Source organism: Humulus lupulus, chromosome 8 (genome assembly GCF_963169125.1).
Source record: "Humulus lupulus chromosome 8, drHumLupu1.1, whole genome shotgun sequence".
NCBI lineage: Eukaryota > Viridiplantae > Streptophyta > Magnoliopsida > Rosales > Cannabaceae > Humulus > Humulus lupulus.
The window spans coordinates 90,085,597-90,157,685 of record NC_084800.1 but is presented as its reverse complement, the minus strand read 5'-3'; the positions used below and the strand labels follow the sequence as shown (position 1 = coordinate 90,157,685).

The window sequence follows — 72,089 nt, the reverse complement described above, 5'->3', positions numbered from 1 at the left end:
TTCCAAGCTGGATATCTTCTTAGTGAGTTCAAAGGATCACGTAGGTCAAGCTCTGGATCATATCAAGGACTTTGTGCTGAACTTAAGTGATTTCTCAGGTCGCTCTTGGACCTGCCTTCATGTCGGCTCTCCGACTAGTAACTTCCATTTGCAAAACTTACAGCTCGCGGTTGAGATCGAGGACTTGGGTTCTCAGTACTCATCCGTGGGGCATAAGTATTTACAGAAGGTGGAAGATTTCTCCTACTCTTCCCACGAGCTGGAGCATCTTGTTGTGGGCGAGGTGGTGTTGGATGTCTTACCGGAAATGGAGAATGCCTTATTGGCGAGGCTATCCTCGTTCCATACGGGACGAACTAAATTAGCCTGCCTCGGCTCCATTCCAACGTCCCTAGTTCTCTGTGCCTGGGGCTCTGACCGTGGCACAGGAGGATTCTCTGGAGCACTTTGCCTTCGTGAGCTTATCCCAACCCCTCCCTGGGGGTTGTTGTGGGCATTTCTAGGAATCTGAGAAAAAGGCACAAAGCTGGGGTCGCAGTCATGACCGACCTACTGATATGCTAATGATGACCTCTGTGATGACCAGTGGGCTGAGCACTCTGGTGGTTTCGCTCTGAAGGCACAGAACTCGGAGTGGCAGTTTTGACATAACGACTCAGTTTAGACTGGTTATTTATGTGGGACTTATGAGACCCACTTTGCCTCTTTTCGACATTAACGTCAGTTGCAAGAGGGGGTAACCGAGCCAAGACCTCTTCGATCTGCCTATTTTCCCTAGCGAGATGGCTCCTTAACTGGGCTTTTTCCATCTTGATGACAGTCAATTATCCTGGATTAGGATTTGGTGGGAGTGACGCTAAACTACTAGCGTCATCTTGACCCACCGGTTGTTTCCCAGGACGTTGTTGAACATATGAGCCCCTTTCATTTGGAACAGCAGTATGATGGGCCTCTTTCCCACCAGGATGTTCCATCTCATTATCATGCATCGATCGAGTGAGCACCATGATGAATGTCAACTGAAACTTATGAAGCACTAATTTCCTCTCAATGAAAGCACCAAACTGTTGAAGCGGTTTTTCGCCAACAATATATTAAGAAATTAAACAGGTCAATTAATGCTAAATTATAAACTGTAATGAAATAATAAACACTTTCTCAAACTGTAACGACCCAAAAATTGCTAATATGGTTTAGTGCATTGATTAGCATGCCGGGAGGGCATAATTGGTTTATATGTGTGTTTAATTGGTTAAATATGTGACTATGTGGCATGCATGATTAATATGATTATGTGAATATATTATATGCATGTTTATGAGTATTAGATATGCATGTGGGCCATTTACTACTTATAAGGGCATATTTGTAATTTTGGCCCATTAAGGGCATAAATGGGATTATATGTGATAAATGGTTGAGACCACATTATTATGTTGATATATTTACAGTATATGGCTCGAGATGATCCTAGTAAGCAGATAAGCAAAATAGTCACATCGGGGTTTAATACCTGGCTCGGGGGAGCCTAGGGATATTTTGGGATTTATTGAGTAATGAATAAATATTTGGTAATAAATTGAAACGACGAGATTAATTGGTTAATGGTAAGAACACTTGAGGAATTAGCAGGAACTGGGAGAAATGACTGTTTTACCCTTAAGGGCAAGGAGGAGCTGATTTAGTCTAAGGGGCAAAATGGTCTTTTATGGGTTAAGGGTATACTTAGGAATTTTAGGAAGAGATCATAAACATCAGGAATACTCTCACACTCTCTCTTTCCCTCTCACTCACGTTCACTCTCTCTCTCCCTCTTGTCTTGGAGCTTGAATTTTGCTGAAGGAAACTTAGAGACTTAAGTTGGGAACCTTGGAGGGAATTAAGCTGGGATTAGTCAGAAAATCTCTGAGGATTAAAGCTTCAACTGAGGTAAGGATCTTGTCTTGTTTTTCTGCTGGGAGTATAGATTAATAGGTTGAATTTGACCAGGTTGTGAGGATGAGCTTGTCTAGGTTCTTAGTGATGGCTGATTGTTGGTTTAGAATGGTAAATCAGTTGGATTTTGAGTGTTTGTGAGCCTAAACTTATAATTGAGAGTCCTAGACTCGTTTCTAGAATTGGTATGGATTTGAGAGTATGGTTAGAAGGATTTTTGAGGTTATGGCTGGGTAGAATGCTGAGGGAACCCAGAGAATTCTAGGTTCGCGGGGGCGCGCCACGACCCAACTCATGGGCGTCGCAGCCCGCATGCCCAGAATGCCCTAGGAGAGCTTGCTGACTTGAGGACGCACTGTAACCCTAGGGGGGAAAGTCGCGACCTACCTCCCCCCAAGAAGCATGAGGCTGTGCCTCTGACTTGAAGCATGCCACGACCCTCAGGGCCAAGTCGTGGCCCGCCTAGACAATTTTGGCCTAGGATAGTTTTTAGGCTCGGGGATTTGAACCTAGGCGCTCGGGACGAATTCTACTACCCGGTTTAGTAGAATTCGAGGTCCCGAAGGCTTGTTCCCTAAACATTTATTTGGATTAGGACTTGATGGTTACCCATTGGCATTGTGACTAGGATTATCGCTAAGGCTCAGGACTGAGGATCGTGCTCGGGACCGCTCTTAATTCTCCGCTCGGGATTCGAGGTAAGAAAACTGCACCCATGTGGTTGTCTTTAGGACTGAGATTCCCTGTAATTGAATATATACATTATGTGAGATATATATATATATATGTTATGTGGAATAAGGAAGTACGACCTAAGGGTGCCGGAGCTGATGATAAGCGTATTGAACGCGGCTTGGCCAATGTGAGCCGGTGTCAGCTAAATAATCAGAGGACTCGGCCTAAGCGAGCTGGGGTCAGCTGAATAAACAGAGGGCTCAGCCTAAGGGCGCCGACCCTGAACATTTGTATTACCGATTAAAATGTATGCTTGAGAATACATGTTTGTCGTTGTTTAGCCTAATGCTTGTACTCTGCTGAATAACTGAATTAGTTGGGTTAATGTTGATTAAATACAATTGTTGCTATATGTGTTTGTTGTATATGGTTTTCTTGTTGGGCCTTGGCTCACGGGTGCTACACGGTGCAGGTAAAGGCAAAGGGATACTGGACCAACCATGAGTTGAAGAGCTTTGGGGGCGGAGTGTACATAGTCAACTGCTCGACCGCCACGGCCGAGGGATAGTTACAGGGACAGAGCTCTAAAATTTGTATTTTGCCATTAGAATGGCTTTTATTGTATTAACTTTTGGAGATTGTATTTACCACTTATACCCTGTTTTTGGGATCCCATGTATCAAACATATGTTTTAGTGAAAATCAACTGTTTATGATCAAAATCTTTTAACCTTAACCTGACAGTGGACCTTCGGATCACATTTTTATTCAAATGACTTGAGTAACAGGTCTTGCACTACTTTAAAATACACAGTGTAATGGTCTTGGTTATCCAGGGCGTTGCACGAACACACACAATTTTTACATGGTTTAGTGGTTAAAATCGACCTAGTCCACGAGTCAATATTATTACTTTTCTCTCTCAATTTCTGCAGAGTTTTAGAAATACAAAAATGGTCGTCCCATTTCCTATCCATTATTCCTAGTACTTATAGGGGAATTTCATGGATAGGTTTTGGTAACTGTGTGAATAAATAAGGTCTCTATTTAATACAGATTATTCTCATTTACATTGGGATATGATTTGATAATAGAATAGAATATACTCCTGCTATCTCGGATAATAAATGATAGATATGTGATAAAACCTGGGCATTAACGAGCGTATAAGAAGTCTTCGAATCTCTTGGGATCCGTCAGTATGCATTCTGTCTAAGTTTCCATGAGCTGAATATCTCACCCAAGCTCGTGTTCAACGACTATCTGAACCCTAGCTCGTAGAAAGCTTAGAGCGCCAAAAGTTGGATCTGGTTATTATAAGTGTTGAACTCAATTGTTATCCTGAGAGACGGTATGATAATAACTTGTGTATGGTGCTGTCCAGCCCCCAAACTCGAGCTGTTCATATCACTGTTAGCCAAATATTCTACTTGGCTATTTTTCCACATATTCATCTGCCAGCTGCACCTGACCTGAGTAATTGAACTCATGCTAATTTCAGGGTACAACATGTCATTTATGACATTTAAAAAAAATAGCAATTTTAAAGGGATGATGAATAGGACCTATAACCTTCTTGTTCCCACAAAGTACAAAAGAGTTCATATTCTCACAACGTACAAAGTACATTCTGTTCTCAAAAAGCACAATGCAGTTCCTGCTCACACAAAGCGCAAAGTACTTTCTGTTCTCACGAAGCAAAAGGTAAAACGATAATAGGAGGGGTCTGGTAACTTAAGCCATATTTCTTTATTCATGTTTGATCATGAAGGACAAGGTTTGCTAACAGAGACAAGAAGGGTCACTAACAAAGACACTTGGTCATGCATCATGGTTATTTTATGCATGTTCATTCAACACACAACATCTACGCTAACAGAATTAGCGTAGGAATACAGAGTCGTCATTTATCAAAATGTAACTGTATTTGTGTTGTAATGTATTATTTGCGGACCAAGCCCAATAACTTAGGACCATGACCAAATTGTAACCTTAAACTCCTCACTATAAATAAGAAGAGATGAGATAGAAATAGGGGGCAATTCATAATGCTGAAACTCGATTATTGTATAAACAGGTCCATAGGTAATTTAAAAGTGAATGGGTACTATGGAACAACTGGCGATGCAAGTTCACCAGAAACTATGGTTTTTTAAGCTTAAATATTAATAAAAGTGTCTAAGTGGATTTAGGTCACCTATATGGGGCCGAACCACTATAAAATATGGTGTTATTTATTTTATTATATCTCTATTCATGAATCAATGCTCTTATGTTCTCAAGTTGACAAAAAACGGTGTCAACAGTTTGATGCTTTCATTGAGAGAGCAGATTCAAGAAAAAGAGGTTCAATCTAACGAAGTCTATGAATAAAGACTTTGATGAAACCATCTCCAGAAGACTCCCAACTTCGTCAAGGGCCAAATCAGTCCACCTGTTTGTTTTTATCTAAGCCATCTGCGGACTAATTGTGTAACGCCCTACTACCCAGGGACTGTTATGTTGTGCATTTTAAACAGTGCTAAACTCACTAATCGAGTCATTTGGTCATAATCGTGTAGCTAAATGTGATTAAAGGTTTAGGGTTAAAAATTTTGGTCAAAGATACAACATTTCACTAAAACGTTTACTGCATACATTAAGATCCCAAAATATCTTTTAAAGGTTACTTACAATAAAATATTTACAACCAGTTGACTTAAGCGGAAAAATAGGGTTTAACTCTGGTACCTCTTTAAACCCTCGGCCGTGGTGGTCGAGTAGCTGCATATGTATACATCATCACCTAAGCTCTGCGACTAAAGTATGGTCAAGCTTTCTTTTACCTTTACCTGCACCACATAGCACCCATGAGCTGAGGCTCGGCAAGAAAACTCAACATCCTCATAAACAGATAATAACATGTCACTAAATCATAATAAGCATGCCTAGCAGTAATAGCCCTATTCATGCATGCAGACAAATCCAAATAAATTATTATGGGGCCCTGGGCCCTGTATAGATGGCTGTCAGGTCAATCTGGTGACCTGCTCCCTGAATAGATGACTAATGAGTCTATCTCTAGGGATCTGCTCCCTGAATAGATCACTAATGAGTCCATCTCTAGGGATCTGCTTCCTAAATAGATGACTAATGAGTCCATCTCTAGGGTTCTGCTCCCTAACAAGATGACTAATGAGTCCATCTCTGGGGATCTGCTCCCTGAATAGATGACTAAGGAGTCCATCTCTGGGGATCTGCTCCCTACACCATGCGACGTTTCAGTCACCTGAGCCTTTTGGGCCTTGCTCTAAGTAACTAGCCTTTAGACCAGACAAGTGCTTTTAATTTTCTTCAACCTTAAGGTCGGTCAAGCATTTAATGCTCATGTTGATTAGATCTAATCATTTCGGCTCAGCGTTCAATACGTTAATGTCGCTCTTGACTCGTAGGTCAATTCCATATGACCAACACTCAGTACTATTGTTGTAACGCCCTGGATAGCCAAGACCGTTACACTGTGTGTTTATAAAGTGCCAGACTTGCTAACCAAGTCATTAAAGTAAAAACGTGTTACTGAAACAGTAAAGGATCTAGGGTTAAAAGTGTTTTGGTCTCAAAAGTTACATTTTCATTACTAAACATTGTTTCGTTACATGGGATCCCAAAAATGACAGTTTCAAAGGTCATTTACAAAATTTACAAGGTTTAAATACATTAGCGGCCGTACTAAGGCAAAATGAGCAGTTAGGTAGTCTCTGTCCTGACACACTCCTCGACCATGGTGATCGAACGGCTGGCTATGTACATTACACCTCGGAGCTCTCCACCTCAGGCCTGGTCCAGCTTGCCCTTGCCCTTACCTGCACCACGAAGCACCCGTGAGCCAAGGCCCAGCAAGAAAACACAGCAATAACAGAGCATGAACAACTAGCAATCAAATCATTTACTCATATAGCATCTCATAAACTTCAAGTATATCATCATTCAAGCATACCACATACTAAGGATCTCATCTCATAAAACATAATGCACAGACGATAACCAGGGCTAGCGCCCACAGGCTGCTCCCTCTGTTATCCTAATGTTTCTGGCTCCCAGTGGCCAATTCGCGCCCCGTGCGCTAAAATCATGAACGGTACTCTTAGACCGCTTATACGTGTCCCTTGGCATAATACCAACGATGACACAATACAACTCTCGGGAGCACTTAGTCCCATTCACAACCATATATTCGGGTGCAGTTTTCTTACCTTTCAATTCACTGATTTTCGATGCCACGTAGCCGCAAGCACGGTCCTCTACCCCGAGCCTCTCCAAAGTCCTAATCACAACACAAACAATATTCTTTGTCATTAACCAATCCAAGACTACCTTCCCGGAACCTAACCCACACTCTCGGAACCCCCAAAACCTTAGAACGACACCCCGAAGACATCCCCCGAACCCCCGGAGCAAAGGCCCAAAAATTGCCAAATGTGATACCCTGAAATTAACCTTGTGCCGCGGCACCCACCAGTCAGAGCCTCCAAGCCGCGGCACACAAAACCCGTGCCGCGGCACGCCTTCGCAGCCCAGAATTCTGGGTTTTTCCTTCGCATTTTCCCGAGCTCCAACCTCTCCAAATCACCCCAAACCACATCCTAAGTCCCAAAACCAACTCTAAACCCCTAACAAACCTCACAACAACCCAAAGACATCATACCCAAGCTCACTCACACCTTCAATCCTAAAAGTCACTCTTGAATTTCACACTTAACAACTCAAACAAGAAAAATTATGAACAGCTTGAACTCAAACACAACCCACACTTCAAACTCCCTATACCTTAACAAAAACAAGCCTAATAAACATACAGAGACCTTACCTTAAGTGATGGATTCAACCTCCAGCTCTTGACCTCCTTCCCCCTTGATTCCCAATTCTGAAATTACATAAAACCAGCCACCAACTTGCCTCAATTCACCTTCCTTAACTAAAATTCAGACTTAAAACTTGGATATAGCATAATCAAAATCTTACCTCTGAGTATTCTTGGTCTAAGCCTGCTTGACAACTTCAATCACTCTTGATTCTCCTTCCAAAAGTTAAATTCAGTCTCTCCCTTCTTCCTCTTAAGTTTGCTCTTCCTCTAGGTTTCTAATTTCAGCATAAACCCATCTCCCAAATATTATACGTATATGATTTTCCCCCTTCAGCTGATAATCATCCATCCTACCAAATGTCTACTCTACCCTTCCACTAATACCCCTTCCTAACTTAACCTCAAGGCCATACTTGTCTTTTCACCAACTTTGCAATTCTACCACTTTCCCATAAATCCTGTTACTCTCTATGGTTACTAACAGCTACGCAGGTTACCAAATCACCAGTTACCACTATCTAGTTCCTAGGACCGTCTCGGCACGTGCATCACGTTGGTATCACAGAACCCACGCGGTACAATTCACACATCATAATTATCACATAATATAATTCACATAATCGTATAACATGCCTAAATCATTATCATGCATCTTAATCATAAAAATCACACATAATTCCCATCATGCCCTCCCGGCATTCTAATCAAGGCCCTTAAGCCTTATTAGTGAATTTGGGTCGTTACAATTGTCGATCATGACTAATAAGTCAAGACTTCACGACCAGTACTAACACCAATGTCGTTTCTGACTAATAAGTCAGTGCCACTCACAAGTAAGCAATGCAATAAGGCATATATCATATGTCAAATATCCAAATATAGTGCATTCAACATGCTTACTCAACAATCACTAGCATAATTATGATCATGCACATTTATAAAGACTCGAGCTCTGATCAATTTCATATTCAATATCCATGCCATGCCATAATCACATGTATCGCATGCATCACATACTGGGTGCAGTTTTCTTACCTTTGGTCCAAGCATAGGTTACCAATAAACGACCCTCAAGCACAATCCTATTTCCAAGCCCCTGGCAATAACCTAGTCACAACCATAATATAAAACCTCATAAAAAATGAGTAAATAAATAATTCCAGACCCAATCCTATCCTCTGGGACGTTGAATCCTACTCAACTGGATAGTAGGATCGATCCCAGGCCCTTAGAGTTAAGTTCCCACGGCTAAAAACCAAATCTGGGCAAAAATGCACAGTCTGATCGCGACTTGGCCTTAAGGGTCGCGACTTGGCCCTGAGGGTCGCGACTTGCCCCCAAGTTAGAGAGCATTTTCCTGGGCTTCAGGGTGCAGGCTGCGACTTGGCCCCCCTTGAGTCGCAGCGCGCCCCCTAAGCAGCCTCCTCCTGGTTCTGGCTATATCCAAGTCGCGACTTGCTAGAACAAGGGCCCGACTTGACCACGAAATCAGCCATTTCCTACGTTTTTTCCCATTTAAAACCTTCCAAAAACCTATCCAAACATATCCAAATTCCAAAATCAAAGTTCCTAAACATCCCAATTATTCAAAACCGTTAAAACCCAAGTCTCAATCCATCCAAAAACTCATCAAAACGTAAAATCCAATCAAAGCTTAAAATCTTGAAAACTTAAAACTTGGATTACCTCCAATTAAGTCATTTCCCAACTAAATCCTCTAGCTAATAAGCTTCTAATATTCCCTAGAATCGTTATGCCTCGATCCTTGCTTGAATCTGAGTCCTAAAACTCTAGTTTCCTTCGAAAATGCGAATGGGTGTTGAGAATGGAATGAGAGAAAGATAGAACGTTCTGATCGTTCTTTTATAATTCTAACAAGTTACTTCGAGCTTAAGTAACCTCAAGCAAATCCTAATGCTCGGGGTCCCAAAAACGCCCCCAAGGTAAAATAGTCAAAATTCCCAGAATTCCCTCCTGATCTCACTAACTCCCAATTTATCATCAAATATTTATTCCCATTACCCAATATCCCGGTAATGTGCTAAATACCCAAAATACCCCTCGACTCACTCTGAGTCAAGTCTGGGTCCCGTTGTGACTTTCCCACTAGCTTGCTCCCTAGGATCGTCTTGTGCCGAATAACTCAAACATAATTGTAACGCCCTAAACTCCAGGGACCGTTACGGTGTGCCTTATAAACAGTGCTAAACTCGCTAATCGAGTCATTTGGCCAAAATCGTGTAACTAAGTATGATTAGCGGTTTAGGGATTAAAAATTTCGGTTAAGATATAACGTTTCATTAGAATGTTTACTGTATACATTAGGATCCCAAAAAAAATATAATTTAAAGGTCTATTACAAGAAAATATTTACAACCAGCCGATCTAAGCGGCAAAACAGGGTTTAACCCTAGTTCCTCTTTCAACCCTCGGGCGTGGCGGTCAAGCAGCTGCATATGCACACATCGTCACCTAAGCTCTCCAACTCAAGGATGGTCTAGCTTTCTTTTTCCTTTACCTGCACCACATAGCACCCGTGAGCCGAAGCCCAGCAAGAAAACTCAATATGCTCATAAACAGTAATAACATGTCATCAAATCGTAAGGTTCATGCCTAGCAAATATAGCCCTATTCAAGTATGCAGATATATTTAGATAATGTTAGGGAATCGAGGATAAGAAATCCTGCCCTCTTGATTGGATGACTATCAAGTCAATCCCAATCAGATGAGTGGTTTAACACTGGAGGTTCTGGTAAACCATTCTGAGTGACTGACAAGCAAGTCACTACGGGCTCAACACCCAAAGCCATGCAAATGATGATCAGAATGATCATACAGAGCTTATACCCCTGAACAGATGAGTGAATATCACTTTGAGGTTCTGTTAAACCATAATGAGTGACCAATAAGCAAGTCACTACAGGGCTCAGTGCCCATAGCCGTGTGACGGAACCGTCACCTGGGCTTTCCTACAATGGCTTTAATCAGATGAGTGACTGATGGGTAAGTCACTAGCTTAAATAGATGAGTGACTGATGGGTAAGTCACATGGGGCTCGGCACCCATAGGCATGTGACTAAACAGCCACTGGGCTCGCTGTCTCTGGCTCTAAATGACTAGCCTTTTGCTAGACAAGCGCTTTTAGTTTTCATCGAACTTGAGGTCGGTTTGGCATTAATGCTCATGTTGAGTCATCCAATGCAGATGTCAATTAGATCTAATCTTTTATCGGCTTTGCGTTCATGACGCGTTTGCCGTTTCTGGCTCTTAGGTCAATAACACGTGACCAATGCCAAACTTGAATGATCAGGGCCACGCACAAGTAAGCAATGCTACCAAACAAATATCATGTGTCAAATATCCAACACAGGGCATCCAGCATGCTTACCTAACAATTACTAGCATAACTAGGATCATGCACAATCACAGAGACTCAAGCTCTGAACAATCTCATATTCAATATTCATGGCATGCCTTAATCACATGTTTCTCATGCATCACATTTAAACATCCAACATGCATCAAGAATAACCATGCATGTCACATATGGGGTGCAGTTTTCTTACCTCTGGTTCGAGCGAGAATTAGAACAAGAACGACCTCTGAGAACGATCGACCCTTTTGATTCCTTAGCGGTTACCTAATCATAACCAATTATAACCTCCATTAATCAAAATCAACAATAATAGGGTCTTGACCTAAACGCCACTCTCGGGACCACGAAATGTACCCACACGATGAGTAGATTCAATCCTGATCCCTAAGGATTGAAACCTCGAGCCAAAAACCCTTAAAACACTCAAAATAGGATTCTGATGGAACAGGGTAGTGCCCTAGCACTACCCACTAGCGCCCAGTGCCCTTCACAGAACCAAAACCGCCCCCAAGCATCCCTGGGTAGCGTGTAGCGCCCCCTTATGGGCGCTATAGCACTACACCCAGCCTGAAGATGCGCAGAAACTCTCCCTTCAACTCCTCCATTCCCAACTTGATTCCAATGCTTCCAAACATCAAATTAAGTCCCAAATGAACCCAAAAATCATCCCCACATGTCCTAGGCATCACAACCCCAAGAACCCTAGCCAAAAACATCCATTGAAACTCAACTTTCCAACTCATAAACCAGCTGAAACTCAAATGGAAAAACAGAGCAAGAACAAGATTTTTCATGGCTAAAAACTCACCTCAATCTCAGCTTAGCACCCTCTTCAATGGTAGAACACAACCCTAGCTTGGCAAAGCTTGGTTCCCTAGCTTGATTCCTCAAAAAGGCTTGGAAATCCAAAGAGAAATGGGAGAGAAATGACCATCGCGAGAGAAGAGAAATGATGCTCTATTTTTTATAAGCTTCTACAGCCTTAATGGCTGATATAAATCCTTACGGGTGAAAAGAGCTAAATGCCCTCAAGTCTAAAATAAAACCTTAACAGCCACCAAGGGCAAAATTGTCATTTCCCGCCTATTTCGTTAATCATAATTTTACCCTCCAATACCCATTATTCTCGATATTCTCAAACACCAATAATTATTCTCGCCTATTTCGTTAATCATAATTAACACCCTCCAATACCCATTATTCTCAAACACCAAAATTGTCATTTCCCGCCTATTTCGTTAATCATAATTAACACCCTCCAATACCCATTATTCTCGATATTCTCAAACACCAATAATCCATATCTTGTTACCCTTTAATTCCCAGCAACGTTCTAATCATTAAAATCACCCCAAGACTCACCCCGAGCCCCGAACTTAATCCCGTTATGACTAAACCGCTACTTTGCACTCAAGATCGTCTCATGCCAAATGGCTCGAACAAATCCACATTGTAATGTGGCTTTATCAATTAATCACAAACATGCACCAAAATACACAATTATGCCTTCAACGACCAAATTACCAAAATGCCCTTATAATAAAATGTGGACTCATATGCATGCATTTATCATCATATAATAATATAATTCACATAAACATGCATATAATCATTTAATAACATAATAAATCAATTATGGCCCTTCCGACCTCCTAATCAAAGTCCTAAACCTTATTAGGAAATTTGGGGCATTACAATAACCATATAGTAATGTAGTACCACACACATACCACATATATGCCCAATATACCCAAAACATGCCAAATTTTGAAAATTGCCCAATTAAACAAAAATGGGCCCACATGCATATTTAATACACCTAAACATGCATATCAAGTCATATCATAATATTATTCACATAAATATCATATAATCACATAATTCCATAATTTGCCATCCTGGCCCCCTAATCAAGGCCTTAAGCCTTATTAGGATATTTGGGACGTTACAACTATCCTCTCCTTACAGAAATTTCTTCCTCAAAATTTTATCTGACTAGCTCAGAATATCAATCCTGCATAACTGATTCCAGTTTCCAAGTCGCTCCCTCAACCTCACTGTTTCTGTTTCATACCTTAACTCAAGGTACAACTTTGTTCCTTAGAACCTTGTTCTTTCTCTCTCATATATAAACTGGCTAGCTTCTCACAGGATAACTTAGCCTCCAATTCCAAATCCTCATGACTCAACACATGACAGTGCCAAAGCTAAGGCCAATCCATAGGCAACCTAACCGATCCTAGCCAGGATTCAAACGGTCCCAAAAATCTAGGGCTCAACTTACCCTTGCCTTCACCCCTTTCCCATGGTGAGACTCTAAGGAAGATACAATCTTCCACTTAGAATTCCACATTCCTGCATTTCAAATTAACAAAACTTTCCCATTTATTCTGAGAAGCGAGCATCTGAGCTCTATCCTTTTCAATAGTTTCAATGGTCCCCTGAACTACCTCAGGATCCAGATATAACATCTCACTCATCTTATCCCAGTGAATGGGCGATATAAATTCCCTACCATACAACATCTCATAAGGTGCCCCTCCAAATAATTGGATAATTCTCTCTCTGATTTACCATCAGTCTGAGGATAATAAACTGTACTAAACTCCAACTGTATACTCATCACTTTCTGCAACCTTCCCCAAGACATGGAAGTAAAAACAGGGTCCTTATCTAATAAGATAAACCTCGAATTCCATGAAGGCGTACTACCTCTCTCACATAGAGGTTGTAAACTGATCAACTGTATTACTCATTCTTGCTGATAAAAGTGAGCTGACTTTGTATACTGGTTCATAATTACTCAAACCAAATCATGCTGACCCACTATCTTGGGTAGCCCCACTGCGAAACCTATTGTGATGTTTTCTTACTTCTACTATGGACTACACAAAGGCTGTAATGGCCCTACTAATTTCTAATACTTTGTCGTGACCTGATAAAAGGTTAAGAACTTTGCCACGTATTTGATTACGTCCCTCTCCATCCCAGGCCACCAGTATAAAGCTTTCAAATCTTGATACATCTTCCATGAGGCCTGGATGAAGAGAATAAGAGGGTAGTATGAGATTCATTCAGAATCCCCTGTTTCATTGCAAGTGTCCATCGGAATACTAATCTGATCCTTATACCTAAACAACTCATGCCTGACAATGCATGATCCTTAGCTAACCCAGCTAAGACTTTCCCTTTAATTCTTCCCATTTGTGGTTCTTTCAACTGTTGTCCTTTAATCCTCTCTGAAATAATAAGCTCAAGTGTAAAGCTGGCCACCTGGCCCACCAGTAACTCTGCTCTAGTTCTGGTCAGACCCTTCAACTAACATGATGCTTAGGCAATCACCTTTTCATGTCAATGAGATATCATAACAATCTATAAACTGGTTCTGATCTGTAAAAAGTCTCAGAACTCTTCCACAAAGCACATGTAATATCCTGCCCGTCCAAGGAAACTCCTGACCTCTAAGGCGTTCCTTAACCTTGGAAAATCTCCCACTGAGAGTATACCATAATAACATCGATCAAGATGATCACAAATCCAATTAAGATCATCTTTGAATGCTCTGTTCATCTAATCCATCAAAACATAACTCAACACTCCTAGTGCCCTTATCTGATATAAAACCAGTATATTTCATATCCTTCTCTATGATCTTGAGCTGGTAATAACCAAATCCAAGATCCACCTTAAAGAATATTGCCTTACTAAATAATTGAGTCTTTAGTTCTTACAACTCTACTAAAGCCATACAATACAGTGCCATAGACCTAATTTCGTCCCTAGCACCAACCTAATCACCATTCTATCTTTTTATATGCAGATAGTCCTGAAAAATCCCCTAAAAACACATCCAGAAACTCACAGACTAATCCAGTCTGTCCTGATCCCACTGGCACAACCTAAGTGGTATCCACCACATTAGCTAGGGGTCGTATGTATCCTCCTACAATAGGTCTTTAGCTCTAAATATAGATGTTATAAACATACGGGGTCCGTGCACAGTGCCAACAAATACAAGGGTTTCTCACCCTCAAGCCCAAGGGTTAATATCCTTTCCTTGCAATCTATCCTTGCCCCAAACTCGGCTAACCAATCCATATCCAGGATTATATCGAAGTCAGTCATAACCAACTTTATCAAGTCAACTGACGAGTCCCTTCTCACCATAACCTAACCCATCTCTTCAAATTACCAATAGAATCTCACATTCTCATCACAACATAACCATGTAATCTGCATATCAACTCTATGCCTTTCTAGATGCAACAAGCAAAAAACAACATGGCACCAAAATCTAGTCAGCATAATCCAAAAAAACACAATTAGGAAGCTGGCCTGCCACTATTAAGGAACCAGCCTCAGTCTCAGTCTCAGTATATGACTGCATCGAAGCGAACACCCGAGCTGGAGTCGAGCTGTCCACCCCCTTTTTCTCATCCTTCCATCGCCTTGGGCAATTCCTCTTACGGTGCCCAAACATTCCACAAAAGAAACATGCCCTTGCCAGCATTCTCCCAGATGACGCCTCTTACACTGAGTGCACTCTGGGTAGACTTTCCAATCCTTGTCCTCGCCCAATCCAATAAACAGGGCTATCACTGTCTGAGCTCCGTGCTCTCCGGCACTCTCCTTCTCAATCTGATTTCTTGTGCTCTCAACAACAAGTGCCTTCCCTACCACCTGAGCGTAGGTAGAGATTTCATGTACTGGGGTGACTCTAATGCCCTGAGCTATTCTGGGATTCAATCCTTGGATAAACCTTTCCTTCCAAGCTACATCCGTGGGTATCATATCAAAAGCAAACTTGGCCAACCCATCGAATCTATTAACATACTCGGACACCGTTGCATTTCCCTGAACCAAGTTCAGAAACTCATTCATCTTAACAGTCGTGACTGCATCACAGTAATATCTTTCATTAAACAACTACCTAAATTCTTTCCAGCCCATCACAACTATATCTTGTGTCTGGGACATTACTTCCCACCAAGTTCGGGCATCATCCTGTAATACATATGTAGCACAGATCAGCCTATCGTGACCTACCACCCATATACTATCGAGGATGGAACTGATCATGCTCATCCATTGCTCATCTCTGAATGGATCTAGGCCTCCCTAAAAGACTGGAGGGTAATATTCCTAGAATCTACCACAAAGAAATTCCCACCTGTTCTCAACCCTAGGTTGAGCCAATACTAGTTCCACTCCTGGCATAACAAAGGAAGAGGTGTTTCCTGACAGAACCTGTTGTTGTTTCAAACACCTAATCTCTTCCTCTTGCCTCTGCAATCTTAATTGCATATCTGTAAACACCTGCTAGAAATTATGAGGGGCAGGTGAAGAACTAAAACCCTGACTGTAATTCCCAGCCTCGGTATAACCGCCTCTAGGTCTCATTAACTGCCTTGGATACATACCTTCTGATTGAATCTGCAGTCAATAACTTGACCCATTAAACATGATAAGCATATTAAAAAGCCTTCCCCACGGGAACAATCATAGCATACTGCATTCACAAACCACTGCAGTGCTAAAAACATGCCCATATCATTCATACATCAATTCATAACCCCTGCTCTTCCAACATACATACCATGCTTTCAACTCTAACATGCAAATAACAAATTTATATATTCACTGAGCAGGTAATCATATAATCATATCAATAATCAAGAGCCAAGCTTTATCAAAATCTCATGCTCCCTAATACAGCATGCAGGTAAAATATTTACATTCTATTTAAGCAGTTAAGCACACAGCCACATTAAAAGTTACCATACCCGAAGTAAAGCTTGTCTTTAGTGACGAGTGTACATGCCCAGCTTGTCTACAGGAACCCTTAACCTTGGCTCGCTCTGATACCAAGTTGTAACGCCCTACTACCCAGGGACTGTTGCGTTGTGCATTTTAAACAGTGCTAAACTCGCTAACCGAGTCATTTGGCCATAATCGTGTAGCTAAATGTGATTAACGGTTTAGGGTTAAAAAACTTGGTCAAAGATACAACATTTAATGTATACATTGGGATCCCAAAATATCTTTTAAAGGTTACTTACAATAAAATATTTACAACCAGCTAACTTAAGCGACAAAATAGAGTTTTACTCTAATTCCTCTTTAAACCCTCGGCCGTGGTGGTCGAGCAGCCGCATATCTACACATCATCACATAAGCTTTCCAACTCAAAGATGGTCCAACTTTCTTTTACCTTTACCTGCACCACATAGCACCCGTGAGCCGAGGCTAAGCAAGAAAACTCAACATGCTCATAAATAGATAATAACATGTCACTAAATCATAATAAGCATGCCTAGCAGTAATAGCACTATTCATGCATGCAGGTAAATCTAAATAAATGATTATGGGGCCCTGCGCCCTTGTAATGACCCAACTAATTGTAAGACATTGGACCATTAAAACTACTAGACTTAACTACTATTTTCGATAAAACATACATAAGAAATATTCACAACTTTATTAAAAACCCAAAATAAATATTGAAATACATAAATGCGGGGTATGGGATCCCATTGTTTTAAAATAAAACATAACTTTAAACTAAAGGAAATTGTTTACAAAACTAAATGCGGAAAATACATAAAAACATAATTTAAAGAGATTAAAATGATGTCGTCCTCGAATCATTCACACAGTCCATCGAATCCCTTCATCCTTAATACACAAACTAAGCTGCCAAGAATCCTTCCGCCGCCATAACTATTTTCCTGCATACATAAAAATAAAGGAATGAGCCTAATGCCCAGCAAGAAAAATCTACTAGCACATACAACATAAAACATAACATAAGACTACGAAACATATGACTATAAAACATACATTATAATGGCCATCATACTTCTTGGGACTTGCTAGCTAAGCAGTGTTAGGAAAAATAGATATTTGCCTCAATGGAAATGGTAAGAAATTACAACTCTATGCAATATATTACAAATAATAATGATTGATTTAAAAAAGAGTTACAACTCTATAACTGAAAATTACAAATAAAAGGAGAAGGAGATGTAAGATGATGAAAATAGAAAATACAACTCTATTACAAAAGATACAAATAAACTATAAGTGTTTGAACAAAAGGACATAAAAGGATTACAACTCTTAAACAAAAGTACAAGTAAATAGAACAAGAAGAAATAGTAGAAAAGCAAATAGAATAAAATAAGAACAAGAACAAAAACAATAAACTCTCACTCACACAACCAAAGTGAAGAGTATTGGGGATCACCAACTTGAACAAGGTTTGAAACATTTGTCCAAAAGCTTATTTCCACCTAACTCAAGCACTAAGGGATCTCTCACAGATTATAGGAAATGCTTTCTGGAATTATCAAGCCTCAAGGTGTTTCTAGCCAAGTGCTATAATGGATATAAAATGTTGTGTCTTACAAGTGAGCTATAGGCTCCTATTTATAGAGTTTAGAGACACCCTTTGAATTTCAAATTCCACCAACCCCCATGGCTGTTACCAATGTTTAATTGGATTAATATGGAATTAAAAATGAGATTTGGGAGTTATTTGGGTTTTTTGAGCCGTTCAACAAAGATTGAAAAAACTGAAGAAAAAAAATGGTCAATTTTTGGCCTGTGGCCACGGCCACCGACCATTTTCAACACTAAAAAATGTGTTGTTTTTCCAAACGGTTCCAAACCCTCCCAAATGATTTTGTAATTCCCAAAACACATTATTGGGGTTAAAATCATATCTCTAACAGCCATATTACATATGGCTTTATGAAATTCATCTCAATATTGTGTAACAACAAATTTACACAATAAAATGTAATATTTAGAAGTTACAAATTTGTAACACCAAATATGTTACATTATTTGGATATATCTCATATATCTAAATATTGTAACTCTCTATTATATGTTACAATATGTGACACACTTTGTCACATTTATTTAATCTAAAACATTATATTATAATATAATATAATATTACATTATATTATAAAATAATATGACAAGCAAGCATATGCCCATAAATTTACGGGGCTTAGTTATCTAAACAAGTCATATAAATGTATGGGGCTCATTATCTAAACAATCATATGTCCAAGGAATAAATTATTGGGACTTGTTATCTAAACAAGTTATATGTTTGCTATCTAAACAATTCATATACTAAAACAACTAAAAATATATCATACATATAACATAAACATATATCAAAACATAAAAGCATACAAAATCTATCCTATTTTCCTTACCAATACCGGGATTTATGAGAACAAGGACGGGATTTGGAACACTCCTAAAACAAATAATAAGAATGTGAGTATTTCTAAAGAAAGAGATGATAAAGAAATGAACTAAACCACCAAGAGGATACTTACCGAAAATAAACCTTAAGTTCAAAGAACTTAAATACCTAACCAAGAATGGAAACAATGAGTTAGGATTTGAGTAAAGAAAACTAAAGGAAACTAAGGAACCATACAAAAATGAACTTAAGATTAGGATAACCTTTGAATATACTAGCACCGAACTACACCTTGATATTGAAAACACACTATAAATCTCACTTCCCAAGTGTTTATAAGGCTTAAGATGATAAAGCTTTTATCCCAACCCAAGTGTTTATCACTCTATAGTAACCCTAGTAGCTTGAAAGCTCTGAACACAGCTTGAAGAATGAGAGAAATGGCTGGGTACTAGGTCCTATTTATAGAGTTCAAGGAGTGAATAATATATATATATAGAATATGTCTGATGTTATGTTGATAATATTACGTAAATATCATAAAATTCCAAAGTTTATCTATGTGGTCTTAATCTCATATTAGTATAAGAGTATCGAGATTAAGATAATAAATTTGAAACAGTTCGCAATAAAATAAAGTTATGGAATCTTTAGATTAATTACTGCTAGTACAGTTTGCTAGTATTATGAATACAAGTGACCTAGATCCGGATCACTAGTTTAGTAGGACACTTTAGTGAAGGTACTTTATATATAGTGATATAGAACTGGACCAGATGTGATTTGTTAATACTTGTTTAAATACTGTTTCATAGTATTAATCAAACACATCAAACGATGATCATATACACGATGATCATATATATGATGATCTTAATCCCGAGGTTACTATGAACTCTTATATATGTCATATGATCATTTGATTCATGCATTAAGGTTTGTCAGAATGATCAGGATAAGAACAATTGTTTTGGGGACTCAATGTATATATGGCTGGGGACATAGTTTAACAAATATGGAATCTATACCTTCTTAAAGATTAAATAATAGTTCCTTATTGGGTTGAATTTTGGAACTGAAAAGGTTATGAGCGCTCACGTCGCAAACTTGTTGTGCACAACCTTCACTAGTAAAGTCAATGGTACACTAGGAACAAGATATAGTTAAAAGTGTAAAACAGTAATTTTATTCCCTTTTAATTATGAACCATTAATAGAGAATTAACGTTGTATGTAATGATTATATCAATATACACTTTATTCTTTAATAAAATACTTCGTAAATATATGTCTATAATTATCAAGAATTCAATCTCATATTTATAGTGGACATTAATAAATACGATTATTTAATCAAAGAGCTTTGATTAATAATCTAATATTTATTAGAGCTTGATATTATAGGTCCATAGGTCCCCAGAGTGGCTCTATCAACACTATATCAAGGTAAGAGTTGATACAAGGGTAAATCTGTAATTTGGAAATTTGAGAAGAATTTTATTCTTCGGGTCAAATATACAATTATATGATAATTAAGGTTGAATAATTAATTACTAAATTTTCGAAAATATGTTTATTAATTTAAATATATAATTTTGAAATATATATATAAATAATAAATAAAATTTTGAATTTAATTATTTTATTTGAATGGGAAAAATAAAATTGGTAAGTCAAAATAGTTTTTGATTTATTGAATTTAAAAAGATGATGATAATGATGATCATCAATTTGAATTTAAAATTTAAAATTTGAAATATGATTGTGATCTTTTCTTTAAAAAGATAATACCATATTTTGTGGAATGATTGATTTTAATTAAATAAAAAAAAATGCAATATCCCTGAAAGGGAATACTGCTATACATGCATGACACAGTCCAGGGACTGTGCCATGCGTGTAGCAGTGTACTAATAAAGTATCATTATTGTTTTATTTTATTATTTATTTATTTAATAATTTGAAAATATATATTTTCAAATTTGGTAAGTTAGATATTTACCTAAATCAGTTCCTATCATCATTATGATATTATTAATATATTACTATTATGATTAGGAATAATAAGGTAATATATAATATTTATATATATGTATTATGAAAGAATAAGAAGAAGAAGAAAATCAACAGTGAACATTTAGAAAAAAGTTTCAGAATTTGTCAGTAAGAAATTGTCATTATCTTCTTATTTTATTCTACTCTTTCTCAAGTCATAATCCAAGTTCTCATGTGTTGAGATATACTTGTGATTTCTAAATTATAAACTCATGTTCTCTATGTGCCCACACACATCTTGAGGTGTAGAGAACACTTCAGAAGATCGTGGTTTGAGTACTCAAAGTGTTGGATATGAATATCGATATATATACGAAAGACTCAAAGAAACTTGATAGGCTTCAAGAGGTCAATATTTATGTTCTTGAACATTTGTATAAATGTGCATATGATATATATAAGTATGTGTATATTGATATACGTTTGTTGCATGATTAATGATATTGCATATTAATGTTTCTGTCCGAGTGTTTTCTTGAATATATAAATTATTTATATGAGAGATAGAAAATTTATGCGTTTATATACTGGGCCCACCACGCCAATTTCGTTGTGCACTCTGATTGTTTTTCCAACAAAGTGAACATGGATCATTTAACCTGGTCGTCTGCGACTACACTTATGGTAAAGATTAAACCTATTCGGGTACATCACATACCACACCGCCTATTTATGACTTCACAGGGGGCAAACAAAACATAAAGAACGGACGTCAAAAGAGCATGGGGCTTTATTCGTTATTATTCTACAGTGGAGAATTTGATTGCACATAGGGGCCTAAATGTTGAATAAAATTTCTACATCGAGTCGGAGGATATGTACATAGGGGCATATGAGTTTGAGATATCCTATTCGCATTAATGTCGCATGCTTATACCAAAAAAGAATGGAGACATTGTTCACATAAATAAGTCAGAATTGTGCAAAGCACGAAAACTGACTTGGAGGGCAAATGTTATACCCATTTTTTGGGCATTTATGACATTTAAAAAAATAGCAATTATAAAGGGATGATGAACATGACCTATAACCTTCCTATTCCCACAAAGTACGAATGAATTCCTGTTCCCACAGAGTACAAAGGAGTTCCTGTTCTCACAACGTACAAAGTACTTCCTGTTCTAACAAAGCACAAAGCAGTTCATGTTCTCACAAAGCACAAAGTACTTTCTGTTCTCACGAAGTAAAAGGTAAAACCACCAAACACTAACAGGAGGGGTCTGGTCACTTAAGCCATATTTCTCTATTCCTGTTCGCTCAGGAAGGACAAGGTTTGCTAACAGAGACAAGAAAGGTCACAACAAAGACACTTGATCGTGCATCATGGTTATTTTATGCATGTTCGTTCAACACACAACATCTGTGCTAACAGAATTAGTGTAGGAATACAGAGTCGTCATTTATCAAAATGTAACTGTATTTGTGTTGTAATGTATTATTTGCGGCCAAACCCAATAACTTAGACCCATGATCTAATTGTAACCCTAAACTCCTCGCTACAAATAAGATGAGATGTGTTAGAAATAGGGGGGACAATTCATAATGCCGAAACTCGATTATTGTATAAACAAGTCCTTAGATAATGTAAATGTGAATGGGGACTATGGAACAACCGGCGACGCAAGTTCGCTGGAAACTATGGTTCTTTAAGCTTAAATATTAATAAAAGTGACTAAGTAGACGTAGGTCACCTTTTTAGGGCCGAACCACTATAAAATATGGTGTTATTTATTTTATTATATCTCTATTATTGAATCAATTTCTTATATTCTCAAGTTGACGAAAAATGGTGTCAACATATATTAATATAATTATTAAATATCTAGTATTGTATTATATATTATTATAATAATAATGATATTTTATAACATTGGAATTTATATTAATATAATTAATAAATATCTAGTCTAGCATTAAATATTATTATAATAATGATATTTTATAACATTTGAATTTATAACAATGATATTTTATAACATTTGAATTTATTATTGTTGACGCGGTTCTTCGCTAACAGGTAATTAAGAAAATAAGAGAAAGAGATTAGTGCTTAATAATGAACCGAAATAGATGAATGATCTTTTAATGGACTGATGACACAACTACGTTTTTAGGTGGTTCAAAGGTTAAAATCCTTCTACTCCACCAGCCAATATTATTGCTATATTTCTGGTATTCTTTACAGGATACTTTGTTACATAATCGAATCCAACCCCTTGCAACTTCCAGGGTCTCCATATTTATAGGAGAGGGCACCTGGAAGTTGGTAAGGGGGGTCATCCCGTGACCTTCTTACCCATCATGTCACTTCTATGACATTCATGATTAATTCCTAAACCCTGACAAATGAAGTGTGGTCTAATCAACAAGTAAGGGGGATAATGGGCCGCACGGCCCAACCCAGTCGTGGGTGTCTGAATACGCACGTTCATGCTGCGTGTCTGAGAATTCAGGGATATATCAGACACGTGATGTCTGATATATGCACGTTTACATTGCGTGGTTGACTTTATAAAAGGTCATAGCTTCCAACTCCAATTCGTACCCCGAGCTGGATGCCTTCTCGACCTGCGGCCTTCATAGTCCTGACTCGGCCCTTGAGTAATCTTGACGAACCTTTGGTTACCTCGAGCTAAAGAGGTAGGACCTGACAACGGTAGCTCCGGTCATGGGGTATCCACGTGGCTGATATAATTAGGCCATATCTTAGCTCGCTAATAGCCCATTGGAAAATCAAGGCGTACATCTGCCCCCCAAGCCCCTGCTCGTGGTACACGACGTCGTGTAGGGCCACAGTAGGAGCTTTTAGGCTTCTCCATGGACTCTCCATATTCCACCTTTTACGCAGGCGCCGAATACGTGGAACATCGTGGTTGGTGACGGTATGTCTTCCGAGAACCGCATTAAATGGCCTAGCCTATACTCAGCCGTCGTTTCGCCTTTCGAGTGGAGAGCCTCGGATCCCACATCAGGGCAATCCAACGGCCCTCCTCACGTGGCCTTTCACGTATATAAAAGGGATGGCCACCTTACGCATGGGCCACCCGTCTATTTGATAATTTTCCAAATCTCCCATCTTCTTCTCTCTTCTCACCCTAAAAAAACCCTCTTTTTCTCCTGGTTACCGTTCCCAGCATTCCAGAAGGTCAGTCGCAAGGACTCCTTTGAGGTCTTGAAACCAGTCACTGCGGTGAGGCCCCAACTCAGACGACCCCTTCATCTCCCCCATAGCAAAACACTTCATAAGTTCTCTGACTGTGCATGTTTTAAATTTTTTTTTTCACTATAGCCTAGGTAAATAGTTCCTGTAGCTGCATGCAATATTCTGTTGGTTTTTTGTGGGTATGAAGGGTGTAGGCTTTTATTTTAGGGCATCGATCGTAGACAAAAAACATTTAGGAGCATGGTTCAGTAGGGTGCGTTTTCTGGGGAAACCTTCTGGGTAGATTTTTGGGTATGCTTGTTCAAAATATCCAGTACTTTGGGTGCAAAATCGGATAGCTTAGGGGACACGCTTCACAGGCGGTTTTGCACCTCTTGCCTACTGAAACTTTCCTCCCAAGGCAAATTTCTATCCTGACCCTCCTGACACATGAATTCCGAGTAATCGGGGATCTGTTGGGAGCACAGGCGCGTGTTCATAGAACCGCGTGGTCTCACTCTCCACGGGCTGAGATTACCTCAGCCCGTGCAAAGGAAACACCTTCTCTTTAGATTCTTCCTTATGCTTAGGTCGCCTTTTCTGAAATTTCTTCTTTTGTTCGCTAGGCGACCAGATGGGACCCAAGAAGAACGCTCCTAAGAGGATCGCAGGCAGCTCGTCCTCCCAACAATCCAAAGGAAATGAGGTGATGACAGACTCCCCAATCCCCGTCTTTGGGCCGGTCGTGGAGCAGGAGCTCGAGGTGGCGCCCAATGCCTTCTTTGAGGCCGAGAGGATTGTCTCGAAGATCACTGACCAGGGGAAAGTGAATAGAATACTCCTTTCCCACAACATCAAGCTGGGGAGGGGCGCCCTGATTGCCTGACCTCCCGCGGAAGGTGAGCAAAGTTGCGCGCCGCTCGACGAGGAGTTCGCGGCTAGGAGTGACGAGCACTTCAAGGCTGGGGCCTTCCTCCCACTGGACTAACACTTTGCCGACTTCCTCAACTACATGAGGTTGGCTCCTTTCCAGCTCCCCCCCAACTCCTACCATTTGTTGGCGGGGTTGAGATATATGTTCTTGAAACAGGAGTGGGAGGTCCCTACTCCAGCAGATATCCTATATTTTTTCTACCTCAAGGCCAGCCCGGAGCAGCGGGGGCGAGGCGACGGGTTCTATTACTTGACCCAATTTCCAAATACGGCTCCGGTCATCGAGCTTTCCAGCCACCCCAATGACTTCAAAGACCAGTTCTTTATGTCCAAGAGGTTTCGCAACTGCGAACTACACTACTTCAACCGTCCTCGTAAGTACCTTTTTCTCTTAGCTCGTAAATTAAGTATCGATTAGCTCCCCCCTTTATCCATTTCTGACTTAGAATAATTATGCATCCATTTTCGCAAGGACAGACAAGTCTGTGATCCTCGGGAGTCAGTACGGGCTGGCTGGTCTGCCCCCAGTGAAAAGGACTATCGCCAGCTCGTGACAGACGAGACGATGTTGGTGTGCAAGCTGATCTCACCGGGCCAGACTTTGGCCCTGAGGAGACCCCGAGGGCTTCCCCCAGCTCGCGAGATGAGGCCCATCCCCGAGGAGGAGGCCGCGGGGGATGAGGACGAGGAGGACGACGTGCCCCTCCTAAGGACGAGGAGGAAACGGGCGCTGGAGGTCGCCCAAAGAACGGACGAGGAGAGGATCCGGTCCGGAGCAGCCGCAGGTCCTTCTGGGCAAGGTAATCCTTACATGTTCAGGGGCTTAGATAGGGCCACCGCCGATCCTCGGTTAGCTAGGTTTAATCCCAATCAGCCCGTCCAACGCCATCGAAACAACCCCGACCTCGACATAACCCTACTCCAGTGTGTCAACTGACTCGTGCTGGATTACGAGAGTAGTCGCCCTAGGGGTACCGTAGTCGTAGACAACACTTTAGCCTTTAGGTCGGCCTTATTTGAGGAGTATGAGACCAATCTTCGGTCATGGCCCTCGCTCTGGGAGGGTATTGTAGCTCCGGGTCTTAGGCAGTACGTAGAAGAGTCTAATCCTGAGCCAGTTTTAGACCCAGAACCTGTGCCAGCCGGCGAAGTCATTGTCTTAGATTCCCCCGCAGAAGCTCCGGGGCCGATGGTCGTGACCATAGATTCCTCTTCTAGCTTGGGGGGTAGGATCCTTTTCAATATATATACTTGAGTTCCGCTTTTTCCCCCTTATTTTTGTTCTTGCATGAATGCTTACTTGTATATTAATGTTGTCTTTGTTTTGCCAGAGGAAATGTCTCAACCCGAGAATAGAGACCTGCGAGCTATGTTCGCTGGAGGGAACTCCTCTGCTGAGGCCTCTAGGCCCAAAATGAAGAAGCTCCGGGTGGCGAAGAAGGTCGTTGGGACCCTAACCAAGTCCTCTGCAGAGGGGAAAGACCAGGCCCCAGCTGCCCAGGCCAAGGTACCTCCACCTCCTGCCGTAGTGGAGAAGATCCCCCCGCCCCCTCCACGAGCTCCGGCCTTTGTTCGGGATACGGGGGCAGAGCCCGGGATTTTGGCAACCGCAGCCCCCGAGGTGCGCATTCCGGTGGACCCCCAAGCCCTGGAGAAAATTCCCGACATCTTTCGAGGGACGGTGTACGAGACGGCGACCTACACCGTCAACCACTACTATGGCGCCACCGAAAGGGATCTGCAGGCGATCGAAACAAGGAGCCTGGAGAGCGTGATGGAGTCTTCACTGGGAATGGCTCTAACGGTAAGCCAATTTTACACTTTGTACCCTTTGGTTTCCATGCATCGTGCGTTCCTTCTTTTTTCTTTTCTAAGGCAGTTGCCTCTTTGCTTTGCAGGGTGCCTTGGCTCTTCACCGGAGCATATCCAGGTCCAAGGCTCGCCTCGAGGACATGAGGGGCGAGCATCAGGCTATTTTGGTTGCCCAGCAAACTATTTTGGCTGCACTGAAGATTGCCCAAAAGCAGGAGCAGGAGGCCAAGGATGCCTTGGCGGCCGCGCGGGCCGAGCTGGAAGCGTCCCGCCCCAACCTGGAAGAGACCGAGGCTAACAAGGCCGCCCTAGCCGCGGTAACGGCCGAACTCGAGGAGGCCAGGACTGCCCGGGCCGCGTTGGACACCGCAAAAGCCGAGGCCGAGGAGGCTAAGGCCGCCCTTGAAAAAGAGAAGGCGGCCTCCAGCTCCGCCATGGAGGACATGTTATACCACTGCTGGGTCTTCAGCCCTGATGGCGATTTTTCCTTCCTAGGAGCGGAAGTCTGGGAGCCCTTCCTGGAGGGGTTCAAAGCTCGTCTTCAGCGAGAGGCGCCCTCTGAGACTGGGGAGACCTCCACAGCGGCCGAGCAGGAGGGCGAGACGGCGACCTCAACAGAGCAGCCCGGTGGAGCCTAGGGCCTTTCTTTTTCGCACCCACATTATTATTATTATTATTATTATTATTATTATTATTATTATTATTATTATTTTGTAACTTTTGTATGAGGTTTTTCCACCTCGAGACAATTGGCTTTATCAATTTTTGCATTTAATTGATTTATTTCCTTTTGCCTCTACACATTTTGGTCATTGCTTTGAAAAACTTAGTTCGTGTTAATTCTTGACTAATATTTTGTGCTTTTTAGGAAAAACACCGATTAATCAATCTGAATTAACTTCTAAGCTTTATGACCTGATTATGTCCAGGACGTTAGTTTGAAAACTTAGTTCGCGTTAATTTGTATCAATATCTCGTGCTTTTTAAGAAAAACAACGATCAATCAATTTGAATTAACTTCTAAGTTCTATGACCCGGTTATGTCCAGGACATTAGTTTGAAAACTTAGTTCGTGTTAATTTTTATCAATATCTCGGGCTTTTTAAGAAAAACAACGATCAATCAATTTGAATTAACTTCTAAGTTTTGTGCCGACCTGGTTATATCTAGGATAGGACTTAGTTCGCGTTAATCCTTTATCAATATCTAGTGTTTTTTAAGAAAAACAACAACCAATCAATTAGAATCAACTTCTAAGCCTTTAAGGCGACCTGGTTATATCCAGGATAGGGCTTAGTTCGCGTTAATCCTTTATCAATATCTCGTGTTTTTTAAGAAAAACAACGATCAATCAATTTGAATAAACTTCTAAGCCTTTAAGGCGACCTGGTTATATCCAGGTACCATATGCCCCCAAGTAACTAGGAAAGGGTCTTTCGTGGTTACTTGAGATTACACCCACAAATATACACAATAATAAACAAAGATTTAATTCTCATTGCTTAACAAAAAGTGGCATTTAAGCCTTACAAGGGTGCCACTGATAATATTTCTTCAAATGAATGGCGTTCCAAGTTCGTGGGACTGCCCCTCCATTGAGCCGAGCTATCTTATAAGTTCCTTCCTTAATGACCTCGGTGATTTGATATGGCCCTTCCCAGTTCGATCCCAATACTCCATCTTTGGGATCCTTACCGGCCAAGAAGACCCTCCTGAGGACCAGGTCGCCAATGCTAAAGGCACGCTTTTTGACCTTTGACTTGAAATAACGAGTGATTTTTTGCTGGTAATGTGCGAGCTGAAGCTGCGAATCTTCTCATCTTTCATCAACCAGGTCAAGGGAAGCGCAAATTAGTTCGTGGTTGTGGTCCTGGTCATATTTCTGGACTCGAAGCGAAGATACCTTACTCTCGACAAGGAGGACTTCCTCACTCCCAAAAGTCAGGGAGAAAGGAGTATGACCCGTAGGAGTCCGATGCGAGGTCCGGTATGCCCACAAAACCTGGGGGAGCTGTTCTGGCCAGACCCCCTTGGCTTCGTCTAGTCTCTTCTTAAGGCTCTCCTTTAGCGTCTTATTGACGGCCTTGACCTGGCCATTCGCCTGTGGATAGGCTAGGGACGAGAAGCTTTTCACAATTCCGTACCTTTCACAAAATTCGGTGAAGAGGTCGCTGCCGAACTGAGTCCCATTGTCGGATACGATCTTTTTCGGTAGCCCGAACCAGCAGATAATGCTCTTGACCACGAAGTCGAGAACTTTCTTGGAAGTTATTGTTGCCAAAGTTTCTGCCTCAGCCCACTTCGTAAAGTAGTTGATGGCCACCACAGCGTAGCAGACCCCGCCCTTTCCAGTAGGGAGGGCGCCAACCAAGTCGATTCCCTAGACTGCAAATGGCCATGGGGACAAGATGATCTTCAGCTCGACTGGGGGAGCATGGGCAACTGTGGCGAATCGCTGGCACTTGTCACATTTCTTGACGTATGAGATCGAGTCCTTTGACAGAGTGGGCCAGTAATACCCTTGCCTTAAGATTTTTAGGGCTAGGCTTTGCCCCCCAGTGTGATCCCCGCAAAAACCTTCGTGCACTTCCTGCAGGATGGCATTTGCTTCGCTTGGCAGAACACATCGTAGGAGAGGTAGGGAATGCCCTCGGTGGTACAACACCCCATCTACCATCGCATACCTTGGTGCCTGGTACAGTACCCGCCGTGCATCATTACGTCCTTCGAGTAGCTTTCCTTTGGTGAGGTACTCGAGGATGGGAGTCATCCAGGTCGGTCTGGCGTCAATCATCTCGACCTCCACCCCGACCTCTTCTATACTTGGTTTTTCCAAGAATTCCACCGGTACTAACCCCAGCGTCTCCGTCTCCCCAGAGGTAGCGAGCTTGGCGAGGGCGTCTGCGTTAACGTTCTGCTCCCGAGGTATCTGCTCGATTGAGCCTCGCTCAAACGTGGATAGTTCGACTTTTACCTTGGCCAGGTAAGCAGCCATCTTGGCTCCTCGTGCTTGATATTCACCTAGCACCTAGTTTACCACGAGCTGGGAATCGTTGAAGCACTGAACGGAGCTGGCCTTCAGCTCTTGGGCTATCCTTAGCCCGGCCAGCAAAGCTTCGTATTCGGCCTCATTGTTGGAGGCCTTGAATCCGAATCTCAGCACTGAGTGGAATCTATGTCCCTCTGGAGATATCAAAATGATCCCAGCCCCTGAGCCGTTCTCATTGGATGAGCCGTCCACGAAGATCTTCTAAGACGTTTGGGCCGAGGTGACCTGGGGTGAGTCTTCCACAGGATCCTCCATGAATCCTGTGCACTCTGCCACAAAATCGGCCAGGGCCTGACTTTTTATAGCAGTTCGTGGGGTGTACAAGATCTCAAACTGACTGAGTTCGATAGCCCACTTTAACAGGCGTCCCGATGCTTCAGGTTTTTGTAAAACCTGCCTTAAAGGCTGATCGGTCATGACGTGTACTGAGTGGGATTGGAAATACGGCCTGAGCTTTTGGGAGGCCGTGATAAGACAGAACGCCAATTTTTCCATCAACGGGTATCGGGACTCAGCCCTGAGAAGTATCTTGCTGATGTAGTAGATCGGCTTATGAACTCGGTCTTCTTCTCAGACCAATACACCACTAGCTGCATCCTCTGTGACAGCTAGGTAGAGGAAAAGGGGCTCTCCCGCCTTTGGCTTGGACAATACGGGCGACTCGGCCAGATGCGCCTTCAGATCGAGGAAAGCTCTTTCTCACTCCTCTGTCCATTCGAATTTCTTGTTTCCTCGGAGCAGGTTGTAGAATGGCAGGCACTTGTCGGTGGATTTTGAAATAAACCGATTTAGGGCTGCCACCCTTCCTGTCAGGCCTTGGACATCTTTACGCGACCTGGGTGAGGGAAGCTCGAGCAATGACCTGATCTTATCGGGGTTAGCCTCGATTCCTCTAGTGTTGACGATGAAACCCAGGAATTTTCCAGATGCGACCCCGAAAGTGCACTTCTGAGGGTTAAGCCTCATGCCGTATTCTCTTAGTATCTTGAAGCACTCTTCCAGGTCGGAAACATGGTTATCGGCAGTCTTTGACTTGACCAACATGTCATCAACGTACACTTCCATGTTCTTCCCGATCTGGTTGGCAAACATTCTATTCACTAATCTCTGGTATGTAGCACCTGCGTTCTTCAGCCCGAACGACATGACCTTGTAGCAATAGACGTTAGTCGGGGTCATGAAGCTGGTGTGTTCTTGGTCTGTCGGATTCATGGCGATCTGATTATAGCCTGAGTACGCATCCATAAAGGACATAAGCTCGTGCCCCGCCGTGGCATCCACCAATTGATCGATCCTTGGCAAGGGGAAACAATCTTTGGGGCAGGCTTTATTCAGGTCGGAGAAGTCGATGCAGGTCCACCATTTCCCGTTGGGCTTCGGGACCAGCACGGGGTTGGCGACCCAAACCGGAAACTTGGCTTCACGGATAAAGCCGCATCTCTTGAGCCGGGCTACTTCTTCTTCTAAAGCCTCAGCCCGAGTTGTTCCCAGGCACCTATGCTTCTGGGACTTTGCAGGAACGCTCTTATCCAAATGAAGGGTGTGCATGATGACATTTGGACTGATTCCCACCATGTCCTCGTGTGACCATGCAAACACATCCAGGTTATCCTGCAAAAACTTGATCAGCTCCACTTTTCTCTTGCCACAGAGGTTTTCCCGAGCTTGATCATCCGTGAAGGATTTTGTGGATCGATGTTCACTTCCTCGAGCTCTTCAATGGCTTGGAGCTCGGCCCAAAATAGCATTGTATGCGGCGAGGCAGTCGATAACCACGAACTCGAGGAGTTTCAAGACTTTTCGAGGTCCCTCTCCTAAGGTGATCACCAACTCGACCGTCCCTATAGCCGCTGATCCTTCTCCCGAAAAACCATACAGCATCATGGAGATCGCCTTCAGCTCGGCAACAGTCAAACCCATCTTCTCCAGCGTGGACCGGAATAGAAGGTTTACCAAGCTCCCATTATCTATCAGCACTCTCCTAACCCTCCGATTAGCGAGCTGCACTGCTACGACCAGAGGGTCGTTATGAGGGAGCTGAACGTGGCCAACATCTTCTTCAGTAAAGATGATAGGTTGCCTCTCCAATCACTGCTGCTTTGGCAGATGCTGCTCCGGGACGAACTCTACTCCGTTATGCGCCTTGAGTTCGTTTAAGTACCTCTTTTGGGCACCTCTGCTTGTGCCAGCCAAATGCGGACCTCTCGAGATTATGGCTATCTCTCCTCCTATCATTGGAGGAGGGACGTCTTGATCTACCCGAGACCCGGGCTGACTGGCCGAGGCTTCCAGAGCAGGTTGGCTTGTTGGAACCCTATTCCGTGCGTACTGAGCCAAGGGGCTGGCTCTGATGAGAGTTTCGATCTCATCTTTCAAATGCCTACAATCATAAGTATTATGGCCAACGTCGTTGTGGAAACGGAAAAACTTGGAGGTGTCTCTCTTCCCCTTCTGGTGCTTTAATGGCTCCGGCTTCTTCCAGGGGAGGCGAGCAGAGTTCGCTAGGAAGATGTTCTCCCTAGAGTGGGTGAGCTCTGTATAAGTCGCGTAGACTGGCTTAAATTTTTCTACGAGCTTATTTTTCTTTGGGCCGTGCTGGTTGCCCTCGCCATTCCCCTTTCTTTTGCCTCCACTGAACTGGTTATTCTGCGTAACGTTCTAGGTCGTTGTTACGACCTCCGTTCCCACTCCAGAGGACTGCTCAGGGACCTGGCTGGTTCCTGCAGCTGAGGCTTGGGCCTCCTCCAAGTTGATCCACCCTTGGGCTCTATTTAGGAATTCGTTTACTGTAACAATCCAACTACTCTAGACTTTTGGACCATTAACGAAAACTATACATAAACATTAATCCTTAATAAAAACTTACAAGTGAAAATACCATAACTTTATTTAGAAACTTGTAAAAAAAAATAAAGATGTACCTTACATAAAATATCAAGTAGGATATGGGATCCCATTGTTTTAAAACCAAAACATGACATAATTAAAAAGAGATTTACATAATAAAATGCGGAAAAATACATGTAAACCATAAGAAACAAAACTACATCCTCGAATCGAAACGCTCGGCTCTTGAATCCATTCTGCCTCAATACACATTCTCCAAGCTTCCAAGAACCTTTCCCTCCACTAAGACTATTTTCCTGCACATATAAACAAAAATGAGTGAGCCTAATGCCCAGCAAGGAAAAATCTAACACATAGTCCATATACATAAATTTCATAAAAACATAAAAACATAAAAACATAACATAACACTTATATCACATACATACTATAATGGCCATTATTACTTGGGGTCCCATAGACTAAACAAGTCATATGCCCATTAGATTAGTGGGGTCTTGCTAGCTAAGCAAGTCATATGCCCATAATCTATTTGGGGGTTGTTAGTCATATGGGTCATATGCCCAAGTCTACAATCATACATATCATAACATATTTCATAACACAAAAATCATAAGATAACATATAATAACATATAACATATAAATTCTATCCTATTTTCCTTACCAAAAATACCGGGATATGAGGACAGAGTTGGGACTTTGGAACACTTCTAAAAACCATTTATGAAAGGGTGAGTTTATTGAAGAAAATGAGATGAAAGAGATGAAGGAACTATACTATTAAAATATACTTACCAAAACCTTGTGCTCAAGAACTTAGATTTCCTAACCAAAATAAGAATAAGGTTAGAAGGCTGAGTAGAAGACTATGAGAACTTAAATAAAATAATACCAATGAACTAGAGTGTGGAAATACCTTGAAGACTTGTAAGACCAATCTAAACCTTGAACCGAAATGCTATAAAACCTTACTTCCCAAGTGTTTGATAAGCTTATAATGATCAAGCTTATGATTCCCAACCCAAGTGTTTACACTCTCACACTCACCTAGCAACTTGCAGCCTCTGAACTTAGAGTAATAGATGAATAAATGGCTGGGTACTAGGTCCTATTTATAGAGTTTAGGAATGAAAAGATCTCATTTAACTTGAATAAAAATAATGGCTTTTTAAGTGAAAATAATTTGAATTATTGTTCAGTAGAGGCTGAAGACTTGTTCAGAAAGGTGCTGGACTTATCAAGAGGTTGAAGGTTTGAATGGGAAATGATTTTGAAAACTTTCAAAATGTGCTGAGAGGGGCGATATATCGCCCCCTGTAGGCGATATATCGCCTGGGCCAGTATGCCCGAGGCAATCGTGCATCGTTTCGGGTTTTTCGTATCTTCGTGCTGCGATATATCGGCATACGCTGATATTTAAACACGAAATTACACATTTTTAGCTTAATTTAAATTGAGTAAACAGCCTTGACTAAGCCCTTTTACGTTTTCAAAGCTACTGACTGACCTTAGAGCATTCAAATTTTACCCTTAATAAATTTAATCCTCAAAATACTTAATCATTAATAACCCATACATAACATGTGCTATAATCCTATTGGTTCTTATTTAAACCTTATAGTATACTAAATATTGTCCTCAATATCAATCATATTAATCAAACCTTAGGTTAAAATTAATATTCTTAAACTATAGGTTAAACTTAGAAAATCTACAAGTACTACTATGAGTGTCCAAATAAATCCCGGTCTGAACCAAAAATCCACAGTTATAACAATAATATTAATATTACTATTATACTACTATCTAACTTAGCTAAGTAAAGTTCTTGGACTCTACATTTACTGAGCTGACTCCCTTCCTTTGTATTTCATTCCAGAGTCCCCCTCCGATGAGGATTCCAGTTCTCAAAGCCATGAGCTTGGAGCTGTCATCTGCGTCTCTGGCCCGAGCAGCGACGTTCGCGAACCTGCTCAGGTAAGCCTTCAAAGGCTCGTCGGGTTGTTGCCTCACGTTAGCCAAGGAGTCGGCCTTGACGCGGGAGGCCTGGGAGGCTCGGAATGCCCTTTTGAAGTCAGTAGAGAAAGTTTTCCAGGAGCTGATTAATTGTTTCTTTCTTTGTTTGAACCACTGTCTAGCTGGTCCAATCAGTGTGGAGGGAAATATCAGACACCTCAGCTCAGGGCCAATGTTGTGGGTCATCATCAGGGTATTGAACATGCCCAAATGATCTGACGGATCTCCGTCTCCGTTGAATTTGGACAGGTGCAGCATACGAAAACCAGGTGGGTATGCCGTTGCTGCTATGCTGGGGGCGAAGAGCTCAAGCTCGTCCCCCGAATCATATTCGTCTTTCTCTTTCTCCGACAGGAGCTTCCTCATTAGCTCCTCCATCTGAGCCAGGCGCTCAAGGGTTTTGTCCTGATCTTCTTGGTTATTCCGGGGCTGTTCAACAGCTCCAGATCTACTGTGTACGTTTGGTGGGTTATTGCCCCTCCTATCTTGAGATAGGTTATTTGGGACATTCCCGCGGTTACGTATCTCGGACAGGTCTCCCCTGAGCGAGCATGGCTGCCACCTCCCACCGGGTCCCCCCTATGAGAGTTAAGGCGATCTCGTAGGTCGCCCCTTGGGGTGGTTTGAGGACTTTACGCCGAGCTTAAACGTTGACACAGGTCTCCGCCAGAAAGGTCACTCCAGCGACTGCCAGTCCAGTAGCTCCCGTTAGAGAAGCTCGGAGTCCGCCTCTGGGGGTGAGGATCCGGGCTCCCTCTGGGTGCCCTGCCACGACGGGAAGGTCCTGCGGATGGCGGGTTTCTCCTGCTGCTTCCATAAGCTGGAATATCTCGGATAGGCCGAGGAGGAGAGGGATATCTTATTGGTGACGGAGGATTTCTGACCGGGGATGCAATCCTGGTTCTGTCAGGGCGGATCAAGTTAGGTGGGGGCCTTTCGGCCCTGCCAACCTGCGGGCCCCGTGCCTGGCGATTTGGACGAGGCATAGGATGACTGGCGGGGACGGGCTGGGGCTGTGAGCCCTCCCCGGATCTCCTTCTAGAACTCCCTCGAGCCCTCCTGGGCGCGCTCGAGGCTGGCAGTGAGCTGGGAGTTGAAGTTCAGACCGAGCGGCTATACTGTTGCTCGGCTCTGGGTATTTCTTCGAAGTTTGCTTCTCGGTGGTGCGATGAGGGAGTAGAGTTGGACGTCAGAGGTTTGTCTGAGCGGCTAGGCTTGGACCGATTACCTCGGCAGGACTTACGAGTCTCGCCTTACCTCTTTTTGACGTTATCGTCGGTTGTAAGAGGGGGTAACCGGGCCAACACCTCCTTAATCTGCTGACTAGCTTTCACCAATTGGCTCCTCAGCTGAGCGTTCTCCATCTCTACCGCCGTGTAAAAATCTGGGTTCGGATTAGGTGGCCGGGGTGCCGAATTTCCAGTGTCATCCTGACTTATCGGCTGCTTGCCCGGCCGCTGCTGGACTTCAGGATTTTGCTCACCGGAGATGGCGGCATGATGAGCCTCTTGCCCATCATGTTGTTCCGCCTCGTTACCGTGTCTTGATCAAGTGGTCACCATAGTTGGATGTTTGCGATAGCACAAATCTAACTAACTCTCAATGAAAGCACCAAACTGTTGACGCGGTTCTTCGCCAACAAGTAATTAAGAAAATAAGGGAAAGAGATTAGTGCTTAATAATGAACCGAAATAGATGAATGATCTTTTAATGGACTGATGACACAACTACGTTTTTAGGTGGTTCAAAGGTTAAAATCCTTTTACTCCACCAGCCAATATTATTGCTATATTTCTGGTATTCTTTACAAGATACTTTGTTACATAATCGAATCCAACCCCTTGCAACTTCCAAGGTCTCATATTTATAGGAGAGGGCACCTGGAAGTTGGTAAGGGGAGTCATCCCGTGACCTTCTTACCCATCATGTCACTTCTGTGTCATTCATGATTAATTCCTAAACACTGGCAAATGAAGTGTGGTCTAATCAATAGGTAAGGGGGATAATGGGCCGCACAGCCCAACCCAGTCGTGGGTGTCTGAATACGCACGTTCATGCTGCGTGTCCGAGAATTCAGGGATATATCAGACACGTGATGTCTGATATATGCACGTTTACATTGCGTGGTTGACTTTATAAAAGGTCATAGCTTCCAACTCCAGTTCATACCCCGAGCTGGATGCCTTCTCGACCTGCGGCCTTCATAGTCCTGACTCGGCCCTTGAGTAATCTTGACGAACCTTTGGTTACCTCGAGCTAAAGAGGTAGGACCTGACGACGGCAACTCCGGTCATGGGGTATCCACGTGGCTGATATAATTAGGCCATATCTCAGCTCGCTAATAGCCCATTGGAAAATCAGGGCGTACAATTATATTAATATAATTAATAAATATCTAGTCTAATATTAAATATTATTATAATAATGATATTTTATATCATTTGAATTTATATTAATATAATGAATAAATATCTAATGATATTTTATAATATTTAAATTTATATTAATATAATTAATAAATATTTATTTTTAATTGATTTTAAAAGTATATATATTCAGTTAAATATTTTGAATATTCTCTTATAATTAACAAATGAAATTGTTAAAACCAATAATTTTTGTTATCTACTCACTTTTTTATATACTAGATACAATTAACTTGCAAGGCAAGATTACTTAGTTTTATTCATAGAATTTATTAATTATTTTTATTAAATTTATATTAATGTCATATAAATTTTAAATAAATATTTTATTTTAATTAAATAATTTATTTATTTTTGTTTAAATTTATATTTATTCTAGTTTTTGAATTTAGAAGTCACAACAAGATATTATATATTATATGTTTAATATAATATTAAATATTATACGTGGATTTTAAATTTAAATTTTTTGCTAGTTTTTTTAAAAAGTAATTTATTGCTAATTGACAGCATATTATATTATATTTTTAATATAATATTATTCTATTAGGTAAGTTTAATTAAATTTTATTTAAGTTATAAAACGTATTATTTTATTATTTTTAAATAATTATCATTGATAAAATCTCAAAAATATCTTATTTTAATTTTTTGCTAGTTTTTTTAAAAAGTAATTTGTTGCTAATTGACAGCATATTATATTATATTTTTAATATAATATTATTCTATTAGGTAAGTTTAATTAAATTTTATTTAAGTTATAAAACGTATGATTTTATATTTTTTAAATAATTATCATTGCAAAAAATCTAAAAAATATCTTATTTTAATTTTTATAATTATTTATTTTATTTTATTTAAGTTTAAGTGTTTACAAACTACCGTTAAATATAAAAATATTCTGTTAAATATGAAAATATTCTGTTAAAGTTGACATTAAAAAAATAAAAAACCGTTAAAATCAAGAATTTCCGTTATCTACACACTTATTATATAGAAGAGATAAGAGATGCAATCATTAATAAATGAAGATTGATATAGGATTTGAAAATATCCTTTAAATTTATGTTAAAAAAAATCTGATTGGTGACTCATAAAAAATAATATTTAATAAAAATTATAATGATATTTTTTTACGATGTATTTTTAAAAATATTAATAATATTTTTTTATTTCAAAACATACTGACCAATTTTTTTATAAATAACTATTTTTTTTTAAGATAATAGGTAAATTTTAATATATATCTATCTTATTTTCAAATAGTTTCAAATTATATGACTTCATAAACGGGAAGAGCTTATATCGTTTTATAATTAACTATTAGATTTATTTCATAAATAGCAATATCATAAAAAAAATGTGTCAAAAAGGATAATACCCCAACTTTTTTATTTTTCTTGGAGTAGTAGTAGTAGAATGAACTTGAAATGTCCAAAATAGCCTCGCCTATTTAGGAAATTCCGAAAGACACCCTTCCTGCTTCGACATCCCAAACCCAGTACTAGGTCCCAGATAAATGTGTGCCCAAAACGAAAGGAAAACCTCAAAATTGGACCTAGGAAACAAAGCAATACACCATTGCAGCTCCCACTCTCTCTAAATATATATAATATCAATAATAAATAAATATATATTATTTGGATAGTGATGGATGAGCATGACGAGCAAGAGCACGAGGTCTATGGCGGAGAGATCCCCGGCGACGATGGAGATATGGATGCCGACATCGACGGCGACGGCCAGGACTACGACGTCGACGACCCTAACTCCAAGGCATCACCTCTTTTCTTCTTTATTTATCTGCTTTCTTGATCTGGTTTTGGTGCTCAGCTTGATTTGGTTTGGTTTCGCAGGAGTTGGAGGATATGAAGAAGAGGCTTAAGGAGATGGAGGAAGAAGCCGGTGCTCTCCGCGAGATGCAGGCCAAGGTTGAGAAGGAGATGGGCGCTGTTCAAGGTCACCTTTTTTGTTGCCTCTATAGTGTCTGTATTTTCGTATATTTATTTAGTTTTATACTATTACTTTGACCTATTTGAGTTATTTCTTTGTTATGCAGAGGCTTTGACTTGAATTTAGTTTCTTTAATGGTTTTGAGTCCCGTTTCCTTTGTGCACTATGTATGGTGATCTAAAAGTTACATGCAGAAAGGGGTTTTAAAAAAATGAATTTTGATCCACCGTTTGGAGAATATTATAGCTGTTACTGCTAAATTGGAGCTGTAGAACACTAGTAACTAAGAAGTATCGTATATTGATGAATTTGAGGTTATAAATTTTGTATGTTGGAATTAGTTTCAGTGTTTTCTTGAATTATGTACATTCTACTTATAAGTAAAATGCCTTGGAAGTCTTTATACTAAGATTTCAAACCCAACATCCTTGTTCAACTCATTACTGGAAACCCAAATTTAATTGTAATATGTGCCATGCCCATCAGTCGAGTTGTCAAATATAGGATTACTATCAGTGATGAGAGATCTCTATCATGTCTATCATTGTACTTAGTTCTTCCACTTAAGTATGTTGCAAACTATTATGGCGGTGGTTAGTTAAAGCAATTCAAATGAAATATGATATCTTTAATTTCTGAATCCTTTTTAAAGAGGAATTTGATTAAGAGTGCCAATTAGTTGTTAGAAAGTCGCGAAGCTGGATGACATGTCTTGCGTTAACTATTATCTTGAATTGTACACTTTAGTGTTGACTGTTATCACTAATTGATTCATAATTTCATTAGTTGAATTGTGGTGAATTTCATACTCACTTCTAGGTGTAGTCTTCGGGGAAACCTTTTTTCATCTTATTCTATTGAATATATATGCAGATTCCTCTGGTACTTCTGCAACCCAAGCTGAAAAAGAGGAGGTGGATTCCCGCTCTATTTACGTTGGCAATGTAGGGTTTCTTTCTATCATTTTTCTTTTTCTTTTGCATGTTGGATTTTGTTGATTATTTGCTCTTGCGTGGTCTCTAATATGAAATTTATGCATATATTTTGTGTGAATAGTATGTGCTGGTACATATTTTAAGAATGGCTTGATGTTTTGATTTAGTTTTTCTGTCTGATTGTTTGCTTTAATTTTAACGTCTTTGTCACTTGATGTTTGTAAAATTAGGAATCTGCAACTTTTTCAATTGTATTTCTTCTCCCCGTTTTTACTTTATATATAACCGTTTCCAGATATAGTTTCTAGGGAACTCCTAAAGTCTTACCACAACATTGGGAAACATTGCAAGTACATTTTCATGTTATCACGGTCAGCTTCACCAAATATTAGACCCACACAGTTGGAAATTCACTCTGCATTAGTCATCTGCTTCTATGTAGTTTTGTATACTGATTTTGCTTTGTTTTTTCACTAGAACATTTTTCTTGAATGAAATATTACTAATTTTTCACACATATAGAAATATATTTGTAGGCAAATATAATTGTTCATAGTCAGTTACAAATTATTGAAGGTTTCTTATGATCAGTCGGTAGGTCTTCATTTATCTTTTAGCAACCTAGTGTACCAGGTCATGCGCCACTTGATTTTAGCTCAAGTGGTTGGGTGGGTGTGTTGCGAGTAAGAGATGTAGGCTTCAAACCCAACCTGAGCTAATTTAACTAATGTGGTTAACATCGGACTGTTTCTTAATATAAAAAAAGTGTCCCAGGTCATGCTACTTATAAAAAAATTAGTTTAGATGCTTCCTGGTGTGTACATTGTTCGTAATATGATTACCAATAAAGTTTGACTGAAATTAAGGTAAAGAAGTAACCCCCAAAACGTTACTCTGTTGAAGTTAATGGATGTTAAACACTTAAGCCGAGTGTTTGAATTGATCAGGCTCTTTCCAAGTTTCATCGAAGTTCATTGGGATTGATTTTTTGTGGTTTGTTGCTTGATCATGGTACTCATGGAAAGTATTAAGCCAGAAGTAGGCCTAAATTTTTATATTTTGTTACCTCAGGTTGACTATGCATGCACTCCTGAGGAAGTCCAGCAGCATTTTCAATCTTGTGGAACTGTCAACAGAGTTACAATTTTGACAGATAAGTTTGGCCAGCCAAAGGGATTTGCTTATGTTGAGTTTGTTGAGGTTGAAGCTGTTCAGAATGCCCTTCTGTTGAATGAATCAGAATTGCATGGTCGTCAATTGAAGGTTTTTTTTAAAAAAAAAACTGTCAATTGAAGTACTTGGATTTTATTTTATTTTATAACTCATTTTCTATTATAGGTTGCTCATTTGTTTATAATTTTTATTTATTTATAGGTTTCCGCTAAGCGGACAAATGTTCCTGGAATGAAACAGTTTCGAGGAAGGAGACCCACCTCCTTCAGATCTCGAAGGCCATTTGTGCCTGCTTCTCCATTCTATCCTTCATATGGTTATGGGTGAGTACCAGATTGTTTATACTGCTTATTGCTTCTGTATAAGAAGATAATTGTAATATACTTACTAAGTAGCTTGTCCTATTATTAAGATTAACTGCTAAATTTAGAGTAATACAATTAGTTGGTGGTGTGATTAGACCCCATGTTAGGATATTGTCAGCTAGCTAGGCTAAGTACAATATTATGTAGCTATTGACTATGTAGAATATCACATCGCCCCACTTGAGAGAAGCTGAACTTTCCAAATTAGAACTTAAAAAGATACATTAACTAGGTTTTCTTTCTGCTTTACTTTAAATTAAGTACCTAGTTTTCTACTCACTTCCAAAGTGTATTTACAAGTAAATTGTGACCAGGCTGCCACGTATAGTTTTCTTATAACTCACTGCATTATATTGGAAACTGGTAGCCTGGTGGCTAGTTCTCTTTTGATTACACTCCATGAGAACCAAAATGATGTTTTCAAGCCTTGCATCCAAGTTTTTTGTGCATGATCTAATCTTTCTCTATTGCAGGAGGGTTCCAAGGTTCAGGCGGCCCATGAGGTTCAGACCATACTGATGATGAGTTTTACATTGTTGGGGAGGGCACCAACCATTATGGAAAGACTATTAGTTAAATGTTTTAAAGTGGTCTTAACTTCAGCTCTGTAGTCAGGGATGAAAGAACTTCTAGCATCGTTTGCATGGCAATGGCCAACTTGATCATTTATCACGAATTAGAAGCATTCGGAGAGGAAATTGTGATTGTGTTCGTCAGAGCATGCATTTATTTGCTTTTCAGGGGATATAAAAAGGTGAAAATACCTGGATAAAATAGCCAATTGTAGGAGTTGGGAAATGATTCTTACTTGTAATCCCTATGTTACATTTGTAATTTTATTAAGTTCACCGTGGATGAGTTAAACAATTGAGGATTCAAATTCATATTAGCAAAACAAGTGTTTTTGGATGGAATTATCAGCTCTTAACAGTAAAATTGCTAAAATAAGTAGACTATAATCTGTTGAAATTGCCCGGTGAGGACTGATTTTTTGGAGCAACAAAAGACAAAAAATGTTTGATATTATTTGGTCAATAAAAACATAGGATAATTGTTGATTATTTTGTCATGTATTATTTGCAGACGTGTGTTAAGGATTACACATTGTTTGTCTTCTAAGATACAACCGATTACAAGAGGCACACCACCAAACTACTTTGATGAAGCTCTAGAACTTTATCTCACTCTTAGGTCTATATTTTGGTTGTGACTAATGAAAACATGGAAATTTAAATTAATAAAAAAAATTATTTAATTAATTTTCTTTTGTTATGTATTGGTCTTTGAAAGGTCATTACAAATGGTGGAGAGGGAATAGAAAGTAAAAGAAAGGAAAGGAACGCAAATAGTATTTATTCTTTAGTTTGGTTGGAAATAACAACCTAAGAAAGGCATTCTAATGGAAAGTTAATTCACTCAAAACTAATGGAATAGATATTCCACTCCATACTGGATGGAATTCTAATTACTTTCCCTGGTTTATTTCAGTTGTTCCTAATTACCCATTTTCCTCTTCGATCTTCAACCCATGTTCTCACTCAAGACTTTATTCACTCATAGTCTACTATTTCTGCCTAGAAGAATTCAAAACTTCATCAATATTTAAGGTCTGGTTGACAAGACTTTCATTGACAAATTTTGACTTTTAGCTTTTTAAAAGTTTTTTTAATACATGATTGAATTTCCTCAAAATTTGAGCTTTTACTTTAAAAAACTCTTACAACTTAAGCAAAAAGGAGTGATTTTGTGAAAAAGTACTTTTAAGAAGCTAAAAGTCCAAAAGCTATAAGCTGGGCCAACCAAACTCTTAATTTGAAGTTATTACATAAGGGACAACCTTGACATTTTGGAGACCAATAAATTATTTATTAGTACCCCTATAATATATAAATAAAATTATATAAATTACGGACCTTTGGGCTAAGGGGTCCTAGGTGTGAGCCTGACAATGATTTCATGGAGGAGGTGACCAACATTGGTGTTGATGAGAGCATGACTGCAACTAAGGGTGTTCGCGGTGTGGGCGGTGAAGTTTGAACAATTTTTCAAACTTTACATGCATTGCATAAACCTCAAAACCGCACCATAAAAATGCGGTGTAGGCGGTTTATATCTATCGCCAAATAATTCAATAACTAAACATTATAATAAATGTTCACAATAAAGGTCATACACAAAATTCATAACTAAAGAGTGTTAAAAAAAATACAAGAGTGTGGTACGATGTAGTTTGAACCGTATTTTTGAAATTCCAAACTGCAAATAGTACCACACTATGCGGTTTGAAAATATTCAAATCGTAATTGCACTACAGAAAGTTCTAAATCACATATTTTGGTGTGGTATGGAGCAATGTAGGGAGTTGATGACACTCATAATTGCAACGGTAAACACGATATTAAATGTAAGATGTTAGATTGCTTGTATGTCACAATATAGTTCAACGACCGATCAAGTAGCATGTGCAGAGGCTTGATGGCAGTACCATGAAGCTCTTTATTACGTACACTCCATATGCTCCACATAATGCAAATGAATTCCTCAAACTCTTGTTTGGTGAGAGATTGAGACATAACAAAGAGAAGGTGACCACATTGTATTGTATTTGAGCTCGAAAACCATCCAGAAATTTCGAGAGGCGTTAGACATTACGGTCTCGTTTAATTATTACTTTTTGACTATTTAAGTATTTTTACTAAAAAAATTTATATTTTATATAATTTTTTTTAATTATTATATTTTAATACATTACAATAAATATTGGTGTCAAAACTATCCAAATTTTTGTAAGTTTAACAGATAAATACTTTTTTTTTTTGTGAAACTACCAAAACTCACTAAAGTAGTGCTTCATTACTACCCGCTGTCTAACTAGGTTAACTAAGCCATCAAAAAAGAAAAACGTGAGTATTTAGCTGTCACACTTACAAAATTAGATTACTCAAGATTTTGTAAGTGTGACAGATAAATATTCAACTTTTTATGAGTACCGTAGATAAATGTTTAATTTTTTTTTTATAGTAAACTTAACGTGGTTAGGCGGCAGTGAGAAGTAAATAAACATTACTTTAGTGAGATTAAGTAGTTTCACCGGTAAAAATACTAGATATTTATTCGTTACACATACAAAAGCTAGCTTGGGTAGGACGCTACTTGATATTTATTTGTTACTATTACAAAAAGAGAAATTATAGGAAATGACCTAAAATAAAGCTATAAAGAAGCTAATGTCCTTATTTTTAAAATTGTAGATAAATGGCCCTTTTACATTGTTGATTACCTAAATTGCCATTTTTTATAATTTTATTTATTTATTTAGGACTGTATGACTTTAATATAGTAATATATGTCTATTAGTTTTGTTTAATTAGTTTTTATTTTAAAGTTATATTGATTTTTTAAGTTTTTTATAGGTTGTTGGTATATTATTTTCCAATTAGTGTATATGTTTTTTGTGGTATGGTATATAATTTTTTTTTGTGATATTTAATTTCTATTTTATTATACATAGTGGTAGTATATAATTTTGTATCATGATATATACATTTTAATGGTTGTATATAACTTTGTTAGCATAGTATATACATTTTTTAGTAATAATTTTGTAAGTTTTGATAGTATATTATTTTTTAATTCAGTATATATATTTTGTGCTAATGTATATCATTCAACAACCCATAAAAAACGAAAAAAAATCAAAATAACTTTAAAATAAAAACTAATTAAACAAAACTAATATACATATACCATAATATTAAAATATTTAGAATAAAATAGTAATTTGTTCGAGGGTGTATTTGGTAATATGTGATATTAAATAGATAATTAGACTATTTTACTACAAAATTAAAAATATGAACATTTACTTACTTTCACACAACATTAAAGTGATTTTGCACCATGCCCCGTTACAAAATCTTAGATAGAAAGGGTTGAATATCTTGCAAAAGGGTTAAAATTGTAACCCCGAATAATTAAATTGGTCCAGGCCCAAGTATTAGGCCCATCACCGTGTCGCCCGCCAACGCGCTTCGGGACATTGCTGGTTTGGAGTTGTAGTTAGTCTGCGTGTCTCAGACTGGGCTCTCTTCAACGAGTTCTGCCTTCATCCGTTCCTTGAATCAATTCCTCAAAAACTTGAAATTTCTTACAAGCTGGTCGAGCTTTTCTATGGCGTCTGGCAAAGATAGCGACGATTCATCTGAATCTCCATCTTCGTAAGCACCAATTCTTTATATACTCTCTACATTACCCTAATTGATATTGCTCCCTTTTCCTGCTCAATTTCGTAAACAAATTTTGGTCTTAATGTCAAAATTTGAAAATTGATATGATATTGTAGGCAGAAGAGCATATACAAGGATCCGGATGATGGGCGGCAGCGTTTCTTGCTTGAACTGGAATTTGTTCAATGCTTTGCTAACCCCACTTACATCCATTGTAGGTCTTTCTTCTTCACTTCCTTTCTTTTACTAGTCAGAATTTTCCGAACTTGCTTAGAAGTTAGAACTGGCTCCCCGCCTAATCTACAATAATATTTAGGGAGCAGAAACTATAACAATTGGGTGTCCAAGAGATTCTTAAACCATAAATTGTAGGAGCAATTTACTCTTTTTGTGTAGTGTCTATTATTTAGTGTTATACAGTTACACAATATATCTTATTAAGTTGTAAGATATAAGAACACCACCACCATAAATAAGTAGTATCATTTTAAGTTGTACTCTTCACATAATTTAATTCAGTGTTGCATAATCGCTTAATGTTGGTAATGATTGGTCACTTCATTTGGGGCTACTGTTTAAGTTTAAACACGTTATCTCTCATAAAGTTATTGTAATATGTTATAAGATCGCCACCAAGTGTAACCAAGCAAGCAAAGCCTGTGTTCTACATGTTTGATTCTGTCTTTCTCTTTCCTTTTTTTTAATAATGTTACATTCTTGAATTTCTCATACAGATCTGGCTCAGAATCGCTATTTTGAAGATGAAGCTTTCATTGGATACTTGAAGTATCTTCAGTACTGGCAGCAGCCTGAGTACATGAAGTTTATAATGTGAGCTAGCACTTTGAAATCATGCTAATCTAGTAAATTTTTGCTCATGTTGAGCAAAAGAAAATAACCCCCGCATTTCTTAATTATTGATTGCTAACTTTGTTGATCTATTTTATCTTAGTTTAATGATTCTGTAATACTTTCTTTACTTATTTTAGGTATCCTCATTGCCTATTTTTTCTTGAACTTCTCCAAAATGCAAACTTTCGTAATGCAATGGCACATCCTGGCAGCAAGGTCAGTGTTTGATGTTTCTATATCTTTTCAATTGTCTTTCTATGTTGGTAAACTATTAACTTTTTTTTTTCCTAAAAAAGAACCGAGTTTTGTTGGATTTGTTTCTATATCTCCTGTATATTCCACTTTGTTTTGATATTCGATAAACAGATTCTAAACGTATCTCCAAGTTTTTATCATTTTCAGGAGTTGGCACATAGACAGCAATTTTACTTCTGGAAGAACTACAGAAACAATCGATTAAAGCACATATTACCAAGATCACTTCCTGAACCTCCTGCTCCCACTCCTATACCTCCTCAGCAGTCCATGCCACCTGCAGCTGCTTCAACTATTGGAATGACTGCTGGTCCTGGTCCCGTTCTTTCTCCCATGCAATATGCTAACCCCCCAGGCTCTTCTCTTCCAAAAAATGATATGAGGAATACTGGGGTTGATAGAAGAAAGAGAAAGTATGTATATACAATTTAGGATTATATTATTTTCCATTGTAGAATCATATCATAAGTGCTGTTTTTGTGTTGAAAATAAAAAGAGGGAAAGAAAAACGCCCAACGAGTATTCTGACACACATTTTGTTTATTGTTGCAGGAAGGATGGTTAGGCTGACATATCATTTTAGAAACTGTAATCCAAGATGCTAGATGAGGTAAATGTTAAAACTGAACTTCTTTTCTCGAGTTCATAAATATGAAATAGGATTTCTTGCTAATTATTTATTCAAAATGAAAAAGAATGGTTTGGTGTCTGAAGGAGTATTGGTGGGGTGGGGGTTGCTGAAAACTGAATGTGTTATAACCACAGGAAGCTTGTGGCCATGCGTAACCTATGAAAGGGTTGTCATTCTATCTGACCCTTTTACAGAAACAAGAAGATGCTTTTCTGAAGCACGTCTTTCCTGCCTTTTAAAATACAACCAATAAAAATACTCTCCTTCCCTTTCTTTTGGCTTTTGAGGTCAAAAAGAAAAATGCATATATTTCAAGTATGTTCGGGTACTGTCTTGCTTGATCATAGTTGCTGGTCGACTAGGACCAGTGGTGGGGAACTACTCTTGGTAGCCCCCCACCCCAAAAATAAAATTTGAAGTTCAAGAAAAGTGCATATATACAATATTTTTTTAATTATATTATCTATGGTGATATTAATTTTATCTAGCGTTGGCCCCTCTCAAAAAAGAAAAAAAAGAAGTAAATAAATATTAATAACAATAATTTGGCCCCCCTTAACTTAGCTCCCCTAAAACAAATTACTGGTTCCACCACTGACTATGACTCCATGACACAAGAAAAGTTCTAGGGTCTCCTTGATTTGTTTAGGCATGGACTTATGATATTCTGATAGGTAAAACTACTCAATCAAGCTGATAGGAAAACAACTCTAGGCTGAACATTCTTATTTATGAACTTTGAGGCAAAATACAGTATACAGAACACCCCAAGTTCTCGAGAGGCTTGGTTCTCTCCGCAAGAGCAAAGCTCAATTACAAAATAATTCCCATAATCAGCTCATCCAATCTACCTCACCTAAGCACTCAGCAATCCCAAGGACTAACCGAAACCATCTAACAGAATTTTCCTCTTCAACACACCAGCTCACACACATCAACCACTAGTTGCCGTTCCCTATTTTACCCTTACGCCTAGAGTAAGTAAAATAGACGTGTGACCTTACATATTCTACTTGTCTTGTGATTTATAATGAACTAGTGTATACATTCAAAATGTTTTTGCTATACGAAGAATGTGGCATTTTTCCTTTTTAGCACTTTTGTCCTTGAATAGTTGAACTTTCACTGGGGAATTGAATTATCACAATTTATTTCCTCATGTTGGGTGATTTGTGACTTTTTTTTTAAAACAAGCTTTTCCATGTTTAATTGTAGGGAATTTTAATCAAATGAGGCTGCAAGGTTCTTTCATTCGTTAGAAGATGTTGGCATTTCAATAAATAAAGTTGGGAGACACTTGAATGGGGGGTTAGTGACAATGTAACAGAATCTTACAAGAGTTTTAGGCAGTAGTTATCTCTGTACTTGAGCATTATTTTCTGTCTAAACTAGTAAGAAGGGAGTTTTGGGACACAGTATAGTGGCCCTGTCTGTTAGTAGTACTTTTATTAATTGGTCTCTTTTTGTTTGTCATTTTTTTATGTATAAATTATGTGTCTAAAACTCCCACACGAAACGCCTTTCATATACTATTTAATTCAACGATTGTTAATCCATCAATAGAATAACACGAGAAAAATTAGATAAGAGAAAATGTAAAGATAATGTAGAATAAGAAACATGTTAAGCATGTTCCGCAGTCTTCTCTTCTATCTAGACTTGGATACTTATCAACGAGTTTTAGTCCAACAAAGCTGTCTGTTACTTCTGGCATATTAATTAAGAAACTTAATATGAATGCCACGAATTCATGAATATATTTGTTACCAGTCAAGTTCTTGATATATTTGTTACTGGTCAATTGGTTTGGCTTCACATTCGTTAACGATGCAAATTTGCCTTCTCTTCAACCATTTTCAATGCAGCCCTTCAATTTTTCTTTGACCAAGTTGTAGTGAAGTAGTAATTCTGTTTTGTTTGACACATTAACATTATATATTCCTTGGGTGCGGTCAACTATTTAATTAAAGAGTTGAGAAACGGGAGAAAAATAATAAATCATAATTGCATTTTTCGCCATGGAGCTAGAGCAGGCTTAAATTAGTCTCAGTATTGAATTATATGACAGCACTATATTAATAGATAATGACCAGATCAGGATCTGATATTTTCTTCAAATTTAAAAAATGAATTGTTGTACAGACAGACAAGAATCACGTGTTTTACTTCTTCGGCTATTATTTAATCGAATAATTTTTTTTATGCCAAATGAGGGAACCTAGTCATAATTTTTCCATAATAGAGTAATTGGGTTTCATTGTTTAATTTGGATAGTGATAAGATTGTTCGGTGTGAGGTGGCAACCGGCAGCCTCGCCACATCACCTCCCAGTCACCAACCGTTGAATCTGACTAGGGCACACGGTTGACATTTGAGTGTTTTTTTTTTCTTTTTAAAAAATAGAAAAGGGAAATTTCTTTAAAAAGAAAAGGTTATTAGGAAAAAAAATAAATTTAAATTTACACACATCTATATCTATCCACGTCAGAGAACGCGGCGAAACGATTTGGAATTCAATTTTGGTTGGTCGGAAAGATGTCATCATTGAAGAGTTGCTTACTTGATTCTTCTAATTATTATTATTATTATGCTTAGTTATCAATATTATTATTCACTTGAAAAGATAAGCCTCAAGTTGAATTCAGCTTACGAATGAAGCTGATGAGCAATAACTAATAACATTAAAATACAATTGCATTAAAATAAAAAATAGAAATGGTTTGATAATAATAAAATAAGAATGAAAAGGTCATTTCATATGAAACGGGAACCCCGTAACCGCAATTTCAGCCATATTAAAAGTGGAGCTTGGTTAATGGTTGGCTTCGCTTGACTAAATAAATGGTTGTTAGCATTTAAGCTTCCGGGCCATATTTCTCCACACACGTTACCCTTTTGTTCTTCTCAAAGATTACTCATTGTAATATTATAGTACATCAATTTCGTTTTTGCTTTAATAAAAATAAATCATAAACTTAGTTCAATAATATCTTTTAGCTATGTGTGTCATTGTTCACATGTCTTTTACACAACTTACACTAATTATTGTTTGGAGAGAGAATACCTTCTTTCTTTTTATCCTCATTTAAAACGTATAAAATGTAACATTTAAAAGTCGGGCATTCTTTTATAGAAAAAAAAAACTGGAAATATTGAAAAACAGAGAACAAATTATGACAACTTAGTCACGTACAATAAAATGTCAGTATAAAAATGTACTAACAAATAACTTTGGTCAAATTTAGGTGTAGTTTGGTTGGGACAGAGCGGTTTAGATCGGAGGCTTGGGATATCATCAAAATTTGGCCTTAATAATTAGCTATTTTTGCAATTAAAAATTGAGACGTTCTACTAAATTAATTACTGGAAAAGAAATATTAAAATCAAAATGATAAAATAGCATAATATTTAAAAGTGGCAAAGAGGCAAATCTATATAAAAAAAATTGTATTTTTCTGAGATGCAAAATTATTTATCAGATGGTTTCCAATAGACAATAAAGCTAGTGCATTTAATATAAATATGAATTTATATATATATATATATATATATTGGAAAAATAAAACAAAAAGAATGATAACTTAAAAAATGTTAAAATTAAATAAAGCATTTTGTTGGCTATTTTTATTTGTTTAAAAATTAAAGGATAATTTTTGTTTAATTTTTAATTTTGATTTCATGGCAGAAAATGTTGAAAAGAAAATAAAAAATAGAGAGAAAGTGAATAAATAAATAATTAATTATTGTAATAAAATACTTAAATCATGACATTAAATTGTTTTGTCATATATCTAAATAAAAATACTAACTATTTTTTTTAACAAAAAAATACTAACTATTATTTACATAGTATTACATTGTTAATTAGAAATAGTGTCTTTACAAGTTTTTTTTCCAATGACTACTATGGAAGACCCTATATATTTACATTATATCACGACGTTTTTTTAAGGGTATATCACAACGTTAATAAGTTTGAAAACACGTTAATTAGGTTTTCTTCTTTTTTCTTTTGTTGCTAGTGGAACATGTTTTTTTTAATGGGAAGAACATATAGTTTGCCTTGTCCATTTATGTACAGAGTGGTAATATCAATATCTGATATCAATATATATATTGAGTGGAAATATCAATATCTATTTGGGGTTTTCTTTTGTAAAGTAGTGTTGTGGGTGTACTTTGTAATTGTGTGAATAGGGCAGTGTTGTACTGCTATATTATAAGTTAAAAAATTAGAATAAAAAAATATTATAGTTAAAAAATAATAGTGTAACAGCTCCATTGGGGATCTAGTTCCTTTATAAAATTTAAAAAAATGAAGTAATGTCTATGCAGTACGTGCTAAAACTAATGTTTAAGGGCCTTTCAATGGCTCATCAAGTCCCCTTTTCCCAATTTTATAAAAAAAAAATTGTAGGTAATAATTTGGTACTCTGTGTTTTTGCAAAGTATCATTTTGATACCATGTGTTTATAATAATATTAATTTGGTATTCAGTATTTTGAAATCGTACATATTTGATACCCTATATTTTAAAATCATACATATTTGGTACCCTAAACTCAATTTAATTAATAAAATTTTATCAATTTAATCAATTATATAAGGTCAAAATTTAAATTTAATTATTTAATTACATATAACTAATGACAGTTTGATAATATTGACAAAATTTTATCTATCAAATTTGAGTGTAGGGTATCAAATATGTATAATTTTAAAATACAAGGTATCATATGAACATTATTAAAAACAAAAGGTACCAAAATGATACTTTGTAAAAATATAGGGTACCAAATGAGTAAATTCCCTAAAAAAACAAATGGGCTTTCTTGGGTTATAGGGCATGGGCCGACAACCACACTTGCTCCACTCTAAAGCCGATGTTGGTTGGGAGTAATGAAATAGAATGAAATATAAATTAATCAATTTTTATTTCATTCTTTTGTTTGGTTATATTTTAGAGTAATAAAATGTCATTTCAATAAAATAGTTTTTCTAACATTTTGATGTAATGACTATTTCATTTAAAAATTGGAAAAAAATATCATTCCAATGTAAATTGAAAAAGATTTAATAATTTTTTTATTCATATTAATATTTATTTCATTTTATTCTTTTTTTTCTGATTTTTATTACTATTTTTATATTTTCATTCTTTTCAACCAAATGAGACCTTAGAACATGATTATTGTAAAATATTTTTTTCTTAAAAATATAAAGATATGGTATTCTATTAGATTTTGTATTTTACACTTTATCACCGTGTTTCTTCTACATTTAGATAATACTTTCAAAATTATAACTTTTTAAATCAATTTTACTTTCATCCTTATTTTTAATTTTTTCCATATTTGAAATGAATAAAAAGACTAAAAATATACTATTTAAATGATATAAAGATAAATAGATAAATACATAATATATTATAAAAGTAAGTATATAAAATAAATAAATAAAATTTGATAATATATTGTAAAAGATAGGACAATAAAATTGATTAAGAAGAGCGCTCTTATAAAGACTTTGGCTACATACTAATACTAATACATGTAGCCTTCACGATATTAAGTTACTCAATAATACGATAAGACACTTGTAGTGTTGTTGTTGGTAATATACCAATACATATGTAGTCAAATGTGATAATTTAATGTTGTGACTCAACACACGTTTCTTAATAATTCTCCAAATTATTAGATAGAGCTCATACTCCTCACTTGTATAAGTATAGTACTATAATATCATAGAAACTTTTATAATTTTTACAATACTAAAAATATTATAAAATATAAATTTTCAAAAAAAGAAAAAGAAAAACAATAATAAATTACTAATTATATATATAAATAATGTAAATTAAAAGAAGAGTAATAATATGTACTATTTTCTTTAAAACAGTATAGGTCAATATGCATAAAGTATTGTTATTGGACACTTTAAAATAGTCAATAGTTTCTCATAGTACTTATTAATTAAAATATGTGAGACATGATATTGAATTATACTAATATTATTATTGTACACCTTAAAATAATTAATAGTTTTTTACCGTACTTATTATTAATCAAAATATGTGACACCTCATACTGAATTACACTAATAGTACTAATATCACCTTATCATATAGTATTTGGTAAGAACGTGCTTTTTAGAGCACTCCCAATGGAAGAGATAAAATATATAATTCATTATAATATAGAGAAAAAATTGTTAAATAGTCTTCCAATGGGTGATGTAAAGTTATATTTTTTTTACCTAAATGAATAGTATTTCTCTATATGTGGTGAAACACTATTCATCAAGCTATAAATATTTTATTATTTTTTTATAAACTTTTGTATATATATGAGTGTGATACTATTATATTTAATTATTTTCTATAAGTAAAATCAATAAAATATTTTTGAAAAATATAATATTTAAATGATGTAGAGAAAAAATATAGAAGCTGATGTATGGTATAATGTAAAAGTTTGAGGTAAATTATATAAAAAAAATGTTTTGGTGGTGTATTTTGTAATATACTTTCTCTATAATATTTAGCTAAAACTCACAAAAATATCTTTCATCAGCTCTTTTATACATATATTTATAATAGCTATACACAAATTCCAATTAATCCATATCTACATTTACATAACATTTACATATCATTTGTATAATATTTTAATATTATTATTTTTCTTTGTAAGTTTTTTCTCCCCCATTTAGTATATATATTTATTATTTCTTTTTTTCAATTATTTTATTTTACTTTAATTAATAAAATATATCTAAAGATATAATATTAAATGATGTAGAAAAATATACAGAGAAGCTGATCTATGGTATAATATAAAACTTAGATGTAAAATAAAAAAAAAGTATTTTGGAGAAATATTTTAAAAGATGGAGTAGAGCATCCATTGAGAGTGCTCTTCTCCATCCTTTAAAATACATCATCAAAACACACATTTTTCTATTTTACCTCTAAATTTTACATTATATCATACATCAACTTCTCTATATATTTTTCTACGTCATTTAAATATTATATCTTTACACCTATTTTATTACTTAAAATAAAATAAAATAATTGAAAAATAAAAAAGAAATAATAAATATATACTAAATGGAGAGAGAAAGCTTATAAAGAAAAATAATAATATTAAAATATTATATAAATGTTATGTAAATGTAGATATGGATTAATTGGAGTTTGCGCATACCTATTATAAATATATGTATAAAAGAGCTGATGGAAGATGTTTTTATGAGTTTTAGCTAAATATTATAGAGAAAGTGTATTACAAAATATATCACAAAAACATACATTTTTATAATTTACCTCAAATTTTTACATTATACCATACATCTTTTACTCTATTTTTTCTCTACATCATTTATATATTATATTTTTTAAAATATTTTATTCATTTTAAGAAATAAAATAATTAAATATAATAGTATCATACTTATATATATACAAAAATTTATAAAAAAAAATAATAAAATATTTATAGCTTGATAAATAGTGTTTCACTACATATAGAGAAATACTATTTATTTAGGTAAAAAAATATAACTTTACATTTACATCATCCATTAAAAGACTACTTAACTATTTTTTCTTTATATTATAAAGAATATCACATTTTAGCTCATCCATAACAACCATTAGGAGTGCTCATCAATTCTCCACTCTACAATATTTTTGGTATATATTTTTGATACACGCATGTATGTTTATAGGAAATACCCTCCATAAAAAAAACACACACATTAATTTTGTGGTTCTTACCAAAAAAAATATAATTCATTGCTGGCGTTATTATCAAGCTATGTAATCCATGACGACCATTTACTATCATTGAGGAGGAGGAATATTATAGTAATTTCACATCTTAATAGTCCTTTTGGGCTTGCGGGAATTTATGAAACTTGTCTAAAATGTTTATTACCCAATTGATTTATTAACTGTTACGTTTTTTTTCTTCTTTTCTTTCCTACTCTGTTTTTTTTTTTTGGAAGACGCCATGAAAGCACCTTCACTAAATGCTATATATATTTACATAACTTCGTAACTCATCTCAGACATCATTACACCAACCTTTGTTTTTTCGTTAGGGCGAAACCCACATTATTTTTTGGGCTCCCTCTTTGGTCTATTTCGTTTTCTTTTCAACTAACTCGAATCCCCTTATTCCATTATTTTATAGCTATCATAATTTATAATTAGTTTCTTTGCTCAGAACATTTTCTGGGTATCTTTATTATTTTTTTCACCAATTTTTTTGCGGGGTGATTCTCTTTTCGAGTTTCCGACTCAGCCATGAATGCCCTCGCCGCAACGAGCCGTAACTTTCGCCAAGCGGCGCGTCTTCTTGGTCTTGACTCCAAGATAGAGAAGAGTCTCTTGATCCCTTTCAGAGAGATCAAGGTTTAACTTTTTTTTTTTCTTCTCTCATTCTTTTCGCTTTCTTTTCTGTTGATCTTGGGTTCTGTTTGTTTCCCGAGAAAATTGTTTGACCAATACGTGTTCTTTTCCTTTTTTAATTCCGCGGGTCAGGTGGAGTGCACGATCCCCAAGGATGATGGAAGCTTGGTCTCGTACGTTGGATTCAGAGTACAACATGACAATGCACGTGGACCCATGAAGGGAGGAATCAGATATCATCCTGAGGTGCTTACCTTTTTTATTCTGTTCATTTTTTTGTCTGTCTTGTTTAAAAATGCCACCTTTTTTTTGTGGGTTTGGGATTTTAGGAAATTTATTATTTATTGATGCTTTCATATTCAACTATTATAGATGCTTAAATAATCCTTAAATAACTCATTAAGGGCGAATGGGATTTTCCTCTGTTTGATTTTAATCTTTAATTTCGTTTGGTGCCATTTCAGAATCAGTTCAGCAGAGTTTGAGTTTTTATTCATTATATTTGTTTATCTTATTAAAGAGGCATATACCCAAAAGCGAAATCAGAAAGAGAAAAGGGTCTAGCTATGATTGCTGAAATTATATCATCTTGACAAAAGCATATATGAAGACAAAAATATGACTTGTTCTAATGAAATTGTTATTTTTTGGCTAATGGGCTAGTCATATACGGGTCCTTGATTTTGACCCAACAAACAAGTTGATGATCTGTTAAATTTTAATTGTCTGTAGCTTTTAAATTGATTCAAGCTTGTCTTTCCAAACAATTGTGAAAAGCTCTGTTTGATTGATGGGCTATATTAATATACGAGTGCCAAACAAATAATGTCTCTTTTTACCTGCTTTTTAAAATTTTCTCATTTATATAGAGTATTATATGACGTAAAGTTTCTTTGGTTGATATACTGAAGTGATGTAATTTGTTTATAAAAAATAAAAAAGGTTGACCCTGATGAAGTGAACGCTCTAGCACAACTTATGACCTGGAAGACTGCTGTGGCAGACATTCCATACGGTGGAGCAAAGGGTGGAATTGGGTGCGACCCAAGGGAGTTAAGTAAGAGTGAATTGGAGCGTCTCACTCGTGTCTTTACCCAAAAAATCCATGACCTCATTGGGATTCATACTGATGTGCCAGCACCGGATATGGGAACTAATGCCCAGGTATAGGATAATAGGAACTATCCCTTCAGTTCTGTTGAGTATTATTTACCTTTATTTGAGATGTTTTTCTTGACACATGACTATGTTTTGCAGACAATGGCGTGGATTTTGGATGAGTACTCAAAGTTTCATGGTCACTCACCTGCTGTTGTGACAGGAAAGCCCATTGTAAGTGGACACTAGAAAAAATTCAAATGTTCATTGAAGCTTTATCTAGTTATCTTTTTAATTGACTCCAATTTGGGATGGTAGGACCTTGGTGGCTCACTCGGTCGAGAGGCTGCAACTGGGCGCGGTGTTGTCTTTGCTACAGAAGCTTTGCTCGCTGAATATGGGAAGTCAGTCAAGGACTTGAAATTTGTCATTCAGGTACATTTGATATAATCTTCAATAATTCAACCCCTTGTTAAGATTTTTGGTTTGTCAAATTGTTGAATGTTTATGTCAAAAGATGTTCTCTAATTAGTGTTACTTTATTATAGGGGTTTGGAAATGTGGGCTCTTGGGCAGCTAAGCTGATTCATGAAAGTGGTGGCAAGATTGTTGCAATAAGTGATATCAGTGGTGCAATTAAGAACCCCAATGGAATTGATATACCGGAATTGCTGAAGCACAAAGAAAGCACTGGTAGCTTACTAAATTTTGCTGGGGGAGATGTCATGGATCCAGCTGAACTGCTTGTACATGAATGCGATGTTCTCATCCCTTGTGCTTTGGGTGGAGTTCTCAACAAGTACAAGCCTTTTCCCAACATACACTCATTGTTTATATAATTGTTTATTTGTTTCACGCTGTCCCATGGAATGAATTTGAATAACTTATTATATCTTCACATCTTTCTTGAAGGGAAAATGCTGGAAATGTTAAGGCCAAGTTCATAGTAGAGGCAGCAAACCATCCAACTGATCCTGAAGCAGATGAGGTATTGTAGCATTTTCCCCCTCTCTTTGCAGACTCTTTCTTAAGAAAGGTTCAGGTTCAGCACTAATAAGTTTTCATATCTGCAGATTCTGTCTAAGAAAGGAGTTATCATTCTTCCCGACATATACGCAAATGCTGGTGGTGTGACTGTTAGCTATTTCGAGTGGGTTCAGGTAAACAACAGCGTTCTTATTTCATTTTAATGATTAATTAGTGAAAATAGACCATTTTATACTATCATTTGGAAAATTGGCCTTCCAGAATGAGTGTTGATTATCTTGATTAGGGCGTCTTGACAGGGAATTAGGAGTGTCTGGAAGTTCATTTTGTAAATATTATTTATTAAAACAAGACTATTGTGTAAAGTGACCATAAAACTATTTGGACTCACGACCTTATTTCTGGTTTTGAATTTTGGTTATTATTTTCAGAATATTCAAGGTTTCATGTGGGACGAAGAGAAGGTGAACAATGAACTTAAGCGGTACATGACCGGAGCTTTCCATAACATCAAGGGCATGTGCAAAACGCACAATTGTAATCTGAGAATGGGAGCCTTTACATTGGGAGTTAACCGTGTAGCGCGTGCCACCGTTCTTAGGGGATGGGAAGCATAAAGAGAGAGCTATTCAGTCAGCTCGTTGCGTTTTCGTCTATATTATCCACCTTCCTAAGGGGATTGGGGAAGCATTTTCTTATGTTATGCTTGTTTAGTCAATGTCGAACAGGGCAGCCTCTTTACATCCCTCAAAAATGAATAACTTGTGACATTGTTAAACTGATTACTCATTCATTTGGGAAATTATTAATAAATTTTATTAAAAATATCAGTAATGTTATTTTCAAGCAATTGTGTTCAAGAAAGAAAACTTATCATTGTTGTGATCATTATTTCTAGCCTGCCACTCAGCGAATCATTAGTTTTCACATCGGAAATTCCTATATGTTTTTAGTTGGATTACTCATGATCTGATACTAGCTGGTTCAAAGACAGTTAATATCAAATCTGGTAGTCCGAAATGGCCTCGTGCTTTGGACCAGGAAACTTTTTTCTTTCAATTAAATTTCTAGTTTTTTATAGTCATATGATATTTATGACGTATATAGGCAGGTGGATAAGTTATGATCTCATTTATTTTTATATAACTATTTTTTTTGTAGTCATAATAAATCTCACAATTTTTTTTTTGTGAAAATTAAGATAATTTATTATGCCAAAATCAGAATTTAAATAAAAAATATTGGTAATATTGTATCAATGCAACAAACAAATTTGGAACCTATTTTGGCATAATAAATTATCTAGATTTTAGAAAAAGAAATTTGAAGGGACAAATTATGAATAAAAGTATTGGTGGTATGGTGACTAATTTTTTAAAAATTTATGTTATTTTCTCTTTTACTTTAAAAATACAAAATAAAAAAAGACCCCCAACTTAACTGTTACCTCCGTCACATAAAATAATGAACATTGTCGTATAAAAAAACTAGGACTATAACTTATCCTTGTGCCAAAAACAAAAACGTACCTAAACAATATCTCTATATATATATGAAATAATTTTCAATAATTATGTAACCATGGTTGTTACATTTTTGAGAAATTTACATGCGACATCGTTTTTTGCATTTTATTTTCAATAATCACGTGATTTATTTTATTTACAATTTTAACGTTTTTTATATTGTGTGTCCACTTTACTATATCGTTTTTGTTTCTTCAACTATAGCTAAGGCTGGCAATATAGGTCATGACATGATAACACGACACGAAATTGGCAAGTTTGAGTTTAATATAAATAGATACGAGTCAAAATAGGTCAAACTCGATTAGACACGATTAAATTTTAGGTTAAAACTAGGTTAACCTGCTAAACCCAAAATGAACATGTTTAACACGATTAAGTATTGATTAATAAACAGTTCATAAATAAGTTAACCTAAACTTAACCAATTTATTAATAAATTTATGATATGTTTACTACATTTATTTAAAAATAAAAAAAAATTAGAAGAATAAAATAATACTTTATTTTGGAGATTTTATTACTATATAATGTTGTATTTTAGTGTATGATATCTTATATTTTGAACAATAGATTTATGTTTTAATTTTGAGTTAATTACATAGGTTAAAATATAAATAGATGTTATATGAGTTAAAATGACTTGTTTGAACTTATTTATCTATGCGGGTTAAATAAGTTATAAATAGGTCCAAAATATAAAAGTTTCATGTAAGATAAACACGACTTGAATATGATCTATTTAAATACCGTGTTAAATGTGTCGTGTCATAGGTTAACCTATTTATAAACGTGTCGTGTTTGAGTTTACATTTTATGACACATTATTTACTTGTGTTGAATATAATCATGTCGTGTCAAAATCATATTGTCCTGAAACACGACACGATAACACGAATTGACTTCCCTAACTATAGCTACATAGACAACAATAAAAGAAAAAAATGTAATACATAGTGTTACTACTTTGTCTTGTGTCAGATCTCTCTTGTGCGCTACCTACTCCCCCCTTCTTAGAGTTTTATCTTTTATCTCTTTCTCTCTCTTCTCCTTAGCTTCAAAAATCTTTTCTGACTACACCACTAGCCGTTGGGCTCAAGAGTGGTACCATCATGACCTACTCTTCAAGGTGGTCATTTTGATATGTCAGAAGCATATGTTTTTTCGCCGTCACCGAAGAAAATGACTAGAATATAAAGAACCTTTTAGTTTCCTTTTTATATTTTGTTCACCAAAAAGCAATTAAAATTTGAACTTAAACAAAATTTAATATACCAAAAGATGTATTCTTATTTTACATTTAAAAGATATCATATGGTATCCTAAAAAACTTTAAAGCTATTTTAGAAACATTTCAAGTAACATTTTTAAAATAGATTCTTTAGGATATTGTTTCGTAACTTTTAAATAGAACATAAGTTGACTCTTTTTGGTAACTCACTAAGTTTGTTGGTGGCATACCCAAAAATTTAGTCATATATCAAAATGTAACCAATTCGCATCTTAAATGATATTAAGAACAACATAAATGAAAGTAACTATGCAATATACTAAATAGTAATGTTATTCCTGTTTTTCACCCGTAACACGTGGCATGACCCAGTGGGTTTGGGGGCCCTCTTCAAGAGGTCCAGGCCAATCCTGAGCACAATGAACAGGGAAGAAGAAAGTCATGATAGCCCAATCGTCAATGAGCCCAACAACCCTCGATGGGCGCAACCATAACAAGGGAATCGAAACCAAGATGCAGGCCCAACTCATCTTCTCGCTCCCAAACTACCCATATCCTCCAGGATGCCAATAGAGGTGGCAGGCTAACTAGTTGATGGAAATAGACCTTGTCAAGAATCCAGGGGAGATATTCAGTGTCACAATGTCCGTCTTGGCGAACGAACCTGAGTCCTGGTGAACAAATCAGGGCTCTGGTAAATAAACCGGGACATTATTAAAGGAACCCGGAACAGACGTCCGGATAGGACAAGTTTGATCTTCCCTGACGCTGACATGTCCCCACGAAACACAGAAGTTGGTCTCCTCAACTAAAATGCAGAAGAGGTTACACACGGAACGTACGCTGCTCCTAGGAAACAGTTCTGCCACTACTCTGACATATCCTGTCCCCAGGATCTCCTTAGAAGCCCACACATACCAGTTTGAAATTACGTACTATTGGCAGCTGTAAGGCTTGGTCGTGCCCAAGCTGGTCCAATGGGCCCTGATTACTATGTTTTATTAAGCAACATTCTTTGTATTATGACTCCATTAGCGAGCAAACCATGATTACATCCCTATTGGGCCTGGATTAGTCTGGCCCAAGCCCATTCCACCTGACTGCCTATAAATAGGACCAGTTGTGCACTGTAGCGGGGATCCCAGATTTTCTCTTGTAAGAAATCATGCTGCTAAAACTTGCAGAAAACTCCATTGTCAAAAACTCTCTAAAATCTAATACAATAGACTCGTGGAATAAGGTTCATTAACGCCCCAACCACGTAAAAACTCTGCCTGTTTATCTTTGATCCTTTCTTTCTAGCTCTTATTTCTTAATATATTTCTAGTTTCCGAAAAACTCTGTAAACATTTTGGTGTTTTCATTAAGAGCTCAAGAAAGCGTGAATCAAACTTGATCATCTACAAAAATGGTGAATACTAGGCACACCATGTTCGATCGTGCTCACCATCAACAACAATACAATGGAAAACCATTTCCTAACCAAACATTTCCTCAAGACCAACCCGAGGATACACCTTATCAAGGCCCTCTGCCTGACGATTCCTAGAACTTCGGGGATGGGGGTGATTACGACGAAGTCTATTACTAGGAAGATGAAGGAGAATATGAGGATCACGAGGCCGAAAACCCCGCTGATCCCGAGGAGAAGGATATGGATCTCGAGCAGAAGGATCCAGAGGTGACGTGGCTGAACAAAAAAAGGCTACCCGCCAAATGCAAGAGTCCCTCCTGGCTCTTCAGGCCTTCATTGCTGTCCAAAGATTGGCAGCCAATCCTTCAGCCATTCTGCCTCCAGGAAAGCAACCGCCTGTCCCACCTATCAAGAAGGGCATACCTAACAACACTAGCCTTGTCCCTCCTCCAGGACCATAACCCGGAGTTGGCCCATTGAATTCGGCTCAGGAGAAAGGAAAAGCCAAAATGGTTGATCCTGTGGGAAAAACAAACCCACAGAAGAAAGCTCATCCTGTTTCAAGAACCGCGGCTGACCCAGGACGGGATCATCCGAACGATCCGTAGGGGAAGTGCTTGCAGGGGTACTAAGCCTCGAACAGTCCCTAGATAGGAGGAACGGGAACAACACTTTTATCCCAGTGCCTCTGTGAACAAGGATCACGGAGGGCACAAACGTGAAGAAGAACTAGAAGCCATCAGTTCGAGAGACAATACTTCCCGAGTAGACTTGTGTGATGGCCTTAATGCCCGAAAGGAACGGGCCTGCAAGGAAAATATTTGCCCCTGAGGAGGTAACTTGAGGAATAACCTCAACGATCAGAGGAACGAGAAAGTCCCTTTGGATGATGGAATGGCCACACAATTCATGGAACAGTTGGCCGCTCTTAAGAAGGTCATGGAGCGCTTGGTCCAGAAATAAGAGGCAAAGGTTCCGATTCTGAAGAAGAGGAAAAGGAGCTATGAACAAATCACATACTAGATGTTGTGCTACCGAAGGGGTTCAAGATGCCAAACCTACCCACCTACACCAGGAATGCAGACCCTAGGGATCACTTCTCCCGCTACAATCGCCTGATGACCGTGGCTCACGTTTGTGACAACGGCAAGTGCTTATGTTTCTCAATCACTTTGGCTGGACCCGCCGAAGAGTGGTGAAAAAGACTCAAGCCGGGATCAATCCAATCTTGGTCTGGATTGCAGTCAGCGTTCCGAAAGCAATTTATGGTCGCTATGAAAATTGACATGCAAATCAGCATGCTGCCCAATGTCAAACAACATCCCACGGAGACCCTCAGGGCTTACATCCAGCGCTTCACGAAGGAAGCCTGAAAAACTAAAGTGGATGACGGACAGCGCCTGGTGGCTCTCCAATCCAGGATCAGAGCTGGATCCCCTCTCTGGGACGACATGCAGCAAGGCGACCACCCTTGAAGAATTCATTAGGAGGGCACAAGGTCTCATCAATTGGGAGAAGGCCTGAATCCAGGCCTTTGGGTGGCAGCCAACGACCCAGTCGACTGCCCAAACCTTCCCTGGATACGGAGCGCAATATCCGACAAGTCTTTATCTGGCGTCCCCAGTGGTGTCCGGATCCGTTGGGGCCCATGGGATGACATTCATGACCTCGACGGTCTATGGGCCCACCTCAATAGGGTACGCTCTGGCTCCATCGACCCCATTTTCTAGGTACAGAGTGGCACCCTCCGGGTACAGTGTTGCACCTGGTGGTTCCCAACCACCTCAAGCTGGAAGAGGTGAGGCGAGTGTAAACACTTCCCAGGGAAAAAGATATGGCAAAGGTTAGAACCAATCCAAACCCTCAAAAAAGGGAAAGAAGGGTTACGAACCCCAATACACGGAGTACACCAACCTGGTTGACACTTGGGAAAGCATCTATCTGGCAATGGGCAATGTAGTCCATTACCGGAAGCCAACCACCATGTTCAAAGGGGGAAAGAATTCAAGGGACACCAACAAAAGGTGTGCCTACCACAAGGACATGGGTCATACGACCGAAGAGTGTCTCCAGCTGAAGGACAAAATTGAGAACCTGATCAAACCAGGGCATCTCCACCAATGGGTCAAAATGCCAATATGGGTTCCGGGACTGCCAGTAGTTCCCGGACAACCTACGGCCCCAGGTGCACCTGGATCGTACCGACCTCCTTAGGGAGGGTTTGTTACAAGTTCGGGAGCACAGGCCCCTCAGGGGGCCCCAATAGTGCAAGCACCTGGACCCGGAATGCCATATCCTCCCAGAACCACGCCTCCGTGAGTAGATGGTCATGTGGCCACCATATCAGGAGGCCCGCATCTATGAGGGCCATCTCGGAATGATCAGGAGTGATACCTCAACGAACTCAATCACGACCATGAGATATGCGCCTTGGTCCAAACTCCGGCCCAGCGCCCGAAGTTGATGAACCTGCCCATCACATTCACGGAAGAGGATGCTCGGAACATTCACTTCTCGCATCATGACCCCTTGGTCATTGATACCCTAATCGCCAACAAAAGAGTATCCCAAGTGTTGGTGGAAGACGGGAGCTCCGTCAATGTATTGTTCAAGTCAGCTTTCACAAAAATTGGTTTGAGTGAGGCAGAGTTGGCTTCATGCCCAACACAAATCTACGGCTTCAATGGGGATCCGTTGCTTCCGATGGGTAAGATTCAACTGTCCGTGACGTTGGGGAATGAGATTCAGGGCTCGTTCAAATATTGTACCTTTGTAGTGGTGGACTACTCCACCGTGTACAATGTCATTTTTGGCCATCCCACATTGGTCGATTTCGGCGCCATCACCTCCATCCTCCATCTCTGCATGAAGTTCCCATGCGATAATGGAGGAATAGGAACCGTGCGGGGATATCAGAAAAGTGCCCGAAAGTGATATCACGTCTCTGCCAAACCAATCGACATGGTATGCGAAGAACCTCTTGAAGAGGAAAGCGCAGATCCAATCCCTCCACCACAGCCCGCGTGGAGGGTGGTCCAGGAGGAGGAAGAATTGGATCTGTGGATAGGAGCGGACAGGGTGTTAAAACCCATGACAGTGACTCGATCAAAGTAATTCGGGTCGGGAAAAACCTAAACCCAGAGGTCAGGGCTGCCATAATTTCCCTGGTGAAAGAGAATCAGGATTTCCTGGCCTGGTCTAATTCAGATATGACCGGGATTGATCGCAACGTCATATGTCATGCCCTGAACATCACATAAATGCAACCCCCATTCAACAGAAGTGGAGACCTCTAGGGGCGGAGAAGGCAGAGGCCCTCAAATTAGAAGTTGAGAAGTTGTCATTGATCAACTTCATTCTGGAGGCCCTGTATCCCGTTTGGCTGGCCAATCCGTTGTTGGTACCAAAGCCGAACAGGACATGGAGAACTTGCATCGACTTCATTGATCTTAACAGGGCCTGCCCAAAAGATTGTTTCCCTCTGCCCCAAATCGACAAGATGGTGGATGCTACATCCGGGTATGAGTTGTTGAGTTTCATGGATGCCTATTTTGGCTACAACCAGATCTCAATGCATGTAGCAGATCATGAACACACCATCTTCCAGACAGACAAAGGTGTGTACTGCTACATCGTCATGCCCTTCGGGCGTAAAAATGTCGGGGCCACCTATCAGAGGCTAGTCAACAGGATGTTCCAGAATCAACTGGGGAGGAACATGGAAGTCTACATAGAAGACATGTTGGTCAAATCCAAGACCTCGGTCGGACACGCGAATGATCTACCAGAAGCATTTTCCATCATTCGGAAGTATGGGATGAAGTTGAACCCCAAAAAATGCACCTTTGGCGTGGCATCCGGGAAGTTCCTGGGCTTCATAGTAAGCTCGAGGGGAATAAAAGCCAACCTGGACAAGATCAGAGCGTTGATCGAGATGCCTTCGCCACGGAAGCACAAAGACATTCAAAGCTTGATGGGAATAATAGCAGCTCTAAGCCGTTTCGTCTCAAAATCCATGGACAAGTGCATCCCATTCTTCAATATACTTTGCGGAAGCCAGAGGTTTGAATGGTCGGGCAAGTGTGAAGAGGCCTTCCAAAAATTAAAGGATCATCTGGCCCAAGTGCCAATCATGTCGAAACCAGTGGATGGGGAGCCGTTATACCTGTATCTGGCAGTGTCGGAATACGCCATCAACGCCGCTTTAGTGCGAGAAGAGGGAAAGGTCCAGCTCCAAGTCTATTACGTGAGCAAAAGGTTGTTGGGCACGAAGTCTAGATACCCATCCAGGAAGTTGAGACCTTACTTTTAGGCCCACACCATTAAGGTATTGACAAACCACCCCTACGACAAGTATTACAGAAACATGAATCATCGGGAAGACTCTTGAAGTGGGCCATGGAGCTTACCCAGTTTGACATAACATATGTCCCCAAGATTTCAATCAAGGGACAAGCCCTGGTCGACTTCATCTTAGAATGTACCGGGATAACTGAAGATGAAGAACCCGTCGACCCCATAATGCCTCTATGGAAATTCTTCATAGATGGAGCCTAGAATGAAAATGGGGCCGGGTTCGGGATCATCTTAATATCTCCTCAAGGTCATCAGTTGCAAAGTACCCCGTGCTTCCAGTTCGAAGCATCAAACAACGAAGCTGAACACAAGGCCATGTTAGCTGGACAACGCCTGGCCCGGGAGGTAGGAGCAACAAATATAGAAGTCCACAGCGATTCCCAACTGGGGGTCAGGAAAATTTCAGGGGAATACCAAATGAAGGGGGAAAAGATGGCCACCTACATGATATGAACCCGGGAATTACTCCAATCCTTCAAGAAATACTTCATCTGCCAGATCCCTAGGGAACAAATTGTGTTTGCAGACACATTGGAAAAATTGGCCACGAATGTTGAAGCAGAACTCTCTGGGGTTGTCCCTATCGACCATCTTCCCGCTCCTAGTATTCAAGTCCCCGCAATAAATAATGCCATTGATTACTCCACGTCCTAGATGGGTCCTCTCATCCAGTACCTAACCACTAGGGAAATGCCCGCGAATAGGGTTGCTACCAGGAAACTTCAGTACCAGGCTCCCAGATACGTCATGATGGACGACAAAATTTATCGCAGGGGGTTGTCCATGCCATATCTTCGATGTGTATCCGAGACAAAAATGAGTGCAATCATTCATGAATTGCGCGAAGGTTATTGCGGAGATCACACAGCCAGACTTAGCTTGTCCAAGAAAATCCTAAGGCAAGGATATTTTTGGCCAACAATGAAGAGGGATTGTGTTGATTACGTCCGCAAATGTGAACAGTGCCAAAGGTATGCAAAGATCCCGCGAGCCCCACCAACGGAATAACCCTGATGACCAGTCCCTGGCCTTTTGCAGTGTGGGGAATCGATTTAGTAGGATCACTCCCGACCGGGAAAGGTGGTGTAAAATACACCAATGTATCTATCGATTATTACACAAAGTGGGTCGAAGCGGAACCAATGAGCACCATCACCTCCAAAAAGGCCCTCGACTTCGTCATCAACAACATTGTGTGCCGATACAATCTCCCTCACAAAATTGAGCCTGACAACGGGAAGCAATTTGATAGTGTCCACTTCAATGACTTTTGTGAAAGACATGGCATCATCAAAAGCTTCTCTGCGGTCGCAAGACCTCAAGAAAATGGGTAAACAGAGGCTGTGAACAAGATTTTGAAGGGGACATAAAAGAAAAAGCTACAAGCTTGCAAGAGCAAGTGGCCGGAAGAGTTGGCCCGCGCTCTATGGGCCTACCGGACCACAAAAAGAACGTCAACTGGACATACTCCCTATTCGATGGTGTACGAATGTGAAGCGGTCATCCCAGTATAAACGATGGTCCCTTCTCACAGACGGGACACATATTGTAACACCCTAAACTCCAGGGACCGTTACGATGCACATTATGAACCGTGCTAAACTCGCTAATCGAATCATTTGGCCATAATCGTGTAACTAAGTATGATTAGAGATTTAGGGATTAAAATTTTGGGTTAAGATGTAACATTTCATTAGAACGTTTACCGTATACATTGGGATCCCAAAAATATAATTTAAAGGTTTATTACAATACAATATTTACAACTAGCCGATCTAAGCGACAAAACAGGGTTTAACCCTAGTTCCTCTTTCAACCCTCGGCCGTGGCGGTCGAGCAACCGCATATGTACACATCGTCACCTAAGCTCTACAACTCAAGGATGGTTCAGCTTTCTTTTACCTTTACCCGCACCACATAGCACCCGTGAGATGAAGCCCAGTAAGAAAACTTCATATGCTCATGATCAGTAATAACATGTCATCAAATCATAAGGCGCATGCCTAGCTTATATAGCCTTATTCAAGCAGGCAAATAAGTTCAATCAATGAACGAGTGACTGATCAACAAGTCACTAACAGGGGGTCTGTACCTTTAAATGAGTGACTAATTATCAAGTCACTAACATGGGATTCCGCTCCCTCAGCCATTTGACAAAACAGTCACCTAGGCCTTTGGCCCTAGCTCTGAGTAACTAGTCTTAGACTAGACAAGCGCTTATAATTTTCATCGACCTTCGGGTCGGTCCAGCATTAATGCTCCTAGAGTTATTCAACGCTGCTATCGATTAGATCTAATCTTTTATCAGCTCTACGTTCATGACGCTTATGCCATTTCTGACTCTCAGGTTAGTAATACGTGACCAGTGCCGATCTTAAATAGTCAGTGCCACACACAAGTAAGCAATGCTACCAAACATATATTATGTGTCAAACATCCGAATACAGGGCATTCAACATGCTTACTTAACAATTTCTAGCATAATTAGGATCATTCATAAACACAGAGGCTCAAGCTCTGATCAATCTCATATTCAATATTCATGGCATGCCCTATTCACATGTTTCTCGTGCATCACAATTAAACATCCAACATGCATCAAGAATAACCATGCATGTCATATACACAGGGTGAAGTTTTCTTACCTTTGGTCTAAGCACAGGTTACCAATAAACGAGCCACAAGTACGATCCTTATTCCAAGCCTCTAGTGATAACCTAGTCACAACCATAAACGGTGATCCAATAAGTTCAAGTTCTAAAACCAATCTCGGAACCAAGACCTAGCGTCCAAGACATCAAATCCCACTAAACCGAGTAGTAGGAATGATCCTAAGACCTAAGGTTTGAGTTCCCAAGCTTAAAACATCATTTTGGCCACAAATGGCCTCAAGCGCCGTGACCCTACCTCCCAAGCGCCGCGACCCGCCTCCAAACAGAGGTAGAACCCTTCTCTGCCTAAGCCTAGCACCGCAGCCCTAATAGCCCATCAGCAACCTTCACCTTCTTCATCGAGCCTGGGCCGCGGCGCCCAAGAATAGGGTCGCGGCCCAACCACGAACAAGCCATTTTTCCTCATTTTCTCCATTTAAAAACTTTCCACAAACCTATCCAAACATCCCCAAATCCCAAAATCAAAGTTCCCAAACATCCCCATGATCCAAAACCCACAAAACCCAAGCTTCAATTCAATCAAAAACTCATCAAAACACAAAATCCAATTCACGCTTAAAAACTTTAAAAAACTTAGAACTTAAAACTTGAATTACCTCCGATTGAGTTGTTCCCAATTAAATCCTTCGGCTAATAAGCTTCTAATCTTTCCTAGGATCACTATGCCTCGATCCTCGCTTGAATCCGAGTCCTAGAACTCAAGTTTCATTCGAAAATGCGATCGGGAGACGAAAATAGAACTTAGAGGGAGAGAGAACGTTCTTTTATTTCTTAAAAGGTTACTTCAAGCTTAAGTAGCCTCAAACAAATCCTAACGCTCGGGGTCCCGAAAACACCCTCGGGGACAAAATAGTCAAAACCTCCAGAATTTCCCCTTGATCTTACTAACTCCCAATTTATCACCAAATATTGATTCCCATTACTCAATAACCCGGTAATGCTCTAAATACCCCTTGACTCACTCCGAGTCAAGAATAAATCCTGTTGTGACTTTTCCACTAGCTTACTTCCTAGGATCGTCTCGTGCTGAGTAACCCTAGCATAACCAAATAATAATAAAGCACCACACACATATCACATATATGCCCGAAATGGCCAAAATATGAAAATCACCTAATTAATCAAAAATGGGTTCACATTTAATACACGTAAGCATGCATATTATCATTTAATAGCATAATAAATCAATTATGGCCATCCCGGCCTCCTAATCAAGGTCTTAAACCTTATTAGGAAATTTGGGGCATTACAAATATCCCCTCCTTACAAAAATTTCGTCCTCGAAATTTATCTGAACTGCCCGGAATAAGAATTCCACACAACTGATTCCAGTTTCCCAGGTCGTTCCCTCGACCTCACTGTTTCTGTAACATTACCTTAACTCAGGGTACGCTTTGTTCCTCAGAACCTTATTCTTTCTGTTTCATATTTGGACTGGCTATTCCTTACAGGATAACTTAGTTTTAATTCCCAGATTCTCATAACTCAACTCATGTGTTTCTTTTAACCCATGTCCTCAACATGGAAATACAAAATACACTGTATACAACTAACAATGCCAAAAATAAGGCCGATCCAAAATCAACCTGACCAGTCCTATCCAGGACTTAAACTATCATAGTATTCTAGGGTTCAACTTGCCCCTATCTCCTCATCCCTTTCCATGGTGATACTTTAAGGAAGATACAATCTTCTACTTGGAACTCCATGTTCCTACTTTTCAATTCAGTAACACTTTTCCATTTACTCTGAGAAGTGAGCATCCAAGCTCTAACCTCTAATAATCTCAATGGTCCCCTGAACCACCTCAGGATATAGATATAACATCTCACCCACCTCATTCCAATGAACTGGTGCTAAGCATTCTCAACATACCTCATCTCATAAGGTATCTTTCCAATACTGGATAACTCTCTTTCTCTCTCTGATTTACCACCAGTACGAGAATAATGAATTGTACTGAATTCCATCTATACACTTATCGCCTTCCTTAACCTTTTCAAAACCTAGAGATAACAATAGAGTCTTCATCTGATAAGATAGACCTTGAATTTCATGAAGGTGCACTATCTATTTCACATAGAGATCTGAATACTGATCAGCTGTGTTACTTGTTCTCACTAATAGAAATGAACTCACTTGGAATACTGGTCCATAATGACCCAATCCAAATCATACTGGCCTACTAACCTGGGCAATTTTACTGCGAAACCCATCGCGATGCTTTCTTATTTCCACTATGGAATACTCAAAGGCTGCAATGGCCTTACTGGTTTCCGATGTTCTGATTTGACATGCTAACAGGTTAAAAACTTTGCCACATATTCCATATGCCCCTCTCCATCTCAGGCCACCACTATAAAGCTTTCATATCCTGTTACATTTCTATGACGCCTGAATGAAGAGAATAAAAGAATAGCATGAGATTCATCCAGAATCACCCAATTAATCTCAGTGTCCATCGGATTCCAAATCCGATCCTTATACCTCAATAAATTCATACCTAACACTGTACAACTCTTAGCTAATCCAGCTAAGACTTTCTCCTCAATTTTCTCATTTGTGGTTCACTTAATTATCTTTCTCTTTTTGATCTTCTCTGAGATAGTAATCTCAAGCATAAAACTGGCCACCTGGCCCACCAGAAACTCTACTCTA

At 38.5% G+C, this 72,089-nt stretch overlaps 3 protein-coding genes across 4 annotated transcripts; all 3 read left to right on the top strand.

Annotated features, from left to right (window-relative positions):
• Positions 1-38,853: 38,853 nt before the first annotated feature.
• LOC133798084 (polyadenylate-binding protein 1) lies at positions 38,854-42,678 on the top strand. Its single transcript, XM_062236268.1, has 6 exons — positions 38,854-39,114; positions 39,195-39,297; positions 40,165-40,235; positions 41,298-41,489; positions 41,601-41,722; positions 42,238-42,678. Exons 1-6 carry the CDS (start codon positions 38,989-38,991, stop codon positions 42,281-42,283), a joined length of 660 nt encoding a protein of 219 aa, XP_062092252.1. The 5' UTR covers positions 38,854-38,988; the 3' UTR covers positions 42,284-42,678.
• Positions 42,679-45,800: 3,122 nt separating this feature from the next.
• LOC133798082 (mediator of RNA polymerase II transcription subunit 31) lies at positions 45,801-49,284 on the top strand. 2 transcript variants are annotated; one of them, XM_062236267.1, is made up of 7 exons: positions 45,804-45,981; positions 46,107-46,204; positions 46,725-46,821; positions 46,980-47,058; positions 47,245-47,510; positions 47,650-47,707; positions 48,944-49,284. In XM_062236267.1, exons 1-6 carry the CDS (start codon positions 45,935-45,937, stop codon positions 47,660-47,662), a joined length of 600 nt encoding a protein of 199 aa, XP_062092251.1. In that variant the 5' UTR covers positions 45,804-45,934; the 3' UTR covers positions 47,663-47,707; positions 48,944-49,284. The 2 variants fall into 2 exon arrangements, with proteins under 2 accessions (XP_062092250.1, XP_062092251.1); XM_062236266.1 differs by lacking the exons at positions 47,650-47,707; positions 48,944-49,284 and having other exon boundaries at positions 45,801-45,981; positions 47,245-47,529.
• Positions 49,285-55,738: 6,454 nt separating this feature from the next.
• LOC133798081 (glutamate dehydrogenase A) lies at positions 55,739-59,078 on the top strand. Its single transcript, XM_062236265.1, has 9 exons — positions 55,739-56,150; positions 56,280-56,393; positions 57,090-57,311; positions 57,405-57,479; positions 57,564-57,680; positions 57,794-58,044; positions 58,158-58,233; positions 58,319-58,405; positions 58,664-59,078. The coding sequence occupies exons 1-9, from the start codon at positions 56,043-56,045 to the stop codon at positions 58,847-58,849; spliced, it is 1,236 nt and encodes a 411-aa protein (XP_062092249.1). The 5' UTR covers positions 55,739-56,042; the 3' UTR covers positions 58,850-59,078.
• Positions 59,079-72,089: the final 13,011 nt, after the last annotated feature.

Coding starts and splice junctions, on each gene's coding strand:
- LOC133798081 (XM_062236265.1), top strand. CDS start 56,043: ATGAATGCCCTCGCCGCAACGAGCCGTAACTTTCGCCAAGCGGCGCGT. Junction 57,312..57,404: donor ATATGGGAACTAATGCCCAG/GTATAGGATAAT, acceptor TATGTTTTGCAG/ACAATGGCGTGGATTTTGGA. Junction 58,234..58,318: donor CTGATCCTGAAGCAGATGAG/GTATTGTAGCAT, acceptor TCATATCTGCAG/ATTCTGTCTAAGAAAGGAGT.
- LOC133798082 (XM_062236266.1), top strand. CDS start 45,935: ATGGCGTCTGGCAAAGATAGCGACGATTCATCTGAATCTCCATCTTC. Junction 46,822..46,979: donor GAGTACATGAAGTTTATAAT/GTGAGCTAGCAC, acceptor TACTTATTTTAG/GTATCCTCATTGCCTATTTT. Junction 47,059..47,244: donor TGGCACATCCTGGCAGCAAG/GTCAGTGTTTGA, acceptor TATCATTTTCAG/GAGTTGGCACATAGACAGCA.
- LOC133798084 (XM_062236268.1), top strand. CDS start 38,989: ATGGATGAGCATGACGAGCAAGAGCACGAGGTCTATGGCGGAGAGATC. Junction 39,115..39,194: donor TCGACGACCCTAACTCCAAG/GCATCACCTCTT, acceptor TTGGTTTCGCAG/GAGTTGGAGGATATGAAGAA. Junction 40,236..41,297: donor GCTCTATTTACGTTGGCAAT/GTAGGGTTTCTT, acceptor TTGTTACCTCAG/GTTGACTATGCATGCACTCC.